The 72,089-nt window shown below is 32.9% G+C and overlaps 2 protein-coding genes and 1 pseudogene across 4 annotated transcripts; 1 reads left to right on the top strand and 2 right to left on the bottom strand.

Annotated features, from left to right (window-relative positions):
* Window positions 1-12,690: 12,690 nt before the first annotated feature.
* Window positions 12,691-15,592, bottom strand: LOC107851884 (acetyl-CoA-benzylalcohol acetyltransferase). The gene is made up of 3 exons (XM_016696975.2): window positions 15,263-15,592; window positions 14,125-14,748; window positions 12,691-13,308 (listed from the first exon to the last, which is right to left on the bottom strand). The coding sequence occupies exons 1-3, from the start codon at window positions 15,555-15,557 to the stop codon at window positions 12,863-12,865; spliced, it is 1,365 nt and encodes a 454-aa protein (XP_016552461.1). The 5' UTR covers window positions 15,558-15,592; the 3' UTR covers window positions 12,691-12,862.
* A 9,508-nt stretch (window positions 15,593-25,100) lies between these two features.
* Window positions 25,101-27,176, top strand: LOC107848953 (annotated as a pseudogene).
* Window positions 27,177-37,450: 10,274 nt separating this feature from the next.
* Window positions 37,451-46,055, bottom strand: LOC107851818 (phosphoenolpyruvate carboxykinase (ATP) 1). 3 transcript variants are annotated; one of them, XM_016696914.2, is made up of 13 exons: window positions 45,900-46,055; window positions 44,972-45,196; window positions 44,314-44,498; window positions 43,617-43,770; window positions 40,521-40,605; window positions 40,288-40,388; window positions 39,898-40,196; window positions 39,590-39,763; window positions 39,374-39,439; window positions 39,083-39,261; window positions 38,223-38,392; window positions 37,963-38,131; window positions 37,451-37,813 (listed from the first exon to the last, which is right to left on the bottom strand). In XM_016696914.2, exons 2-13 carry the CDS (start codon window positions 45,181-45,183, stop codon window positions 37,670-37,672), a joined length of 1,938 nt encoding a protein of 645 aa, XP_016552400.1. In that variant the 5' UTR covers window positions 45,184-45,196; window positions 45,900-46,055; the 3' UTR covers window positions 37,451-37,669. The 3 variants fall into 3 exon arrangements, with proteins under 3 accessions (XP_016552400.1, XP_016552401.1, XP_016552402.1); XM_016696915.2 differs by having other exon boundaries at window positions 45,780-46,050; XM_016696916.2 differs by having other exon boundaries at window positions 45,757-46,042.
* Window positions 46,056-72,089: the final 26,034 nt, after the last annotated feature.

Below are 72,089 nucleotides of genomic sequence, written 5' to 3'. Positions count from 1 at the left end.
TTCAGGGTACAATTTCCTCTTTCAGGGCACAATCCCCTCTTTCAGTACACAATAAATACTATATCAGCAAAATAAAGTTTTAGACAATGAGTTATCTGAACTCGTGCCTTCTTCGGGGAACTATCTAACTCTCTTCAAGCCTATTTTTAACCTCTTAAAACCATGCTTCATTCTTATACATTCTTTTTTTTCATATTAAGAGCATTTCATAATAGGTATCGTCATACCTAAACTTGCAAGCCGTATCATATTATATCATATCCACCACGCTTCTCATTCAAAAACAAGTTAATGTCCACCAAAAAGTTTATCATATCACATGAGAGTTCTTATTTCAAAAGCATATGAACTTATACAAAAACACTATATTTTTAAGACTTTAACACATGGTGGCCAATTCTTTCATTAAGAACATGCAATTTCTTCATAAAGACACAAGAGCCTTTAGCATGAGAAATACCCCTTTGAAAACATTCAAATCAACAATACATAGTAGTTAAAAAGGCATTCAAAACTCAAGGATTCTCATCTCTCATAACCTTTCCATTAACTTTACATAGGCTAAGCAACCCCAAACTCTTAGGTATCCCAAATTTGGCTTATTATCTTTCCACAACTCAAAAGGTGTTAGTTTGATCTTTTTATGAGGCACACGATTCAACACATAACAAGCAATTAAAAGAGCTTTACCCTAAAAACTTAAAGGCGCACAAGACTTAATTAACATGGTATTAGTTAACTCAACCAACGTTCTATTCTTCTTATTCGCTACACCGTTAGATGCAGAAAAATAAGGAGTAGGTTCATGAATAATACCCAATGATCTAACAAAAGAATTCAACTCATATCACGGCCTCTATCTGTAACACCCTAAAATCTCATCCCGGAGCATCACAAGGTGCTTAAGGCTACAAGTATCCCCAAGCTAACCCTTTGAGCCTGTTACTACATATTATAACTTATTTTGAAATGAAATAAACAAAACTGTAGTGCTTTTATATCAAATGATAGGAAATACAAAGAAAATACTCTATCTAAATGACCATAATATTGGAAATCTCAACATATTAACAATCTGATAGCTAGTCTGACAAAGCCTCTACTACTCTATGAACTAGAGAGCCATTGGGACAGGTCCCCAACTAACTCAAACTGAACTAAAAGTAATAATATATCTACTAACATACTGAAATGTCTGAAGATGGGTCCTTGAACCATGAGGACTTACCACTATGGAGATGTAGACAAAGGTACTTAAAAATCACTGATGAGGCTGGGACTGAACACCTGAACTACATTATGAGATAATGTAGCACAAAGACATATATTGTAACGCCTCAAATCTGGTACTCAGAATGTTACACGGTGCTCATGACCCCGAAGGACCACAAGCTAATCCATGACTGATATTTGTACCTGTATATTGCATAAAATACTTAATAATGCAGAAACATGAACTGAAAGGTCATAAGGTTCACATAACTGAAGTAAAATATAACATCTAAATGAGGTCTGAAATACCCAAAACAAAACTAAAAATACTGAAGTCTAAAATATGATAGTCTAGAAAGCCTTTAACTGACTGAACTGTCTGAGTAAGGAGTTGATGGGACATGTCCCCAACTAACTCCAACTAATAATCTAATTAATGAGATAATAGAGAAATAATCATGTCCTCAAATGATGAGGACTCATTTCTAACTCTGACTGCTAAAACTGGAATCTACTGTTGGTCTGGAGCTCGTGTCTCTAAACCTGTGGTATAAGACACCATAGCGCAAATACGTCAGAACTTTGAATATACTGGTATGCATGTGGGGTAGGCTGAATGCATGGGGTTCATATGCATGAACAATATTGTCTAACTGACTAATATAAACATAAGAATACATGCATGCATACATAGTAACTATATCTGGTATCATGATAACATGAGTACTGAATCTGAATAATAATAACATGACATACTGATAGCTGATATAACTGATAACATGAGTGACTGTATCTGACAGTCCAGAATCTGGTGGAACTATTTGAGTTCTGTACTGTGTCTGAGTTGATTGTATCTGGCAGCCCTGAATTCTGAAGAACTATCTGAGTTATTTTACTGAGACTGTGTGACGTAGACATCTAACCGACATGCCCCAAATGATGCATTATAGCTGAATTGGGGTCCAATTTATGCCCTGCTTGAAAGGGTGTTAATACCGCGCCATTGGTAAAGACAGCATATGAGTGACCCTAATATAACAGAAAACTCTAGTAAGAACGGTGGGAACCTTCATATAGCAGGCTAAGCCACCTCATCTACCCTCATATAGTAGGATATAATGTCTCAACCTATGTTGTCTATATAGTTCTGGAACGCAAGGATTGCTTCTAAGAATCACACCTTTATATAACAGGTGAGTTCCTATCCTTGGATTCATTCGGTGATAATTTCTACTCCCATATGAATAGACACTGAACATAATTTACTGAACTAAACATAGACTGAGTTACTGAATTTTATTGACTGATGGAATATTACTGATATCTGACAACTGACTGAGTTCATAAGATCATGGAGATTTCCTGAGTCATAAGACTATTTTAAGTCTAACGATTAATAGCTTAACCGAGAATATCGTGGAAACATGACATGGCTCTAAGCACACAACTTATGTTTTGGGTACAAGTACCCCCAGGACTCGATGGAAGGAAACTGACCAAGCATAACTTACTTGAACATATAACTAACATCATAATCCATAATACATTTATCAAAAAATTCCATCAAAACATGTGATAGGCATAACTTGTACATACATGGGGATTTCATGATATCATACTAGTTGGGCATTGTTCCTTCATCTAGGTATTTAATCAAACACATGGTAGGCATAACACATGCAGACAACATTATACAATAATTAATCATCATAATTCATCTCTAATTTCATCATCCTAGGGTTTATTCATAGGTTTACATGAATATACATCTATACAAATCAATTCCACATAAATTGGATCACCCAAAATGGATTTGAATTCAATTTATCATTCTCAACATAAACAAAACTAACCCAACATGAAATTCATAAAGAAATCCATAAACTTAAACTTAGAAAAGAGATTCTTGGGCTTCATGGACGAAAGAAGTTCATGAATGAACACTACGCATACCTTAGTTCGCGATTTTGTGAAGATTGATGGAGAAACTTTCTTGGAATTGGATCTTCTATGAAAACCCTAGCTTGTTCTTGAGAGGTTTTTGAGAGAAGAGAGTGTATTTTGGGTGAAGAATGGTTGAATCATATGTTAAAGGACTTAAATAGAGGTGGGAAGTTGACCCTTTTAACCTTGGACGCGTCATTTAATTTTAGTAAAATTTTCCCAAATTGAACCCCTAGCGCGATATGGTGCTATCACATCGTGTCACTAGAATTTGACAGTTGGGAAACTGAGAGATAGCGCGATTCAGAGCCATCGCGTTGCTCCTTCTTTTGTGACCTGTAACTTTGGTGTGACGCGGAGAAAATCATGCTAAGACACTAGAAAAGGATAATTCTTAATTTGGGCCCTGGCGCAACGCGCCATAATCGTGGACCCATACTGGAATTTTCCAAATTCTATTTCCTCTTGCGGTGCAACACGCCACTGACTAATATGACATTATTTTATAATGGGAACTTAAAATAGTCGTAACTTCTGACTCGGTTATCGGATTTGGGCGAATCTTATATCGATGGGAAGCTTATTAAATTTCCTACATGACAAACAGTGAAAATCTTGAAAATTCCTCATGGAATAACCTTTATTCAATTTAGAAGATAATACTAGATATTCTTGAGATGAAATTTGTTAGGAAAAGTATGAGGTATTACAATATCTCCCCCTTGAGAACATTCATCCTCGAATGAGACTAACTGAGAGAGGGGAACAAAACTGACGTACATACTAAACATGAATAACTGGAACATGATCTCATGACTGACATAACTAACAAGCTAACCATATAATATTGAACATGCATATCTGATGCATGTGTAACTGATTCATGAATGCATGGCTGAGTGTTCTGAAGAACTAAGTTTCTCATAATGAGAATGCATGTATGATGTATAATTCCATAAATGAACTGATACATGAGTGCATGACTGAATATGCAATGGTACTTGATACCAAGTTTATAATGGGAACATGAGCATGAAACTGCATACCAAGTTTGTGATGAACACTGAACATAAAACTAAGTAAGCTTAAGGAGAACTATTACCTTGAGCTTGATCTAAGTTGGAAAAAAAGAGGTGACGATACTTGGTACACATTTCTTCCTCTGCTTCCCAAGTAGCTCCCTTGACGGACCGATTTCGCTAAAGAACCTTAACTAGAGGGACTTCTTTATTACTCAATCTACGAGTCTGATAGTCTAAGATTTCAACTGGAATCTCTTTATAAGAAAGAGTGTTCTAAACATCAATGCTTAGAATAGGGACTACAAATGATGGGTTACCTATGCACTTCTTGATCAAAGAGACTTGAAAGACTGGATGAACTGAGGCAAGATCTGAAGGCATTCGAGCTCGTAAGCTACCTTGCCAAATTGACTGAGAATTTTGAAGGGACCGATGTATCAGGGACTGAACTTTCCCTTCTTGCCGAATCTCTTCACTCCTTTCATGGGAGAGATCTTTAGATAGACATTGTCACCAATATCAAACTCGAGATCTTTTCTACGAACATCTACATAAGACTTCTATCGGCTTTGAGCAGCCCAGAGTTTTTCTCTGATCAACTGGACTTTTTCTAAGGCGTCAAATACTAAGTCAGGCCCTATGACTGAGGCCTCACTAACTTCAAACTAACCAATTGGAGATCTATATCTCCTACCATAAAAAGCTTTAAATGGATCTATCCGAATACTTGAATGATAGCTGTTGTTATATGCAAACTCAATCAAAGGTAAGTGGTCATCCCAACTTCCCTTGAAATCGATTGTACACGCCCTTAGCATATCTTCTAACGTCTGAATGTTCCTTTCTACTTGACCATCTATCTAAGGATGAAAGACTGTAATAAGATGAACTAGGGTACCAAGACCTTTTTGGAATGCTTTCCAGAAATGAGAGGTAAACTGGGTACCTCTGTCTGAGATAATAGATAGAGAAATACCATGCAATCTAACCAACTCCTTAATGTAGAGTTTGGCATAATCCTCGGCTGAATAAGAGGTATGAACTAGAAGAAAATAAGCTAATTTGGTCATTGTGACTACAATGACCCAGACTAAATCATGCTAATGATAATTTCGAGGCAAACCTATTACGAAGTCTACGTTCACACCTTCCCACTTCCAAGTAGGAATACTGAACTCTTGCATGGATCCACTAGGCTTTTGATGCTCTATCTTAACTTGCTGACATGTAGAGCACTTAGCCACAAACTCTGCAATGTCTCACTTCATCCCACTCCACCAATAGATTTCCTGTAAGTCGCGGTACATCTTTGTGGCCCCTAGATGAATAGAGTAGCATGCACCATGCACTTTTGTAAGAATTTTCTGCCTTAATTCATCTATACCTAGAACACAGAGATGACCCTGACAACGAAAAACACCATCTCCCCCTTGGGAGAAAACCTCTACTTGACAAGGTTGGGTTTCCTTACATATGAATCAAGATTCAATAGGCTTCAATCCCATCCCCTTCAATGTGTTCCAGGCATGTCCTCTTACTAAGGCCGTAATCAATGGATTTGCAAGATTATCACAATATTGGCATAATCAATATTAATGGCACCATTTCTCAAAAGTGATCTCACATTACTATGTTTTATCCTTATAGGTCTGGACTTACCGTTATAATAACGATTTTGAACTCTACCAATTGTAGCGGTGCTATCACAATTAATTAAAATTGGAGGAATTGATTTTTCAAAGTAAGGTATTTGAAATAGCAAATCTCTAAACCAATTCGCTTCCTCACTACCTGAAGCTAAAGTAATTAGTTCATCCTCCATGGTAGAGTTAGCAATAATTGTTTGTTTTTTAGATTTCCAATAAATAGCACCACCACCCAAAGTAAAAACATAACCAATAGTGGATAAGGAATCACCTGATAAAGTGTTCCAATCACAAAAGCCTTCAAGTATAACAGGATATTTTTTATAGAACAAACCACAATTTTTGTTTCAATTAAATATCTCATTACTCTCTTTATAGCATGCCAATGTTCACTAACTGGCTTGCTAGTAAAGCTACTAAGTACTCCTACTGCATATGCAATATCAGGCCTAGTGCAATCAGTCACATATCTCAGACATTCAATTATGCTAGCATATTTCTTTTGATTTATAGCATCATTTTCACTTTCAACAGGAAACAAGTGAACACTAGAATCAAATGGAGTTACAACATGCTTGCAATTAAGGAAATTATATTTTTTCAATATTTTCTCAACATAATGTCATTGGTCAAGGAAAATTTCATCACATGTTGTGCTAATTTTTATTTCTAGAATATAATTTTCCTCACCAAGATCTTTCATATCAAAATGGCTTCTAAGAATATTTTTAATTTCACCAATAATATTCATGTTAGAGCCAAAGATCAATAAATCATCAACATATAGGCAAATAATAACATGCGAATTATTCTAAGACTTATGATGTATGCACTTATCAGACTCATTTTTTTTTAAAATCCAATATCAATCATGCAGGAATTAAACTTTTCATGTCATTGGTGCCTGTTTTAAGCTATATAGGAATTTATTAAGTTTACATACTTTTCTTTCTTGGTCAGCCTCAACAAAACACTTGGGTTGTTCCATGTAAATCTCTTCATTTAGGTCTTCGTTTAAAAAAATAGTTTTTACATCTATTTGATGAATTTGTAAATAAAAAATTACATCAATAACAACTAAAAGTCTAATGGATGTAATTCTAGCTACCGGTGAAAGAGTATCAAAAAATTCTAGGCCTTCTAGTTGTTTAAAATCTTTAGCTACTAGCCTAGCTTTGTATTTATCAATAGATCCATCCGGTTTTAACTTTTTACTTAAGACCCATTTACATCCAATTGTTTTACAACCCGATGGTAAATCAACTAACTTCCAAGTTTTATTAGAAATTAGTAATTTTATTTCATCATTTACAGCCTCTCTCCAGAAAATAGCATCATTCAAAGATAAATCTTCTTTTAAAGTGAGAGGGTCATCTCAAACATTAAACACATAATAATCAGGACCAAACTCTTTTTCTACTCTAGCTCATTTACTTCTTTTTTAACTCAAAATCATTATTTTCTTTATTTTTTAAAGTTGAAGTAAAAGAACTAGGTAGTGACAAAATATTTTTTTTAGTCCCATGACCCCCACTATTTTAAGAATAAAAAGGAAATTTATTTTCATGAAAAATAACATCATCTGATTCTATTATCACACTATCTTCAAGATTAAAAAATCTATAGGCCGTACTATTTGAAGCATAACCAAGAAAAGCACAAGTATTAACCTTTTTACCCAACTTAGAGATTTTAGGATCCATTAACCTTACCCCAAACTCTTAGATATCTCAAATTTGGTGTATGACCTTTCCACAACTCAAAAGGTGTTATTTTGGTCTTTTTATGAGGCACACGATTCAACACATAACAAGCAGTCAAAAGAGCTTCATCCCAAAAACTTAAAGGTGCACAAAACTAAATTAACATATCATTAGTTAACTCAACCAAAGTTCTATTCTTCCTTTCTGCTACACCGTTAGATGCAGGAGAATAAGGAGGAGTAGTTCAATGAATTATACCCAATGATCTAACAAAAGAGTTGAACTCATGTGACTCATATTCACGGCCTCTATCACCTCTTATTCTTTTTATTTTTCTATTAAACTAATTTTCAACTTCATGAAGAAAAGTTTTAAAATTCTCAAATGCATCACTTTTATTTTTCATTAAGTAAACACATGAAAACATAGAAAAATCATCAAGGAAAGTGATAAAATATATATTTCTTCCACGAGTTAAAATTTCACCAAGTTCACAAATATCAGTATGAACTAATTCTAATAATTCAGTTTTTCTTTCAACTTGAAAATGAAGCCTTTTTGTGATTTTGTCTTTACTACAAGCCTCACATTTTTTAAAGTTCATTTTGATCACTGGAATTACCTAAACTACTCATGATTCTCACATAACGATCATTTATATGACAAACATGCATGCTAAAAATTAGTAGAAGAAAGCATGTAAATAGAAGTAGATGATTTATTCATTTCAACATTCAACTTGAACATATCATCACATGCATACCCCTTTACCACAAAAATATTATTTTTCACAATTACATATTGATCAGATTCAATAATTTGATTGAATCTTGTTTTATTAAGAAAAAAACTAGACATCAAATTTTTTCTCATAAAAGGAGTATAATGTACATCTTTTAAGATTAATACCCTTCCAGAAGTAAACTTCAACTCGACATATCCGATTCTAAGTACTTGGGTTGTGTGTGAATCTCCAAGCATAATGGTTTTGGGCTCCTCAAAATTTGTATATTTTTTAAACCAGTCTTTGTCATAACAGACATGATGGTTTTCACCAGAGTCAGCCCATCATCCATCAACATTCTCCACCATGTTTATGTTTGTTATCACCGCCACATGTGGTTCTTCAGTAACGTTTGCCTGAGGTTTAGGCTCAGGTTTCTGAAATATGAAAAATCGAGCAATATGCTCATTCTTTCCACAGACAAAGCACGATACTTTTTCATATACATGTTGATTTTTTGCTTAGTTGTTTTCACCATTATTTTCCTTGGGATGTCTACCATCATTTTTCTTGAATCTTTTCTTCTTAGGCTTCAAAGTAGTATTTTTGTTAGTTTCAAGAATATCATTATTTGAAGAAGTTAAATTTACCTTCAGTGTGATGTTGTTCTCTTCTGTTTGCAAAAGTGCATCTTGGGCCCTTGCCTCTTCTTCCATGAGGATTCTCATTAACAAGTCTCAAGAGAAGTTTCATTTTGCTTGTGGTGCATAGTTTTTTGAAACTCCTTCCACGAAGATGGAAGTTTATCAATAATGTCACAAACATTAAGTTCATCTCCAATTTTGACTTCCTGGACCTCAGCTCTCCAACAATCATTATAAAATCCTGAGCTTGGTCTACCACTAATTTATTGTTCACCATTTGGAAACAAAAAAAATCTGCTAACCGCATATATTTTTGCTCCCGCCGTCTTAGTGTCACATTTACTCTGCAATGCTTTCCAAATTTTCTTTGCACTAGAGTAAGTTCTATCATAATAATCATAAAAATTATCAGATAGACAATTAAGTAAAAGAAATCGACACTTGTAGGAGTCACCATCATACTTTTCAACTTTCGCTTGAAGAGAGATAAGTTCATTGTCGGTCATGAAAGAGTTATCTACTTTAGTTGGGTTCTTCTCAGTTAACACATAAGAAACGTTGAGAAGCCTTAAGTAGAAAAACACTTTACCCTTCCACCTCTTGAAATGAGAACAGTTGAATCAGAATGGTTTATCAAGATCTCCCATCTTGACATCCGCAAATTTTTCAATTGTTGCCATTTGAATCTCCTTAAAATTATTGGTGAAATTACAATAAACTTACAACTGAAAATTACAAGTGAAGAAAATAAAAAAGACTATCTTCTTCTTCGTCTAAGGCGCTGATATCTCGCTCTCTTTAAGGAGATTCAAGTCCACTGTAGCAAATGTTGCACCAGTACAGCAGTAATATTCTTGACTTGTCCCCTCCAGGATACAACAACCTTCTCACAATAACTCAACAACTTTGGACAAAAGTTGAGTTCAATGCTCTACAAAAAGAACACCTCCCTTCAACTAATAAACTTTCTTTTTTACTATCTTTTATGAACTCTCTATTATCATGTAGTATTTCAAAACCATGCAAGACCACCTCTATTTATAGGTGAAGAACTCTTCCATGCAATTAATAGGAAGGTAAATATGGCAAATGAATGGCATCGAAGTTACACGAGTTACAAAAGTTACAAAAATAAAGAGGTAGAATAATGGTGGATGTTGTAAGAGTTACATGAAACTTATATTCATATTCTACCACCACTAACTATTGAGATTAATGGTTCATAACACAAGTAGAATGGGATTTTTTAGTAACTGAAAATACAGTCATGCAACATGTGTACATTGGCAAATAATGGCATTAAGAGTGAAAGGATAATGCTGCAACTGTAAACAAAGAAATGGACCAAACCGTCACCATAATGACAACAAAACTCCCATTTTCTTCCCATTTTTATTTTCCATAAAGATCACTAAATATAGGAAGAATTATTAGATAAAATAATATTAAAATGGTTATCCATCACATTCCCTTCAAACGGTTTCCAAAACCCTTTACATAGATATATATATATCTTTAAAACTTATCAAAAACATAAAATTTATGCCCATGAGATTTAGGATTGTTCCACATACTTTTTTGATGAAAACGAATTTGAAATAGCTTGAGACCTAGTCTTGGAAGTATGAGCCTTGGAAGAAACTCTAATCTTTCTTTCTCTTGAGACTGGAGTGGATTATGAGTGTTTAAAACTGATTAGTAATGGCGAATTACGCTTATTAGATAATTTAAGCCGTGGCAGAGGATTTTGAGGTGAGAAAAGGACAAAAATACCCCTAAAAAGACCAACAAAATCGTAGAAATTTCCTCAGCTGACGACTAGGTTGACAAGCCGTCAACTTGGTGACGTCCCGTCACCCTATCCGTCAATTCTAGATGAACTTTGCTTTTTTCTAGTTAAGATTGACGGCTCGTCACCTAGTTGATGGCTCTTCAACTTAGTCGCCACTTAGTTGACAACTCGTCAACTTAGTCGTCACTTTATGACAGTCAGACACTCTAAAGCAAAATGAGCCTAACTTTTTGCTTCGACACCAACTTAAGGTGAAATCAGTTGTGTTGGAAAGAAGAATCGAAGGTATTTCATTTGGTATATAGTAGGCCACGTAACTCATTATATACTAGGAGTAATAGTCGTTGGAAATTGACTTATGTTGAAACGTTCACTAAAACTTAATCAATAGAAAATTTCTCAACTCGTCTTTGAGTTAGGAGATTTTTATGATTTCACTCGACCTCCAAAAATGTTACCACACTATAGATTTGATCATCACACTTATATTGACATATATTCATTGGGTTCGGGTCTATACACATAAGAACGACGGTTTGAATTCTAGCCCGAAAATGTGGGGTGTTACATATGATTTGACTTGGTTGATGTTGAAAAAAAAATTGATTATAATTGATTTGATTTGGTTTAATTAAAGAAAGTCAAATCAAATTGAAATTATATTTATACAAATTTTATAAGATTTTGTACTTTGAAATATTTATCATAATGAAATTTGCAAGTATTTGTTACACTTTTTTATGATTCATGTTTCTTAACATATTATCTCAAAATTAAACTTACAATTTTTATGGTACAGTAAGTTTTTATGATAATGCATAAACATCTAAGTACTCAAATAAATTCTAAATCAAATCACGTTCACCTTTATTAGTTCTTATTGTTAGCACACATTTTTAGCATAATGACATGACTCACTTCACTAGCTTTTTCTTTGAAAGTGTCATATAATTATTGTATCTTACTAGGGCAAACAAAAAAATTGAAAGCATTATTTACATGTTTTATGTTGCAGATAGTTTACTCAAAAGAATCCAAAAAACCGTACCTAATAAAAAAATAAAATGTTGTGATTGGAAAAATTGAAGGTTTGATCTGTTTTTTATAATTTTTAAAAAATTGACATAGTTAATTTGATTTTTTTTTTTTTTTTTGGAAACCCCCCTGAAAATTCACAACCTTTGTCATAGCATTTGTCCTTTGTGTGAGCACTTTGTGGTAATTTGTTTATTATACAATAACTCGTAAAGTACTGCACATGAGAATAAACTTTACTAGGCAAGTCTTGCACAACGAACTCATGACTGAGCGGTAGATGAAGACTGAATTCAATCCAAGATCTCCCACACAGAATTCAATTCAAGATCTCCCATTGAGAGACCCATCTCCCAACCACTCCATCATACTCTTGCGGGTATTAATTTTATTGGATAAATTAAAAAATGGACTAAACTTAGGATGATTAATGTCTTTCAGTTGGTAACCATATGGAGTACCACATAAAGTTATGTTGTTATGAACTTGCTTTAGAAAAATTGCTAATGCTGGTAATTAATTTCTTTCAAGCATTTGAATCCAAATTAGATCAAATTTTTTTGGTCATCACTATCTTGATCTCATTATCTCAACAGCTGAAAAGTGCATAGATCACGAACAGTTATGATTCTTGAATACTTATTTTTCAATTTATGTCTTCTCTAATTGCCAGTTATGCCTCAACAATTAAAGCTTTTTAAGTAACTTTTCGTGTATTCTAACTTATTATACCAGATTATTTATCTTGTATCTCATGTTACTAGTTTGATACTTTGTGCATAATTACTTATAGATATCTTTTGACCATCTGTTATATAATTTTAAATCGTTGGTATATATAGTTTAACAACCGAGAAGTCTATAAAGCAATACGTCCATTAAATAACTAGATACAATGAAATAAAAATACACTTGATAATTTATTAAAAAGAAAAATTAATCCACAGGAAGATTGAAACACATGAAAATAGACCAAAAGAACGTAGAAATTTCATAAGAGAAAAAAGTTCAAAGAAGATACTTGAGTAGTATCTCCAATTCACAAGGTTCTACCACATCACATTAGACTCGAGTGACAAGGCCCGCACACACTAAATCCAAGTTCACTTGAAACATTGAACTAATCATCAAATTTCATTACTACTCTGGCACATAACTAAACTCTACAATATCAACATCCTTTACCAAATTAATCATGTCATCTTCATTCAAGCAAACTCTAGCTTCAATTCCATTTTTCGAGTCCATCAAGAAGAACATTTGAAATGGCACATTTACTCTACTCACCCAAATTGGTTTAGCCCATCCAAAATCACACTCGTTTAGAGGAAATTTACACAAGCTTGAAGTTGGATAAAGGCCAATTTCATCATCATTATACCCTTCTCTTATTTGATTCAATGACTCAATTAATATTGAGAAAATCTCTTCACTTGAAGCATTGGCAATATTTGATAGAATTTTGTTCTTTGCCTCCCTAATTAAGGTTACAATTTCATGTAATTCTGGATCTTGGTTGCTATGAGATGGCATATATTTGATTGGGATGTCAAGGTAGAAGTTCCCAAAAAAGTTCTGATCTTCGCCTGCATGAAAGAAATCAAAGAAAAAAATACACATGCGTGAAAATTAACTTAATTTATAACGATTATTAGATCAAAATTCATAATTTTAAAAGTATAATGAATTTTCTGTTATAACCTTAAATGTCGAATCCACCAAATTTTAAATCTTTGATCCCACGGTGATTTATTATTGTTAGTAATGAAGTAAAATTAAATACATAGTTAAGTGATGGTCTTTATGCAAAAATATATTAGTATCATGAACTTTTTGGTTTGTTAAGTTACTAGCTGCAGGTACCTATTTTACGATGAACCACCAAGGATTATGGTTGGATGGATAAGATTCTTCAATTCTTAATCACAGGTCTCAATGCAAGTTTTGAATCCTAGATATGAAACAAAATTCCGGTAGAGAACGCTTCTACTTTTAATGGACCTTACATGACATTTTAGATAAGACGATCACACAATATATGCATTTTAAGATACGGTGATCGCATAATTCAATAGTAAACAATAGGATGGAAAGAGATAACATGTTATCACTCCCTCCGTCTCAAAATACTTGTCGTCCTTATTAAAACTATTTGTTTCAAAATACTTGTCATTTTAGATGGTCATGCAAAATTAATTATCTTTTCCTAATTTACCCTTACTATTGATTGTTCTCGAAGATTACAAACCTCAACTATGACATATAACAGAGTAAATATTTATGTCTTCAGAGATAAATAAGACTAAAATAATCAAACGTCTCTCATAATCATGTTTTTAGGGAACATGTAGATAAAAAATAAGAAAAGTATTTGGAGACGGGAGAGTACATGTTTTACATACCTACTAGTGTTGTTGATCCTCTTCCTCTTAAATTTATGGCAAATTGTAGCATGGATGGCCTATTATGACCCTGCCTCAACCTCACCACACGCATTAGGCTTCTCCAAATAAGTGCAGTCACAACTTCAACTCTTGATGAATAACTCAAAGACTTGTTCACATTTTCCTTCAACTTAGAAATTGCTCCTTCATCAAACATGAAAATCCTAGTAGCAATTTTCATCTCATATCCTCTTGGCCTACCTTTCTTAATCATCTCAAAAATATTATCCTTAGGTGGAAATACTTTCTCTAAATCAGAACGAAATTGTAAATTTCTCGCGTTCCCCTTCTCCATTCGGCTAACCTTAGCCCATTCATCTGTGACCGCGCAACCAGAAAATCCATCACCTAATGTGTGGACCATTTGCACGGCCAGCGCTAGGCCACCATGTTCGAACATGGTGACCTGAATTGCCATCATTGGTCTACTAGGCAATTCAGCTAGCCTGATTCTTATAGGTGGCACAAAGAGTTTAACAAGGTCAGTATCTTTGTAAGCTTTGTCTAGGAATTCATTCAATTGACAATTCACCTTTGCTTCTAAGTAAACAACCCCTTGGTCATGACATTCAATTGAAGTACCTGCACACATTCAAAATTTATTGAATTAGTCTATATAAAACTTGGGCTTAAATCCAAATTCAAGATATCAAAGTAGAAAGAGCGTTCACTAACCATTTTTTGACATTGTCTTTGAAAAATAATCATTATACTGGAGTTTCAAAATCCATAGGTGAAACTTCAGCACAGTGTCATTTTTCATTTATAAAGGTTGAAAAGTGGCTATTTTATAAAATAAAAAAAAATCAGAAATTTAATATTCAAGTCCGATATATACAAATTAGTTTTATTTCCAATTTTATTGTTCTAGTCTTGGACTTCAATTAACGAGCACATTTGATTTTGCGATGGTCATACTTTAGGCACTTGTCAAGATCAAGCTATCAGGCCCTTCAGTCAATAATTTCAGAGAAACGTTAGAGGCTGTGACACACACATTGTATATGAAAATTAAATACTATACTGCTACAATTTTTTATATTTTTCTTGTTTTTCCATATTTTTCAGACATGAAATTTATTGTTGCATCACTTACCATCTTCAGACAACCTTCCAGCAAGTGGATAGAACTTGGTTAGAACCTCAGATAGTGAATTTTGTAGTCGTTTATGAACTGATTCAGCACTTTGCAATTGAGAATTTTCAGGTGGAATTGGAGGGTAGAAGTAAAGAAGGGGTACAGCAAAATTAGGGGCAATTTGATCAAAAAAGGATAATTTGTAGGAATTGAGGTGATTTGGAGTTGGTAATGATGGTTTTATAAGTTTTTCATTCAAGATTTCAATTTCAATACAAGTACCATTCATATTTTGCTTTGTAATTTGACTCATAGTGTATATTTTTGGCTTATACTGGGAATTTCTAATTTAGAAGTTACTTATATTATGTTAGTTTACTTGGACAGTCACATTTTCAACCCCCAGGGAAGTATAAAACATGTTTGTGAGTTAATTGCCATGCATATATAGTCAACACTTCCAACCCCCAGGGAAGTTTAAAGTGAATTTAAAAAAAAAAAAAAAAAAAAATTGTGGTGCATTCTGAATATTTATCTCTCCAATTTTCAAAAAAGAATGCCAGAGTTTGAAATGAATCTGAGTTTTGGAGTAACAAATAAAGTTAGTGTATGTAATCCAGAGGTCACAACTTCATAAGTGGAAACAGTATTATGCAAAAATGCAAGGTAAAACTGCATATAATAAAATCGTTGTGCATTGGTCTTTTCCCGAATCTTGCGCATAATGAAAATTTTAGTGCACCAGACTACCAGTTTAATGCCAGAGTTTGAAATACAAGTGTGAAATCTAGGGTTAATAGTGTTTTGGTCTCTCAATTATTGGTAAATTCTGTTTTTTATTCGTGTAATATCTGAATAAGTTTATTTAACCTCAATTATTTGAGAGTACTATGTGCACTTTTGATTCGTATGCTGGCGAATAACCACAAATTTCTTGTATTTCAAATTGTTCACCATGTAATTACTCATGTATTATGTTAAATTTGTATTATTATTCCAACTTTTGAGTAATGTACTTCTAAACTAGACATATTTCCTACATAAAAGGATTAAAAGCACATATTTTAATAAATATAAGATTAAATATATTGAATCATATATCGCAAGGATCTAAATTTAGAATTTTCTCACAACTATGGGAATAAAAGTACTACTATTGTATATCCCAGTTATATATTTTTTCAATCTTTAATCAGTAATTACTTCTTTTATCCGACACATATGTTAAAATACTAGTTTAGGTATATGCGTCTTGCGCATGTATCTCATTTTAATGAATTCAAACATTACATTAAATAGAATATTTGTTTAAATAATAAAGATGAATATAATAATTAAATTTAATATCTTTTGAGTATGTAAAGAAGGAGAATTTATTTATTAAACCTAATCTTTATCAAAAATATTTTTAAAAGTCGATCGACATTCATCTACCATCTGTAAATTGCAACAAAACAATACAATGATAGAGATATCAAAATAATACAATTAAATCTAATATTTACACAAAAAAAAATTCTCAAAATCGTCCGACACTCATCTAAATAATATGATAATAAAGATATCAAAATAATACAACTAAACCTAACCTTTACATACAAAAATTCCTCAAAGCCGACCAATATTTACTATCAGTTGTAAACTGCAACAAAATAATATGATAAAAGTAATATCAAAATAATACAATTAAATTTAAATTTTACACACAAGAATTTCTCAAAGTCAATCAAGATTCATCTACAAACTGTAAACTGCCACAAAATAACAAACTAATAGAGATATTACGATAATACAATTAAACCTAACCTTTACCTAAAAAAAAAATTCAAAGTCGACTCATATTCATCTAGCATCTGTAAATTAAAATAAAATAATAAGATAATAGAATATCAAAACAATACAATTAAACCTAACCGTTACACAAGAAATTCTTTCAAGTCAACCGACATTCATCTACGACCTGTAAACTATAAAAAAAAATATATATATAATAGTGATCATAAAGCTTCGATTTTAATCCAACTAATTCTTTGTATGAGCAAAAGTTTGACCCTAAAGAATTATTTTGAATGAAAACAAAGAAGATATATATATACACACATGTTGAATTCTATTATGCTGACAAAAACGGTGAAGAAGTTAAGGATTAGAAAATCAAGCATCCACCAATCTAGACATGTAATAAAATCAAGTTAGATGAGCATCAATTATATTCTCCCAATAGGTAAACGGGTTTGTTCTCTAGTTTAACATACGTCTCAATATTTACAGAAGTATTTCCTTAATAGAGTTCTATTTTAGGAGTGTTTTTCTAATTGAACAGTAGAAAGGAAAATATTAATTAATTCTCCTACCATATATTGTAGGAAGTCTAGTAGAAAAGAAAATATCAATTAATTTTCCTACCATATATTTTTGGAAGGCTAGTTAATAAAGTAAAAAATAATTAAATAATTAATTAAAAAATAGTGAAAAGACAATTTTATCAAAAGAATGGTCTTTTAATGAAGGATAAAAAGTTCAAATCACTTTTCTAAGGATCTTCAGACGAAATAGTCTTTTTGCCTTTTTTATATTATTTTAGTAATTTTAAATATTGACTATATTACTAAAAAAAATAAATTTCCTCACAAAAATAGAATTCTTTTCCCACCATCTAAAAAACTAACCATAACAAGAAATTTAAAAAAAAAATCCAAACCAAAAAAATAATTAAAAAAACATTCTTTGTGAGCCCCCCCCCCCCCCCCCCAAAAAAAAAAATTTAAGAATAAATAATTAGTAATTAAAAGAAACAACCCCCAAACGTGAACCAAAAAAAACTATTGTAATTAAAAAAAAATTATCCTTTCCCAACTTGGTTTTAAGTGTAGCCTTTTTCATGCAAAATATGGTAAAAAAAAAAATTCAAAAACCAACAATCAACAATTCCTACCCCATGTAAAATAGGCTTTAACATACCTTTTTACCAACTTCTATAAAAAAAACATGCTAATTTCATTTTTTACCATCTTCACCATACTTTTCTTTCCGTTTTTTTTCAATTTTATCTCTTCTCTAAATTCTGTTCTCTAGGTTCTCTTCGTCAACCCACTTTTGTTTATTTATCATAAAAACTCTCAATTTTTTTGCATTGTTGATTGTTGCTTGCTTATTAATAATTTAAACATAATATTAATTGTTATGCCGATAATTTTGCTTATATTCTTAATTGATCTAATTTGCGTTATTAGTCAGATTTATATTCTTAATTGATTTAGTTTGCATTCTTTGTTGGATCTATTAATAAGTAATATTCTTACTCGATTAAATATACGAAAATGACTCACATAATCAAGTATAATTATCTACTCAACTCATCAATTTTTTTTCCTTCTAAAACGTGCGTTGTTGATTTTATAATTCATTTTTTATCTTTCCCTTGTGTCCATTGCAATAATAGCCTAAAAGTAATTTTTCCTCTCCCTCCCTCTCTCTCTCTCTCTCTCTCTCTCTCTCTCTCTCTCTATATATATATATATATATATATATATATATATATATAATCTATATCTATAATCTATAAATAATCTATAGCTATAATCTATAATTTATATTTATAATCTATTAAAAGTGTGAAGACCCTTAAAAAAGTGATTGAATTTTTTGTTCTTCATTAAAAGACTCTGTAATAGACAAAAATGTCTTTTTCCTATATTTCTCAAATAAAATTTCAGTTATAAATAAACACTAATAATATTATATTCTAAAAATTCCAATAAGAAAAAACTTTCCTTATAGTTCCAAACAAAAACCTACCGTGTTTTAAGGTTTTTAATTTCATAATTTTTAATTTTTTCCTTAATTGAATTAAATACAGATTCCTAATATAAAAGAAACAAAGTCCAGTAAATTTGTGCCCTTATATAAATCTTTCTCCTAGAAGTCTAATGAAAATTTATTACCACAAACTTAGTTCTAAGAAAATTAGGATTTATTTTTGTGCAATTCTAATCAATCAAATTATATCTTATATAATTATTTAATTATTTATTAGAGATAAAAACTTTTAATATTTAATATATTTTTAAATTAATTAAAATACTATTTTATATAAATATTTACTTAAATTCTATTAACCTCGTATAGCTCTCACCAACATGCTCTTTTCTTTGATCTCCTTTATTTGCCTTTTTATTTGATTTTTGGTTCAACTTATTTACTCTTTTTATTTGAATTAATTCAACGTGACTTTTTTCTTTGTCTTTTTTTAATTAATTGTAATCATTGTCCATGTTTATAGACTATGCCTTGTATATGTTATGATGTATGATGATATAATTTTGGTGCAGATATTCTTGCATGTGATAATATCAAATATTGAAACAGGCAATGCAACTAAAGATGGAAAACGTAGAATGGTAGATGAGGAGAAGAAGGTTGCCTCAAGGATTCAAAGCAAAGGGTCTGAAATTATGAGCGGAGTGAGACTAACGAATGTGAGATGATTAACAACCTTTTCAAGGGCCTTAAAAGAGAAATCAACTATCACATTTGTTTGGACTTGATCAGATAGGTAAATTTTTGTTGCTCTCTATTTTAATTTAAGTGTATTTGTTTAATTAATCATAATATTTAAGAAATAAAAAGAGATCATTAAATCTCATGGTCTTCATAATAGTCTTTTAATTGTAATTTTCTCCGTCAGTTACACACACACACACATATATATATATATGATATTAAAAGTTTGAAGACCTTTAGAAAAGTGATTTGAACTTTTTAACCTTCATTAAAAAACTTCATAAAAGAAAAAAATATTTTTTCACCTATTACCTTCAATTATTAATTAATTATTAAAAATCTAAAGAGCCCTAAAAACACCAGAAAGACAAAATATATGGTAAATTTAAAATATTACTCAACTTGAGTTCTTTTCAAAGTCATATTATCGTACATTATAAATATTTGTTTTTGTAATTTATGGACTTTCTAATTAAGGAAGGTTTAAACAACACTTTAATTTTTATATTAATTATCACGATTTTTTTCAAGTTTAAGAGTGTTTCTTTTTTAGTAGGATTCTCTCAAATTTTTTTACCATAATTAATGTTTTTTTTAGAGAAACTATTTTTTCTTTAAAATATTTCTTCCATATTTAATTAATCCTTTTTTGGAGAAAAAATTTTGAATTTCTATAAATTGAGGATTCTTTATTGCTAAAAATAATACAATAGCATTCACAAGTAAATAGTTTATTTTGGAGAGATTATTCTCTCTTGGTTTTATATTTGTAATATTAGTTTTTCAATATGTAGGTCACTTGAGTAAAGTGTGAAACCCCTTGGAAAAGTGATTTTAACTTTCTATCCTTCATTAAAAAGGCTCTCATTTACATAAAACTGTCTTTTCACTATTTTCTTCACTTTATTAAACTATCTTTTCATTATTTTCTTCATTTCATTATTTAATTATTTTTATTATATTAACTAGAATCCTAAAATATATGTGACTCGTAAAATATATGGAAGAGGAATCAATTGATATTTTCCTTTTTACTGATCAATTAGAAAAGTACTCCTAAAATATGATCGAAAAATACTCCTAAAATAGGACTTTATTAAGGAAATACTTCTATAAATATTGAGATGCACGTTAAACTAGAGAAGAAACTGATTTACTTATTAGAAAAATATGATTGATGTTCATCTAACTTGATTCGGTTGTATGTCTAGATTGGTGGATGATTAATTTTCTAACTCTCAACTTCTTCACTATTTTTGTCAACATAATAGAATTCAATGTGTGTACTTTATTGAGTTCAAATGTTACACTAAATAGGATTTTGTTTAAATAATAAAGATGAATACAATAATTAAATTCAACGTCTTTTGGAGAATTTATTTAATTAAACATAACCTTTACCAAAAAAATTTCTCAAAGTCGATCGACATTCATCTACCCCTGTAAACGTACTGTAACAAAACAATACGATAATAGAGACATCAAAACAATATATTTAAATCTAACATTTACACACAAAAAATTTTAAAGTCCTCCGACCCTCATCTACCACTTGTAAACTACAACAAAATAATACGATAATAGAGATATCAAAATAATACAACTAAACTTTACCTTTATACAAAAAAATAACTCAAAACAAAGATATAAAAATAATACAATTAAACCTAACTTTTACCTAAAAAAATTCCTCAAAGGCGACCGACATTCATCTACCACCTGTAAATTCATCTATAACCTTTAAACTACAACAAAATAACACAATAGTAATCACAAAGCTTCAGTTTTGATGAAATAATTCTTGTCTGAGCAAAAATTTTGACATAAAAAATGTTTGAATGAAAACAAAGAAGATATATATATACCACACGTTGAATTCTATTATGTTGATCATCCACCAATGTAGACATGCAATCGAATCAAGTTAGATGAGTATCAATCATATTTTCCCAATAAGTAAACCAGTTTCTTCTCTAGTTTAACGTGTATCTCAATATTTATAGAAGTATTTCTTTAATAGAGTTTTATTTTATAAGTATTTTTATTCTATTTTAGAAGTATTTTTTCTAATTAATTATAATAAAAAAATCTTCTTGTTAATATTGATAATTGAACATAGTGGTACAATTACTATTTACAAAATCACTGAAGAAAAACAAAAGCCTAAGATTACTTAGTGAAATATAAAAAACGGTAATGTGACAAATGTACTATGCCAAGCAAGTTTAGACATAATTTAAGGTAGAATTGCTAATTGTTTATGATGATGACGATAAAAATTATAGAATATATAAGTAATGATAAAGAAAATTTTTCTTTCCATTTATTTAAATATGTACGTAGGAAAAAATTTCTTTTATTGGGACGGCTTATTTTCATGTATATAGGATTCCTCTTACCATATATTTAAAAGACCTATTTTTGCAGATCGGAAAAAGTTGTCCTATATATTTTAGGATTCAATATTATAAATATAATAATATAATAAATGAAAAAATAAGTGAAATGACAATTTTGTCTATTATGGAGATTTTTAATGAATGACAAAAAGTTCAAATCATTATTATAAGGGTCTTCACACTTTTAATATATTATTATAGATATAGATTATAGATAGATATAGATTATAGATTATAGATTATAGATTAAAGATTATAGATTATAGATATAGATTATAAATTATAGATTATAGATATAGACATAGATATAGATTATAGATTATAAATTATAGATATACATCTTCTTTGTTTTCATTCAAGTTATTTTTAGTGTCAAAATTTTCTCTCAGACAAGTAGATGAATGTCGGTCGGCTTTGAAAATATTTTTTAGGTAAAGATTGGGTTTAATTGTATTGCTTTTATATCTCTATTTTGAAATTTTTTTTGAGTAAAGGTAAAGTTTAGTTGTATTATTTTGATATTTCTATTGTAGTATTATTTTGTTAGAGTAGTTTACAAGTGGTAGATGAATATCGGCTTTGATAATTTTTTTTTTTATAAAAGTTAGGTTTAATTAAATAAATTCTCCAAATGATATTGAATTTAATTATTATATTTATCTTTATCATTTAAACAAATATCCTATTTAGTGGAATATTTAAACTCAATAAAATAAAATACATGCGTGACACACGTACACCTAAACTAGTATATATATATATGTGTGCGCGCGCAGCTCTACTCGTACTATGATGAATTGACAAGCTATAAATCCACCAGTAAATTGACCAGCCACCAGTCAACTCCCAAGAGAAAACCATATTTGCCCTCTGACAAACACCAAACTCATAAAATATTGGGACTCAAATATCAATAACAATATTTTATTATAATGATCAAATTTTTTTTGTAATAGACTTTTTATAATTTTTATAATAATATTTTGCTATAGCATCAAAATTTTTCTAGACAAGATTGTTATAGAGAAATTTTACCGTATCGAAATGCAACAGGCGGACAAATAATAGGATTCTTCATACCTTGAGGAAATTTTAGCATTAGTGAATAAAGTTAGGAATTGTCACTTCCACCTAACTACGCTAAAAATAAACACGACCACAAGATTTTTTTTCTTTTTAAAAAACAAGCTGGGAATGAATGAAAACAACCATCTAAAACTACTACATTAATTAGTAATTACACATGTTTTCTAGCTACTTTTGTCTCTTTGCCAAAACAAAATATTATTTCCCCCAACTTTCACTCAGCTAACTTGTTCTTAGAAAGGAAAAAAACAGTTAAGCGCCCAAAGCATTGGAGTCTAGGCAAGGGGTCGCACCCAGAGGTGTGATGTAGACAACTTAACCTAATGCAAGTATTAGTGTGTTGGAAATCTTACTGAATCTACTTGATCACACAACCTGTAGGAAATTCACATAGCTGAGGTGTGTCAACGACACTGTCCTTAAGAATATTTCATCCGGTGCAGGTGTATTCTCCAAGATTCAACAAGCTCTTTCAATATAAACTAGGAGCCATAATGTAAAGAAAGATTATTTTTTAGTAGAACCCAGCATCTTATAATTGGGAAAGAAGAAGTCACCAAAGAAAAGGACCTTCAATATAGATAGATCAAGAGAGTTTTTTTGGTCAAAAACTCATCTGCTCCAACGTTATAGGCATGGAGATATGTTGATAAAGAAAACCATTCATGAGAATGGCCAATACTAACTATCAAAATAATGACAATTAAAGAGGACTAAAGGTTAATCTTGAAGCAAGTGGTTTGTTGCAAATCAATCAATATATATATATAAAGGAGACTCTTAGACAATTATATGTGGCATGGGTTAGAAACCTTCATTCTCATTTTTCTTTTTTTTCCCCTTTTTGAATTTTTTCTCATTTTTTTATTATTTAATTAATTTAAATAATTGTAATAAAATCCTATCATAATTATATTTAACACATCTAATTATATCTCATTGGTTACAAAAAATCCTCCAACTTTTTACATTCCCTACTTAAATAATATGTCTTCTCACCTCCCTTCTATTTTATGTTAATAGTCTAACCATTCTATAAATAACAATCTAATATGGATTTGATTGATACTCATTTTTATTTTCTCCAAATCTTAATATATAAAATTGTCGTGTTGAGATTAATGGTGAAAGCATTTGCACTTCTTCATACATATGCTCATATAGTCGTTTTCAGCATCAAGAAAATAGATATAGTTTCAAGAAAAAATTACAAGTTTCATTCATCATATTGTAGCTTGAAGGCTTTTTTGCAATGTCCAAAACATTGTGAACATCTTTTGATTCTTGAAATCATATTCCAAATCAACATATTAAAAATTAAAGATTCCACTCTTGAGAACTTGTTTCCCTTCTTTTTTTCCAATATTCGATTTAATTAATTTAGTGTAATAGTCCAATTATTAGAACTCTTAAAGTTCTTTATTTTGCTTTTTTTGTATGTGTTTCTTGTAAGTTATGATCCTAAAAATATGAGGAATATGCATTATTAAGGATCATATTTATTGTTTTTCTCTTTTTTTTCTCTTATAAATGTGGCTTGGAACATCTGTTTAATCAAGCACAATATATATATATATATATATATATATATATATATATATAAAGGAGAAAGAGTAACCTGCTGATGTGGCATTTCTTATTGACAAGAATTACTATTTATCGTTTTTTCCTATTTTTTTTTTTTGCCTTTTTTCTCATATTTTTGAAGTTTAAATATATTCATAATGGGATTTTAAACAGAAAATCAAAAGTAATTCTTATTAACTCCTATTTAGGGTACCCTTCACTTTTCCATCTTTTGCTCTTCATTAACAATTGTAACATTCTGCTTTAATTCTCTACACAATGTATTTTCTTCTCTCAGATATCTAATTTGTTCTGTATTTTCAATTGGAGCTTTAATTTCTCTTCTGTCAAATATCTGTATTCTCTGTTTTCAATAGAAGTTTTGACTTCTCCTCTGTTAAACTATATGCCCTTTTCATCATATTACTTATAACAAATCTTAGGAAACATTCAACCGTATATGTTGGGTTAGGAATTATTCGGTGATGGATTCATGTAGTGGTAGTACTGTGGCTTTGAATAATGATAAACAACAAGAGAAGGAGAAAAAATTGGAGAACGACAGCGGTGTAGCGGCGTCGGCGTCAGGTGGTGGTGTTGAGAAATCTGTAGTGAGTGGGGTGTTCCACCGACAAAGGCTACTAAACCTGATGGTACTGAAATCAAATAGCTTTTCACGTATTTTTTTATTTACAGTTTAAATTTCGAACAATTCAACTTTAACTATGAAATGATCAAACATGAAATCTTAATTTTTTTTTAACAAAATCTATGTTTATTAATTTCGAAATTATATAAGAAATGCAAGTCACAATTCAAAATACTTAAATATGAAAATTTACTTGTTTGAATCTTAAAATTTGAAAGTGAAGCTTAAATTGGTATGAAGGGAATATTATTTATTATTTTTTTGGAGTATATTTTTGTTGGGATTAATGGTGGATATTTTGTGATGTATCCATGGGAAACTTACCAAGCTGATACGTCAATAGATTTGACGAAACATGTGCCAGTCACTTTCTTGGATAAATTTGCTTGTTGGTTGTTAAGATCCTCCGATACCCCACTGATATATTCTTTCAGGTATGTTATAGAATAGAAAGTCTTTAATGCCAATTCCCAGAATATTGGAAGGCTTTATTATCGTCCTAGTAACAATAAAAAAGTCGTTCATGTTTTATTCGTCCAATAAAATTGGTCAGAGCTCTTACAAAAAATTTTATGTCGTTTTTCATAATTTTGGAATGTTGGTGGAAAGCTTTATTATCGTCATAATAACAATAAATTGGTTAATTTCTTACAAGAAGATTCCATGTCATTTCCCCTAATTTCTTGTATTACAATGATTTGGTTGAAATTTGTTCATTGCTTACTCTGTTTAAAATAGAATTTTCATGTTTAGAAGATATTTAAAAATCTATATGAGTTCAAATCGTGGAATTAACCACTAATACTTGCATTAGGTTAGGTACATCACACCTCTTGGTGAGGCCCTTCTCGGACTCTAATAATGTGGAATGTTTGGTGCTCGGAGTTGCCCTTTATTATACCCAATTATCTATAGTTAAAAAAATTTAAAAAAATATTTGAAAATGTGTTATTTAAGAAAAATTATTTGATCCTCATTTGCTAATGGTGATAGTTGTCATTTTTGTTATTGTTCAGTATTATACTAATAGTAATTGATGATGTTGTTAGGATAAGCACATAGGAAGAAGCAAACAAATGAAAGGAGTGAAAATCTTGTAAAAATATCTTTTATTTCTTTCTTTATGAAGAGTCCAATAGAAAATTTCAGATGAAAAAAGAATATGAGATCATAGAGGTGATATGATTGTAGAGCTATGATGTTAGAAACAGTGGCAGCAGTGCCTGGAATGGTGGGAGGTATGTTGTTGCACTGCAAGTTATTGAGGCGATTCAAATAAAGTGGTGGATGGATTAATTCTCTATTAGAAGAAGCTGAAAATGAGAGGATGCATCTCATGACTTTCATGGAAGTTGATAAGACAAAGTGGTATGAGAGAGCTCTGGTCTTTGCAGTGCAAGGTGTCTTCTTCAATGCCTACTTTGTCACTTGCATTCTTTCTCCCAAATTGGCTTATCGTATCGTGGGGTACCTTGAAGAATAAGATATCCATTCTTACACTGAGTTACTCAAGGAATTGGGCAATGGTAACATTGAAAACGCCCCTGCTCCTGCTATTTCCATTGATTACTGGCACCTGCCTAAAGACTCCACTCTCCGCGATGCTGTCGTGGTTGTTTGGGCTGATTAGGCTCATCACCGTGTTGTCAACCACTTTGCATCTATAAGAATTCATACGGCTGATGATATCGACTTTCTTGAAATGATTGACATTTGTCTGAAGTGTTGATTAACTAATTTATGTCATTTTGATTGCAGGAAAGTCATTTTCAGGACAACAGCTGATGGACTCACATGCACCACTTAGGTATCACTAAACCATTAATAATACAAAGAGAGATCGGAGATATCAAACTAAAAGTCACTGCTTCTTTTTGAACTGGTAATATAGTTGTGTAGTAGGTACTACTAATCTTGAATGTTGATGTACGTATTTTTGTGTGAATTTGGTTGGTTCTTTTCTGCCTTATGAATCTCTGAGATTGAGGTAAAGTACGATGAGCTCTATATGATTGGAGGATTTCAACATTCGTGATGTAAATATATTATGGTTTGTCTACTTTGCCACACTTTTGGGGGCACAAAGTTTCTTAGTTAAGTATGGATTAGCGAGATTACAGTTAGGACGCAATGACAAACAAAGATAATTAGCGTTATGGGAGTTCACAATAATTCATTTATTGTGTGTATGGCGTAAAAGTGCAAAAGAATAAGATGGACCTCTTTTAATTGGCGGTTGAGGCTATCAAGTGAAGTTTTGTTGCTGAAATTCCAGAAACTTCTTTGCCGTTTTTATAGAACTTAAACTGTGGATGGAAGAAGAAGCTCCATCCATGGAGAATCTTATAATGGAAGCTCAAATGGGATCTTCTTTATGAGTATACAAGAATGTGATCAACTTTAGTAAGCAATACGGGCTCAATTTTAAAGGTTAATGTGAATGGAATTCTCTCTTTTGAAGAACTATGTGATAGAAGTTTGCTGCCTCATTTGATTTTGATATGAAGTTGCAAATCTTTCCTGATCTTTATATTTTCCTATCATGTTTGGGATCTTATCAGATAAAAACATTATTTTTTTTCAATTTTATGCTCATTTATTAATTTAGTACCCCAAGTTATTATTGAAATTAGATGTAATTATTTGTATATGTTTTTTATTATTATTCTTTGAAGTATTTCTATTATGATGATTAGCAGATCAGTAGAAAATGTAGTGAACCTTATCTGGTTAGAGAATTTATAGTTATTGAATTATCAACATGAGAATGGTATAAATGAAGGGAAACAGATAGCGAGGAATGAGGATTCATAAAGCTGCCTCCAAATGATTTGGGAATGAAGCATATCTGTGGTTGTTGTATTTGTGTCATGATTTGTGATATATTGAATCGAGGTTGTGTTTCGGTTACACTACCAGAGTCCTTTTGTAATGCCCTTGCTTTGGGAGAGTTTAAAACCAGTAATGTTAGCCAGTCCGATGATCTGAAGTAGTTGTGTTATAATTGTGTTATGAATTATAGGTCATTAAAAAAATGTAGTGAGCTTCTGCTGCTAGAGAATCCAAAGTTCTTGAGTTATTGAATGAGAACGGTACAGATGAAAGGAACAGATGGTGAGGATTAATAAAGTTGACTTTGAAGAACTTTGGTGTGATGTGTATTTGTGGTTGTAGTTATTGTTCTATTTGTATCATGATCTGTGTTTAATTGAATTGAGGTTTCATTTTCGTTAGACTACCGGAGTCATTTCATAATGTCTTTGCTGTAATTTAGATCACATTCAAGCATTAGTTTTCTAAGTTAATTTTCAAAAGCCGACATAATATGATTTCGTTAATGAGAATCACTTAGGATTGTTAAAATCACTGCTTAACTATGTTTTACATTATTTTGGACATGCATCATGTTAAGCTTTTTATAACTTTTTTGATACACATGCTCTGATGAAGCATTGTTTTCTGTGTTTACAGTTTTTGTTTCTTTCCCCAACTGCAAGATCAAGGTATGCATGTAGAAGTTGTGTGAGTGTAGTGTAATAAGGAATCAATTTCTTCCTTTTGTCGTATAAGGATCAGTTGTTAACATGTGACCATGACACACCTAGAAAAAATTCAGTAAGGATGGTGATTACATAAGAAATTACTTATATCTCATGTCTCTTTGGAACAGTCTTTTTAGGTTGTAAATGTTGAGAATTGTTTCAAATGGATAGAAATATTATAAAAGACATGACGGGGCAGCAAAACTAGGAACAAGGTCGCTATAGCTCTGTAGAAACTAGAAATGAGGTCGTTGGTTCTACAAATTAGAGATTCTTCCAAGATCCATCCAGTTTTATTAATACGGACATAAGATGACTTGATTTCATTGCACCAGTCAGAGCTAGGCCTGTAAATTATTCTATTCAGATTGGTGAAGAGTTTGCTCTGGAATGTAGAATAATATTATTAGTTGCGCGAAGCGCGACCAAGTAGCCTAGTTACCTATATAACGACATGTTTACTGGTATTTACAAAAAATTCCAACTATTTTCTAAATTTCATAAAATTTCAACTTTTAGTCTTTGATGATACATATAAATTATATTAGATACATCCTACAAATACATGTAGTATTAAAATAATTAGCATATTTTTCACGGCCCAGGACGACCCCCTAGTCGTAACACGGTGATTGGAACCACAAGTGATCCCAAGTTAACCCATGAACTGACATATTGTTGACCAATTAATTTAATAAGTAAAACAAAACTTAATTTGCTGAGCGGAAGCATAATCATGAAAAGTCTAATTAAAAGTAATACTGATACAGTTTACATCATGATAAAACTGAAGAAAAATTTAAATTACATGACTGACATCTATGGAGCCACTACTATACTGACTATAGATAACTGAGACATGCCTCCAACTACCACTAATCAATATATATGAATAATAACAATAAAGTACATGAACAACATCTAACTGGAGTCCCCGAAATAGGAGAACTCATTACCTGCTTTCTAGAAACTGCAACTTTCTGATCATGATGTGTGGGCTACAACTGGTACCAACATTATTAAATAATGTAGCCACACAAACGTATTTATGGATCAGTATTTCTAGAATGTACCGAGTAAGTGGGGGTGAATGCAATAAGTAAAACTGATTTCATACGTAATCTTAAAACATGCATGCTAAGTGTAAGTGGACTCATCAAGAGACTGAAATAAACTGAAAGCTGAAGTATCTCAAAGTATAAGTAACAAACATAATTTGATAAGCTGGTGAATCCCTATACTTAGGTTCTTAAAACATTACTGTTGTTATATAATTAGAACTGAAACTGGAAAATAGTTAAACACGAATACTGTATGAGTATTGGGTTTGAAACTACGTGATGGGAATTGACATAACTCGAGGATCTGAATATACAAATATGTTAAGCATGAAGCATAAATAATGTAATATCTGAGAATTCAAGACCATGCATAAACATATTTCTGAAATAATCTATAAATTGAAAGACTGAAATCAGAAAACTGAATAACTGAAAATCTATATGCTTTGGTAAAATAAACCTGAACTGAAACTACACTGAATACTATACTGAGACTGTGGGATGTATCATTTAACCAACATTCCCCAATCTAAGCTAATCGAGATCCAACCTGTAACCCCAGTTAGAAGAGTATCAGTACCGTGCCATGGGTACGGACATTGACTGACGATATGGACCCACAAGGCTGATGTCCCAAAGGACTAAGGAGTCACTCTATAATTGCAGGTGCTCTCATAAGATATGTATCAATCCTAAACTGACAGAAAGATATCTCAAACCTACGTTGGCTACGTAGTTCTGTAACTCAGGGATTGCTACTAAGAGTCAAAACCTAAACTGGCAGGAATGCCCCCATCTTTGAGTTCTCTCGGTGCTAAATCTTACTTCAACTGAAAGACATAGAAATATTAATTGGTGCATGCACTGATAACTGACAACTAATAAACTCAAGTCATGGTATTTTGAAAACAACAGTGCATACAGATTCTGGGGTAACTATTAACATATAAACTGATAATGCTCATCATGAATAGGAATATCATAGTCTACTGAATAAGATTCATGGATTAACTGTCTGAATACTTGAAAAGATGAATTTATGTAAATCACATAGGTATCGGCTTTTCATAACCTACCCGCACTGAATGATCATAAAGTATAATATTAAAACTTGAAACTTTAGTATTGAGTCATGTTTTAAAGACTCAAAAGCATAGACATTTCATCAAACACATGGGGATCATGAACTTGAATATGGAAATATGATATACGTATGAAAACGACATGAGTGCATGAGTAAATTCATAAGTTGGGGACTTAACATAAAATCAATGGGATAGCACATGAAAACTTGTAACTCAAAGCGTGAATAGATTAATCCACTTGGAAACACTAGTAAATATGGCAAAGTTCATAATTCGATATTACAACATGCAATTCAATTGGATACGTCATGGGAATCAAAACCCGAAACATGAGATAACCTAACTCTTGATGGAATCATACATGGACAAGAATTGAGTCAAATTACTAAGGAGAAACATAATTTAAACTCATCTTGAACATGTACAACTTCATAATAATGGAAAAACTCATACTTTAAATCAAGAAAGGTTTTCGGGCTCCATGGGTGAAAGGGGACTCATGGATAAACTCCCACATACCTTAATTAGATGACTTCTTGAAGAAATATTAAAATTGAACTTGAATTTCTTGGGGAAGGAAGCTTGAATTTCTTGATCTTGAAAAAGAGGCTTGAATTTTGGATGAGAAATTCTAATCTTGATGTTCTTGATATTCTTGAATTTAAATCTTGAAACTTGGGAGATGATCTTGAGAAGAAACCCCAATCTTGTTCTTGAGAGTGGAATGAGGAGTTTGTGTTGTTTAATCGATGGAAATAGAGGCAAAGTAATGCCCCTTAGGGGTTAAATATCGCGGATTGGGAGATATAAGAGGGTAAAAGACTAAAAAGCTCTTAAACTAAACTTTACAGACAATTCTCGATAGTCCTTACGGGTCTACCATACGAATCGTATAGTCTGGGTACGAGTTAGACTTGGCAACAGGTATGCTGGACTATGTGTGACACAGCTTGATAGTGTTTCAGTATTTTGGTCATAACTTTTCACCCTGATGTCGGATTAAGGGGAAATTGGTATCGTTGGAAAGCTAATTCAATTATCTATCTATTGGTGGTCTTGAGATCAAAATTTCTTTTTACAACAAAAGTTATGATCATTTGAACATGACTATAGTTATGTCATTCCAAGAATTTAATCACTAAGGAAGGTTTTGACTGGTTCATGAGCTAGGAGCTATTTGAGGACATAATATATATCTAAGTAACTTATAAATCTATAAAAACATGAGGCTTGATTCTTGGATTGACTACTGGTCTGGGTACGGGTCACATCTTATGACTCGTACCTTAGCATACGACTAGTATCCATGACTCGTATCTTGGACGGAACCTTAAGGAATCTACATTGATGTCCTTACGACTCATACCCCTCTTGATGATTCTCAAGGGTCAAGTTATACCTGGAACAGAATGTTAACTCAAACACACTGTCTTGGATACAACTATCACATATGACTTGTAAGAGTTTTTACGACTTGAAGAACGACTTGTAAGCGATCCAGAAAGCAAGAGAAATATGGGGTATTACAGTATTTTAAGGGATGTAACGGCTAAACTAGCATTAATATAGCAATTAACCTAACTAATTATGTTAACAGCTCAATAAAATCCCTGGAAAAAAGAAAATTTGTTTGTTATTCCAACTATTTAAATAAATTCTCTTCCATAATCATTTTCCACATAGAATAATTCGTATGATTTTTTTTTATTTTTTATTGATTTTTTTTGAAGTATTGAAGATAAATATTTCAATTTTGTTATGTAATTTCAGCATTTGAATTAATGATATAAAGTATGAGGGCTATAAGAGTGATGGAATCGTTCTTAGTGAACATGCAACGTATGATGAATTGATTTCTTCCATTGTTGTTGAACATGTAACGCATGATAAGAGTGATGGAATCGCTGTTAGTGAACATGTTACATCATTTCGGCATTTGGAATAACGATATAAAGTATGAGGGCTTGAAGTAATTGTTCCTTGTTTCTTGAAACACTTTGCCTGGCAATCCATCCTAGAACATGTGATTTGATGACAACTACTGCTTTTGTTCTCTTTTCATAAAAAAATTTACATCTCCACCATTTCTGCAACTTTACTACCGCTTGCAGTAGTATTTTAAGTTCAAAAGCCTGGTTACCCAATTTTGGGACATTATGGTAGTTATTTGTCTCTGGTTTATTCAATTATGCGCTTAATGTCAAATTGATTGTTATTTTATGTAATTCTGTTTTTGTTATTTTTAGTAAGCTGAGATACATATTTGGTCTAACTAGATACATTTTTCCTTCATCTTGTATCTCTGGTTCGGATTGTGTATATATGTGTATGTATGTGTGCATCTCTTGATGTTTTAGTTTTAGTGATATAAGTATACAAAAGATACATATTTGTAGCGTTAAAGATACATATTGTGCACGATAGTACATATATGTGTCTCTCATTAACTTTTTCTGTACGATAAAATACATCTTAATTTTTAACATATTGCCGTTGAAGATACATATAACTAATGTGAGATACATCCTACAGATACACTTAATAATTAAATTAATTTACATAATTTAAGGGTTATAACGGCTAAAGTTCCTTTAATTTAGCAATTAATCTAACTAATAATGGTAAAAACTGAATAAAATCCCATGAAAATAGGTAATTTGTTTGTTATTCCATATTTTAAAACAAAATTCCTTTCATATTTTGTTTTCAGTTATAAACGATTCCTACAACCTTTTTATTATTTTTTCTTGACTTTGTTTGAAGTAATTGAAATGAATATTTCAGTTTTGTTACGTCATTCTGGCGTTTGGATTAACAATGTAATGTACGAGGGCTAAATAATTGAATTAAAAAAAAATTAAAGTATTGACTAAAGTTTCTTTAATTTAGCAATGAACCTAACTAATAATGGTAAGAAACGAATAAAATCACACGAAAATAGGTAATTTGTTTGTTATTCCACATTTTTAAATAAAATTTCTTTCATATTTCGTTCCCAGTTATAAACGATTTTTACGACCTTTTTATTGTTTTTTATTGATTTTGTTTGAAGTAATTGCAATGAATATTTCAATGTTGTTACGTCATTCCGGTGTTTGGATTAACGATGTAACGTACGAGGGCTAAATAATTGAATTCAAAAAAAAAATTGAAGTATTGGCTAAAAAAAATTAAAGTATTGACTAAAGTTCCTTTAATTTAGCAATTAACCTAACTAATAATGGTAAAATCTGAAGAAAATCCCACGAAAATGGATAATTTGTTTGGTATTCCATATTTTTAAATAAAATTTCTTTCATATTTCATTTTCACTTATAAACGATTCCTACGACTTTTTTTATTATTTCTTTTTAATTTTGTTTGAAGTAATTGCAATGAATATTTCGGTGTTTTTACATTATTCCGACGTTTGGATTAATAATGTAACGTACGAGGGCTAAATAATTGAATTAAAAAAATGTGAGATACATATAACATACCCTTCATACACTATATGTATCTTTAAGCTTACCAACATGTATTTTTAGTATGCTGATTTCACTAAAACTTAAAAACAAGAGATACATATAAAACTTAAACAGATGACAATAGATACAAGATATTGAAAAAATATGATGTATGCGTAAATATGTATCTAAGCCTAAAATTATCCAGATCTGAAATAACAAATAACAAGAGATACATAAATCCACAATAACACAAAATCGGATATATAAAAAGCTTAAAATGTATCCGTTGTTTTACAGAATATGTATCTTTAATGTAAATATTTGAATCAAAATAAAAAAAAGTGTGAGATACATACAAAACAACATCGTACACAATATATATCTTTAAGTTTACTAACATGTATCTTTGATATGCCTATTTCACTAAAACTTAAAAAACAAGACATACATATAACAACAAAAACATAAAAGAGATACAAGAAATTTCTCTGAAGGTCTCCATAGATCTTGGATTTTTGTTTTGAGATAATGATGCACAATTTTTTACTCAATAACTTGATGATTAGAGAGTATTTCCAAGGTGAGTGTAGTTGAATTTTTTCTAGAACATGTGACTGGATGACAATTGTTGCTTTTGTTCTCCGTTCATGAAGCAATTTACATCTCCACCATCTTTGTAACTTTACTACTGCTTGCACTAGTATTTTAAGATCAAAAGCTAGTTACCCAACTTTACCCAATTTTGATACATAAAAGCTTTATCTATCGTTTTCATCGTTATTTGACGATTTGGGAGGGATGGATTGAGAATTTGTTCCACAAATATCACCGAAAAAAATATTTTGTAAAAACAGAGCCAAATTGTTAATTTTTGAAAAAAAAAATGGTAGGTAAGATTAGAAGAAACCGAATATGATTTTAGGAAAAAAATTTACCTTACTTCAAAAGTTTGAATTAGAGGATAAAATAGGATTGAAACGGCCGCTGAAATAATGACGTTGAATAAGGAGGAAAACTGTTCTTAATTTGGTAATAAGGGAGTAGGATGAGGGGTTTTAACATGTATCTCAACTTTAATAAAAGTAGTAAATGTTGGGATATTTGTAATATTTTTAAAGTGAAGGTACTTTTAGTAATTTTGTAACTTAAGTTGTTCTTTTAGGTAATTTTTCTTAATATATGTTTTTTAAATTTATTTCTATATTATTGTAATAAAAATCATAACTATCCATCAACATTTTCTTTCCATCCCTAATATTTATTTATTAAATGCATTTTAATAATTTATTTATGTGTTCTTTAATAGGTTGATTTTTATCCGTCTCCTACGAGTTTTTCACTTATTATAGACAAATATTTTTGCTAAGTGTGCTTTGTTAATTTCCATTATTTTATTCTATTTTTCTTTCATATATAATTTATTACTCTTTGTTATTTTGTTCAAACTCTATATTTGAAACGTAGTACAGAAGTAATGAAAAAAACTATTGCGACTTTCTTTTAGAAAAAAATTAAATAAATTTCATCATCAGTGCTATTAAACTTTTCTCATTTATGTGCTATGTAAAAAGAAGAAAATTTAACAATCACTTCTTAAACTCTCTTAATCATGTCAAATATGCAAGAAAAAATTAAAAAATATTTTTGAAAACTCAAAAATCAATATATGCATATATATATGTATATATATATATATATATATATATATATATATATATATGATGATGATGATGATGATTTCTCCTAGTATTTGAATATTTTTCTTCTTTTTATATTTAATGTCTTTAATGAAATACTTATTATAACTCACACCTCTTTAATTATACTCTTAATAATATCAATAAATACAAATTTTTAATTTTCATAACTATCAAAATTTAATTTATAAGTTTATGACACCTTATGGTATTCCTCCAATTTGTATATGTAAATTCATAGTTTATTTCATGAAAATTCTCATCCAAGATTATAATTCAAAATACACATATAAATTAACATTATAATTATTATTTTCTTGTAAATTGTGAATTTTTTGAAATACAAACTAATGAAAATACACTTTTCTGATTATTATAGTATTTAGATAGTAAAAAAAATTATATTATAAATTTAAGAAAGCTCAATGATCGTGCGCAGCGCGAAATAAATCTTTATTTTCTTTTATTATATAATTAATAGAGTTAAATGTTGTAACTCTCTCTCTCTCTATGTGTGTGTATATGTATATATGTATGTGTATGTTCCGTTGGTTTCTTAAAAAATGATATTAAAAATGAAGAGTTGAAGTTGTTCTTCCTATTATATCGTGAGATAATTTTTAAATATACAATCTAAGATAATAATTTGCATATTTTAATATTTTGTTGATTTTTGGGAATGGGATTACTAAAAATGAAGAGTTAAAGTTATTCTTCCTATCATATAATGAGGTAATTTCTAAAGATATTATGTTAGATAAAATCTATTACGCATAAACTTTTTATTTGACGAACATTTAAATTTGTCGTTAGAACAAAACTTTTCTCGTCTATCAAGTGCTTTATGTTCTTTCTTTATACACTTTATATTACTTATTTTTCTTAAAAGCTTCTCATATATCTCTTTTCAAAATTGCAATAACCTCATTTACGAAATGAGGTTAATTATTTTATATGTAAATATTCTAAAAAGGTTAATCAACTATAATTTGAATGAAAATTTAGATAATAATACGTCGTATATGAAATTGAAATTTTTATAATTTCATAAGTACGTTATAATAAAAAGATAATTACTTATAAAATCAATTACTAATATATTTTTTTATGACCGCGGGAAGCGCAGCTCGATTCCCTAGTTATGCATAGAGTAATGTTGACCAAAGAAATTGTAAGAAACAATTGGTTTTCAATATTAATGATGGGTGAATAAATATTGTCATAATTCAAATAACGGCTAGTAACGGCTTGAAATAAATAAAGGTTGAATGAATGTAGACATCTCTACTAATATTCAGACGATGAATCTGAACATATTCCATAGTCAAGATGACACAGCTTTCACGGGTCGAACCCGTGACATTATGCAGCTAATTAGGTCTTCAATCTCAGAAATTTGGACCTGCAGCCAGTATCTCCTCAGTCAGATTGTTATCAGCTCCAATCTTGTAGTTTGTGAACACTTCAAAGTTCTTCCTGAACAATCCTCCCAGCTTCAATAGAGTTTCCTTGTAGGCACCCTTGTCTGGCCACTGGAACAAAAAAAATTCCAACTTTTACCAAAAAAATAAATAAATTCAAGAGAATGGCACGTACGTGCTCTAACATGTTAAAATGTACGTACTAACAGTTTCTTTTTTACACTGTCAGCGTATATAAATAGAGTTACATGCTAACTTACAGCGTTGACTGGATCCAGAATCTCTGAAGGAACTCCCCCGAGTTCAGTTGGGATTTCCAGCCCGAACACCTCAGTTTTCGTGTAATTTGCATTCAGAAGTTCTCCTGAGTGGATGGCATCGATGATTTTCCTAGTGTATGCTAACTTAATACGGCTGCCTGTTCCATAGCTGTTTGTAATCAAGAAAGTAAATTAGCTAACCAAGTCTAATTAACATAGCTAGAATACATGTCATGTTTAGTGCTTATAATAAGTTGTACCTTCCACCTGACCATCCAGTGTTGACAAGCCATGCAGTAGCTCCATGTTTCTGCATTTTCTCAGCTAGCATGGCTGCATATCTTGTTGGATGAAGCATTATAAATGCTGCACCAAAGCATGCTGAAAATGTTGCAGTTGGCTCTTTAATTCCTTCCTCTGTTCCAGCCACCTATTTGATTTGTTGAAGCATTAATCTTAACTTCTTACTTCCTCCGGTCCCAAATAACAGTTAAAAGGGCAGCCTGGTGCACTAAAGCTCCTGCTATGCCCGGGGTTTGGGAAGGGCCATACCACAAGGGTTTGTTGTACGCAGCCTTACCCTGTATTTCTGCAAGAGGTTTTTCCATGTCTTGAATCCATGACCTCTTGATCACATGGCAGGAACTTTACCAGTTATGCAGAAGCTCCCTTTCCGGTCCCAAAATTAGTTGTTTTGTGAAAGTGAATTAATATTTGACGTTTTAGAAGAACAAGAAGCATTTATTGTTTTTTGTTCAAATTCACCCATGCTACTCATATTCCTATTATTGGAGTGTTAATTAGGTGTAACGTTTAAGAGAGAAAAGGAGCCTTGGAGCAACGGCAAAGCTGTCTCCGTTTGACCTATAGGTCACAAGTTTGAGCCATGGAATCAACCACCAACGCCTTGCAATACGGGAGGGTGCCTACAGCATATCCCTTGGGGTTCAGACATTCCCCGGATCCTGCATGAAAGTGGTAGACTAGACAAGACAATACTTTTATGATTTAAGGCTATCAACTGTCTTTCTTAAGGAGTGCAAAAAATTAAAATGGACAGGAGGTGGTACTATATTGTGTAAGTAATTTTTTGAAGCAATAGATTTCAGAAGATGTGTACCAAAGCTGTGTAGCCACTAATAAAGTGGTACATTGTCTGTGCCAAGTTCAACTTGCTGACTGGAGGAAGCACACCAAAGGCATCACAAGCAAGAAGGATGACATTCTTAGGATGAGGACCAACACATGGTATTTTAGCATTTGGGATGTATTCAATTGGATATGCTGCCCTGGTGTTCTCTGTAACCAAACCAATAAATGACATTAGTTGAGACCCCAACAGCTGTTGAGAGATCAACATTTTCTGCAATTTTTTGCACGATACAATGTACGTTAACTATAGATTTAGTACCTGTTACAGATTTATCCGTGTAGTCCACCTCTCGAGTGTGTTCATCGAAAACCACATTTTCCAACACTGCACAAAGCATTGAAACATATTAGTACTGCCTGACACTTGCCTCAGTCCCAAACAAGTTGTGGTCGGCTATATGAGTCCCAAATACAGCAAATCTTCCAGTAAATTAGTAATGTGTACAATATGATCGAGTAGGAGTCAGAAAAATACCAGTGCCAAACTTGATGGCATTCCAAATATCAGGCTCTTTCTCCCTCGACAAATCAATGCATTTAGCATAGCAACCACCTTCAATATTCGAAACACCATGCCCACTCCAACAATGTTCATCGTCTCCAATTAGGTACCTATTATGGTCTGTAGACAATGTAGTCTTCCCGGTTCCTAAAATAAACACGTCCACAAAGAAAAAACTTTAGTAACAAAGTACACCATATTGACATGTTGTAATCGATAAAATACATTGATAGTGTAAAACTCTTCATACTGAGGGTTTACATAAGTTAAATTTACCTCACCTGATAATCCGAAGAAGAGGGCTACATCTCCGTCTTTTCCCATATTGCAGCCAGAGTGAAGAGAGAGAATTTGACGCTTAGGCATTAGATAGTGCATTAAACTGAAGAGACCTTTTTTCATTTCCCCTGCATACTGTGTGCCAAGAATGACCATTTCTCTCCTAGCAAGATTAAGGTCTATGCTAGTTGAAGAAGTCATATAGTGAGTGTAACGATTACACGGGAATTTCCCAGCATTGTATATCGTGAAATCCGGAGCACCAAAATTCTCCAGCTCTTCAGGAGTAGGTCGGATACACCTATCACGTCCGGACGATTATTTGTTATATTCGCTGTCAGTATATATAAGTTACATCGAGTTTTATTCATGATGATCAGGTGCGTGCTTACATGTTGTGCATAAACAGGGAGTGATAGGCCCTGGCAGATACAATTCTAACTTTGAGTTTATTGTTAGGATCCCAATTGAGAAACTGATCATTAACGAAAACCTGAAATATTTATGTAAGAATTCTTTAACTTATCGACAGTCTAATAAGTTGTAAAACTTAATTAGCTAGGTAAAACAGTGTATTACACAAATAAAAAATGTACAATCTAGTATACAATCATGTAAAGTATACCTTCTCCAATGAGCAAAGATAATCAACAGCTCTTTCTCTGTTGACTAAGAATGTCTGTTCGTCCATCTCAATATTGGGTGATCCCCTTTTGAAAAGCATGACACAAGATGAAGTTAGAAATAAGAGAATCCTAGTAGAGAATAAGCCAAGAATCTTTAATAGAAGTTTCAAACCAAACAAGAGGGGAGCGTTAGAGGCGGAGCAATGATTTGAAGCTTACGGATTCTGAAATCTAGAAAAGACAGCTTACTTGGTTATGATAAATTATTTACACCGTTTAGGTATGTGTCGTTGGGTTTTTAAGCAGTGTGAATGAAAAATGAATAAGTGTTTTTTCCGGAAAGACATCAAGAGAAAGGATGCAATTTGAATAGATACATTTTCAGATTGAATGATTATGACCTTTCCAATGGGTCGTGACTTTTCCGAAGAGTTGCACCCTTTTTGAAGAATTGCACCTTTCTGAACCATTGCTTCTCTTCATGAAGCAACACCTTGATGGATATAAATACCTAAATTTTTTCTCAGGTAAAAACAATTTTTTGAAAAACAATCTTCTTCTTCTTCTAAAAATTCTCGTGTGATCGTCAAATTGTTGGCTGTGTTCAAAGTTTCTGAAAATTTGAGGTATTGTTATTTTTAGAAAGAAAATCATTTTATCGTGGGAGGAAAGATTCCATAACCTCGGATACTTGAGGGAAATAAATTCCTTGAGAACACAACGTGCATTCGGTAGATTTGATTCTACAATTTTCTGGTTCATCTTCTTTCTTAAAGTTGATAAACACTTCATTTTGATAGTTCATTTGGACTTGTGTTTGAAGTTGTTGTAACTTCATCGTAGTTCTTGAAAGTTGCTCTTGAACTCAGTATTGAAGTTTGGGTTGGAACATACAGATTTTTGTACCCGGAATAACACATGTTCATCTAACCTCAGTACTTTCGACACAAAACATAAATTTATATGTAAAAGATCCACTAAAACAACAACAACAACAACAACAACAAACCCAGTGTATTCCCACTTAGTGGGGTCTGGGGGGGGTAAGATGTACGCAGTCCATACCTCTACCTCTGATGAAGTAGAAAGGCTGTTTCCGAAAGACCCCCGGCTCAAGTCACGAGATATCACACAAACACATAGTACAGCACAGAAGCAGATGACGTAACATAGATACGGCACCCATAAGGAATATAAAACAGAGTAAAGCAGGAATGCAGGAATATAAAGCAGAGGAAAGCACACATATTCGTAATAAACATGGAACACGGGACACGGACAATGAATACGGAATCATAACAGGAATACACCCCCACCAATTAATTCCCTACACTAGCGACCCGAACTGGCCCTAATCCTCTGCCGTAATTCGCATCTTTCAGACCTTCCTATCTAGGGTCATGTCCTCGGTGAGCTGTAACTGTTCCATGTCCCGCCTAATCACCTCACCCCAGTACTTCTTCGGTCTACCCCTACCCCGTCTAAAACCATCCAACGCTAGCCTCTCACACCTACGGACCGGGGCATCCATGCCCCTCCTCTTCACGTGTCCGAACCATCTCAATCGTGCTTCCCGCATCTTACACTCCACTGAAGTCACACCAACCTTCTCCCGGATAGTCTCATTCCGAACTCTATCCCCTCGGGTCAGTCCACACATCCAGCGCAACATCCGCATTTCTGCCACCTTCATTCTTTGGATGTGGGAGTTCTTAACTGGCCAACACTCCGCTCCATACAGCAAGGTCGGACGGACTACCACCCTATAGAATTTGCCTTTAAGCTTGGGCGGCACCTTCTTATCACACAGCACCCCCGATGCGAGTTTCCACTTCATCCATCCCGCCCCAATACGGTGCGAGACATCCTCGTCAATCTCACCGTTACTCTGGATCACGGACCCGAGATACTTGAACTTATCCCTCTTCCCTACCTCCTGTGCTTCTAGTCTCACTACTACCTCATTTTCCCGCCTCACATCATTAAACTTACATTCCACATACTCTGTCTTGGTTCTGCTCACCCTGAACCCTTTAGACTCCAGAGCTTGCCTCCACAACTCTAATTTGTCATTCACACCCCCTCGAGTGTCATCTATCAGGACTACATCGTCTGCAAAAAGCATACACCACGGCACCTCCCCTTGGATACGCCGCGTCAACACATCCATTACTAACGCAAACAAAAAGGGACTAAGAGTAGATCCCTGATGCAATCCTGTCAGGACAGTGAAATGCTCTGAGTCTCCTCCCGCCGTCCTCACCTGGGTTTTCGCTCCCTCATACATATCCTTAATTACTCTGATATATGCCTGCGGTACTCCACTCACCTCCAAGCATCTCCAAAGCACTTCCCTGGGGACTTTGTCGTACGCCTTTTCCAGGTCGATGAACACCATGTGCAGATCCTTCTTCCTCTCCCTATACTGCTCCACCAACCTCCGTACCAGGTGGATTGCCTCCGTCGTCGAGCGGCCGGGCATAAATCCGAACTGGTTTTCCGAAATAGACACTATCCGTCTCAGCCTCACCTCGACCACTCTCTCCCAGATCTTCATAGAGTGACTCAGTAACTTAATCCCCCTATAGTTATTGCAACACTGAATGTCCCCCTTATTCTTATAGAGGGGGATCATGGTACTCCACCTCCACGCCTCGGGCATCTTTGCCGTCCTGAAAATTTCATTGAACAATGCAGTCAACCACCTTACACCAGCCTCTCCAACGAACTTCCAAAACTCCACCGGTATCTTATCCGGCCCCGTCGCCCTACCCCTTCGCATCCTGCGGACTGCCTGTCTAACCTCGTCTACCTTAAAACGTCTACAATAGCTAAAATCCCGACAATCCCCTAGGCCTAGTTTCATGATTTTAAAAGTACAACCGATCTATTACTAAAAGTCTTAAAGGTTGAACTCATAGAGATTAAATCAGAATCCGGCTATGTACACATTAAGTGGATTGTTAGGGGTTTGAGCCAAAGCTACTAAATTCTGCAAAACTCATAAGCAGCACGGTAGCTTCACCTTACCTAATCCGTAAGTCAGGACAGTAAATTTCAAATTTCTGATGCAATAAAATCAAAGATGAACTTACTTTCCCCACCAAAGTTCCTCTGATGTAGTGTCATCCTTAACAACACGCTTGTCTCTTGGTGAGCGCCCCGTTTTGGCACCAGAAAGTGTGGCCAATGCACCACTTGAAGTGATGAACGAGCCTTTTTCATACTGGATTGCTTGCTCATATAGCTCTACAAAAGGCAGACACAAATGTGATTTGTGTATTCAAACTTTAACCAAATGCATAACAATGAGTAGCCTTTTTGCTAATGTAGATACTAAAATATGAAGAGTCAAAGTTAAAAAATAGTTATAATTCAAAATGGTAGAGAAGTACAAGTCAAAAGTAACATATGAGAAGCAATAGCTACTAAAATCCAAGTAAAAGAAGATCTGACTATCTAAATAGGAGTAATATCATGCCAAATGAAACAAAAAACAATTATACTATTAGATTATTACCTATTACAATAGGTTATTTATTTTTATTTTCCCATGTGTCAAACATATAATTTAGTACTCAATTCACTAAGCATGCATGATGTCAGAATAGACAAAAATCCCGAATTCAATTAAAAATCCTGAATTCAATTCTCACCACCAAATTGCACTCGTACATGAGAGGGTCCGTGTTAAGTATATCTTAAAATGCATCTTTTAAACTTTTAGATAAGATGATGATACAATTCTAATGTTTTGCAAGTAAGTTAAAGAATAGGGAATTAATTAATTACCAGCAGGGGAGAGATTGTACAGGATGTGAGTAAACTTGAGGGCACTATCAGTAATATTGCTGAATGCTGGAGTTTGTTGATGTTTCTGAGAGGCATGGACCACTTTGGGTGTCTCAGGCTGCTTAGCAGGGTCTCCTTTAACTACCTTTGGCCCTGTCTCCCTTGTCAATGATGCCAATGATGCACTGTTTTATCAACAAAACAACATTAGCATTATTGTTAGGTGCACGAACAAAAGTCTCACATTGATAGCTGAAAAGATATGTAGAATTTCTTAATAGTATGAGGTCTTTTGGGGAAAACTGTGCAAATTTGACCCGAGCGAACAATATCTCACAACCACCACCAACAGACCATATCACACAATATAAGAGTATCTTTGGATTGGGCCCAATAATTATTGTAAAAAGATTTGTCACTTGAGTTTTTCTTATTGCATTAACAATATAAATTTACTACTACTAATAACAATAACAACAACAATAACATTTCACCGAAAAAAAACAACAACAATGACATATACAGTCAAGTGGGGTCTAAGAAAGCTGCAATATATGCCCACTTCATCATACCTTTATGAGGTCCAGAAATTGTTTCCAATAGAGCTAGACTCAAAAAAACAATTTCTACTATACTAATAAGTTGGGATTAATATAACCTGATGGATTGGAGCTGTTGTTTATTTTTGTCAGCTGCTTCAGCCCCAAAGGCAGTTTGCTGAATGATAGGGGTATTGGGTCCTGATTTCTTCAACTGTAGGGAATGCAACTCATCCACTGTCTGTGCTTTCACTGGTGCTACACTGTCATCATGACATATCTCTTCTTCCAATTTTTGTGTCTCTATCTTTGGTAGCCCATTAAATGCCATTCTTACTAATTACCTACACATTCAACGAGACATCCAAAATAAATATATAATTTCTAAATATAAGGTGTATTAATACCGTTCAGAGGCAGAGCTACACGTAACGTGATACTATATTTAACAACAATAACATATCCAGTGTAGTCCCATATGTTTGAATTTCAAACATGACACTTATAAGATTTTCTGATCTCGCCATAAGACCAACTATGATGAACGATTGTTGTTGAGAGTTGGCAATAAGCCTTGCATTATACAACCGAGCGTCAAAATCTATCACATTTCATTTTTTGTGTTTTTAATTGACTTGACACGGAGTTTAAGAAAATATAATTTTTTTTTTTTTGAATCTTAGTCTTTATAACCAAAATATGTTTTGAATCGTGGAATGTTAAATGCATCATGTAAGATGTTGGATTTAAAGAGTTAGTAATAAATACCGAAAGTAACATTCTTCTTAAACATACTACAAAAAAGAAAAACATAAAAATTTGAAAGGAATGGTTGAAGACTTTCCATTAAAACTTTTAACTACATTAAGAAAAAAAAAAGATATTGATTAATTTAAGCTCGTACAAAGCATGTTATTGCATGCATGCCTTATGCCTATGGAAGAAGAGTTAAAAAGAGAATTTTATGTTCCAATAGAAGCAGAAGTGATGTGAATTATTCCAAAATCGAATTTGATTTGATGTACAAAGATGTGAAAGAAGATTAACCAGGATCAATGAGGAGTGTTCCTCAAGAAGAGTTTTTATATAAATAGAACTGTGTGATATTTGGATAATAGCTGAGGTTATTTGGATAATAGCTGAGGTTAAATTTATAGTCCTGACTAATTCTTGGTCTTATTAGCTACCCATATTTAGTGGCTTAAAAAAAGGAATACTCGTCAAGATCTATATATAAGATTTCCTAAAGCAATAGTAAACTAGTAAAAATGGATGGAGACGATTAATTAATACCATATTTAGTGGCTAAAAAAGGGAACGACTTGTCAAGATCTAGATATAAGATTTCTTAAACCCCAAAAAAATTGCAAATGAGTGGAGAAGATTAATCATAGGTAAAGTAATTAATAATTTAAGTCAAATTTAATTTGAGATTTCATTATTGATTCATTCTTCTCAAATTATTTTTCATGATTTCTTTTATATGCCCCATTAAGAAATAAGTCTGCTCACTTTTCATTGTCCAGTCCTTAAAAATAGATTGATCACTTTTACATGTCACTAATAACATATAAAAGAAGAAAATTACTTTTTCTTATTTTACTTTCAACATAATTACTTATTCTCCAACTTATTTCTCAAGATCTAAGACCATACATCTTTAATATGATAGAATAACTTATTTCCCAAGATCTAAGACCATGCATCTTTAATATGAATACTATGATAAGATACTTATGTTAATCATTATTTTTTAAGGGCATACAAAGTCCAAAGTGGACAAGTAAAAATAGCAAATAACGAAGTACTCGACAAACAACTGAACATAGATACTTAGGCTGCATTTGTTTTTTTTTAAGATTCAGACGTCTGAATTCTAGATCTGAAAACTGAATGATTAAGAATGTTTGTTTTTCAACATCTGAATGTACCAAAAAAATTTATTTGTACATATAATAAAATAAAAAATACAATTCAAATAAAAAACTAATTATATATCAGAAAATTATGTAATTTAATACAACAAAATTATTATTTGATTGAAAAAAAATATTTATGTTTGTTAGTGATAGTGAAAATGGTTTATAATGGTGGTTGTGGTGACAATGATTGACGTTAGTGATTAGTAATGTTTGTGGTGATAGTTGTGATGGTTGGTATTATAGTGACTGTTATGATGGTGGCAGTTGATAATGGTGGTGGTGGTTGTGATGTGACATTGCTTGATGTTAGTAGTTGGAGGTGTTGATTGTGATGGTTGAAAAATGAATGAATAAATGATGGTCGACGATGTGTTGGTGATAGTTGGAGATATTGTTAGTTGTGTTGGTGGAGATGGTTGTTAGTTGAGATAAATTATAGTGATGATAGTGATTGAAGTGATGGTATATTCTAGTGACAATGGTGGTGGCTGCCAAAAAATGTGTGGAGGTGGTGATGTATTAGTGGTAGTTAGCGGTGGTACTAGTTGTGCTAGATGAGGTTGATAGTAGGGATTGATCGATAGTAGTTGATGGTGGTGGTGTTGTTGACGACAGTGGTGGCGTTAAATATAATTAGAATAATAGAGGTAGTAGGTGTGGTAGCGGTTGACAATAGTGGTTGGTAGAGATATTTGTTGTCGATTGTAGTTGAGATGGTGGAGGTGGTTGGTGGTGGTTGACAATGATGGCAGTGCCAGAGGTGGTGACTGATGATTATGAATAGAGTGGCGGTGAATATTATCCAACACCAGAATACCTCTTCTGACCTATTAAGACTTGATTCTAGATTTGAATGATTAAGACCTATTCAGACCTATTAAGAGCTAAAATCTTAATAAAAAATAAATGCACTTAATGGTCTGAAGTCTGAACCATTCAGATTCAGACCTCCATTAAGTGCAAACAAATGAGCCCTTACTCTCTCTATACCATTTTAGATATCCACTTTAATTTTTACACCTCCTTAAAAAACCATAAATAAGAAGAGTAATTTTACTTATTTATCTCTTAAGAAACTTTCATGGAACTTTACAAATAACTTATTTTCACTATCAAGAAATATTAATAGTAGGGATAAAGTGGAAAACTGTAACTAATTCTATTTAATTTTAGTAATTGAATAAATAATTTGGGAGGAGATTCAGAGCATTTCCCTTTCTTGACAGGTTTGCATCAGGAATCTACTCTTAGCCCATTTTTGTTTGCTTTGGTGATGGATGTGTTGACGGGGCGCATCCAAGGAGAGGTGCCTTGGTGTATGCTTTACAGATGATGTAGTTTTGATTGATGAGACACAAGGCGGTGTGAATGATAAATTAAAGGTGTGAAGACAGACTCTTGAGTCTAAAGGGTTCAGGTTAAGTAGGAGCAAGACAGAATATTTGGAATGCAAGTTTAATGACGTGAGATAGGAGAATGAGGTGGTAGCAAGGTTGGATTTACAGGTGGTGTGTAAAAGGGATAGTTTCAAGTTTCTCGGGTCCATGATTCAGGGGAACAGTGAGATTGATTAGGATGTCTTACACCGTATTGGGGCGGGATGAATGAAGTGAAAGCTCGTATTGGGGGTGTTCTGTGACAAGAAGGTGCCGCCCAAGCTTAAAGGCAAATTCTACAGAGTGGCAGTCCGTCCGGCCATGTTGTATGGAGCGGAGTGTTGGCTAGTCAAGAACTCCCACATTCAAAAAATAAATATAGCGGAAATGCGGATGTTGCGTTGGATGTGTGGGCTAACTAGGGGTGATAGAGTTTTGAATGCGGAAAGTTCGACTGAGATGGTTCAGACATGTGATGAGGAGGGGCACGAATGCCCCGGTTCGTAGGTGTGAGAGGCTAGCTTTAGATAGTTTTAGGCGGGGTAGGGGTAAGCTGAAGAAGTACTGGAAAGAGGTGATTAGGCGGGACATGGAGCAGTTACAGCTTACTGAGGACATGACCCTAGATACAAAGATCTGGAGGACGCGAATTAGGATAGAAGACCAGTGTCAGTTGGGTTGCTAGTGTAGGGTATTACTTGGTGGGTATATTATTCTTACTAAGACACCTTGTTTCATGCTTTATTGCGATTTTATTTACTTTTCTTTGGTTACTATTACTTGTGGGTGTCGTATTTATGTAATGTCATCTTGTTCCATGCTTTATTATGGATTTGATTATTATTCTTTGTATTGAGCTGGGGTCTATCGGAAACAATCTTTCTACTTCTTCGGAGGTAGTGGTATGGACTGCGTACATCTTACCCTCCCCAGACCCCACTATGTGGAAATACACTGGATTTGTTGTTGGTTGTTTGTTTGTTTGAATAAATAATTTGGGAATAACTAAAATGCGACAGAGGAAGTAATTCATCTGCTTGAATTAGTAAAAGATAAAGGAGCATCTCAGTGTTAGAGTAGGTTAGAGTCCGAGGGAATGGACATGGCCAGTGGTTTGCTTATGTAAATTTGGTCGATCCTCTCCTCATGAGTCCAATGCAAATCGCCGATCCATTCCCCAACCAACTTGGAACTATAACCCACTCTAACTTCCCTCCACTCCCACCCCTCCGGCGCGTGGATCGAAAGTCCAAACGCGAATGAACTTGATTTTGATACCATGTTAAGATATAATACCAGGCCTAACTCAATCTGAAAAGTTAACTCAAAGGGGGAGAAATGTCCAAGTCTTATAAAGAGACCACTCATCTTATTAACCATTAATATGAAGCTTTTTCTCATTCTTTTAACACTCAGGTAATGGAAACAGAAAGTAAAGTTTGATTAAGTAATTTAAAACGTCACTTGACTAATTTATCATGGCCATATGGTTCGCAAACTATATTCACCTATAAGGCATTTCTATTTGTCCTTCAATAAAAAAGAGATTTTCCAACAATCTAAAACCCCATTTTTAAATTTTACCTGCATTTAATAAGTACAACAACCGAATGAATATGACAAATGTCTTGTATCCTGTCGTTCCTTTGTTTCCATTTTTTGTCCTTTTCTTTTTCTAAATTTGTACAAAATATTTATATCAAATTATATTAATTTACGATGATTAAATTGTAAATTTAAAATGACCACTACTAAAAAATCATTATTTTTCAAGAAAAAAAATGATTGTATTTTCACGTAGAATAATTAGGAAGTTTTCAATGAGAATTTGTTTTCACCACGTATTTTTCTCATGAGCTGATTCGATTGTAAAATACTATTTATAACACAAATTTTCAGTTGATTCAGGTGGAAAAGCCTATGTTTCTAGTAGTGCACCGATCTACATTAATTCTTAATGACAATATAAGATTATAGGGAAAAAAGTCAAAAAAAACATCTCTACTTTCGTTTCTTACCTAGGTTTCTCCCAAGTTATATTATAAGATCAAATATACCCTATTATTACCAAAATTAGCAAACATACCTCTCATAAAATGGAGTCTCCCAAATTGACTAAAACAACCCAATTTTAATAAAACAATCGATTTCCAACATTTGACCCCATTTCAATCTTCATCCATTAGCCTTAAGTGCCGTCACAATTTATTGTTTACGGGTACAAAATCTGTATGTTTTCAATACAAACTTCAAACCTAAGTGCAAGAACAAGTTTCAAGAACAATAATAAAGTTCAACACCTTCAAACACAAGTTCAAATGTATACTCAAAATGAACCATCAAATGAAGTGTGTTTATCAACTTTTAAAGAAATAAAGATGATCAAGCAGAATTTAGAATCAAGTTCAGCGACTTCACGGTGTGTCCTTAAGGAATTTATTCCCCTCAAGTACCCGAGGTTATAAAATCTTTCTTCCCAGGATAAAATGATTCACTTTCTGAAAGTAGCGGTACCTCAAACTTTCAGAAACTTCGAACACACTCAACGTTTTGATGATTACACGAGAGGTTTAGAGGAAGAAGAAGATTATATTTCTACTCAAAATTGTCTTTACCTGAGGAAAAATTCAGGTAGTTATAGCCATCAAGGTGTTGCTTCATAAAGTGAAGCAATGGTTCAGAAGGGTGCACCCTTTCATAAAGGTTCAACTCTTCGAAAAAGTCACAACTCATTGAAAAGGTCATAACCATTCAATCTGAAAAGGTGCCTATTCAAATTGCATCCTTTCTCTTTGTGTCTTTTTGAAAAAAAATATCTATTTATTTTCCATTCACACCTCTTAAAAACCCAACAATCCCCTACATGAATAGGGAATCACTATGTTAACAAAATATTTACGGACAAGTGTGTGATTAATAAGCAAAGACTAATTACATCTGGATAAGTAGGTTTTCCTTTGAACTTTCCGTAGTGAACATGCATCGGATGCACTCGGTCAATAAGTAGATTTGATATCTTTGAATCGTTGAAATTTAATGTACACCGGGACAACATAAGTCACAACCAACCTTTTATTGCTTATGGTTCTCACAGTTTTGTTCGTTTTAGCCATAAACACATCCTGGTTTCATGAGAGCGTAGGGAATAGGCCTTTACTTATATTATCCTTGAAACGGCTTTCACTTCACCCTCACATAGGTGATTCCAAAACATTTAATTCTACATATCAAACTATTTAGTCAAACCTGCCAAACTTAGAAAACATTAAAAAGATTCAAACTATAAGCCTTATCTGATACCACACGGTATCTACAATCACAAAACAGTCCACACATAAACAATAACAACCCAGATTCACCCGCAACAACAAGACAGAAATGGTACAAGAAACAAACACAAACTTAAAGCGATAAAGAAGATAGTTAACTTGACACAAGGAGAACACGTAATGTAGCAACTAAAGAGTATATTAAACTCTAAAACCTCTACAATACGCGTTAACAAGAACCAAGTTCTTACAGTGTCCGCAAAGGGAATCAACTCACCTCAAGATCCACTATTTCCAAGCAAAGAATAATATTGACTTTTCCAAGACCTAAACTACAATGGCTAATCCAATCCCTAACTAAGAACTACACTAAGTTGGTCTGCTCTCAAGAGAGAAGATTTTCAATGTCTCATATTTTCATCATTAAAAAACTTATGAGAGAAGACCTAAAAAGTCCTACTTATAGTATATTTCTAAAGAAGACAAAAAGACCACTTTGCCCTTAATAAGAGGGGCTGCCATGGTATGCAAATACACCATGTGCAATGTCCAAAAATACCCTTAATGAAGGGGCAACCAAGGTATGTTGAACTTGAATGAATGTCGCCTTTTTAATGCTCTTAAAATTGATGATGGTTTATACTTCAAGGCTTGTGGTTCCCGGGTTAAAAACAATGTAAGCATCCAAGCAACCTTCCAAACATGGGATTTCTTTTAAGTCATGCTCAAAATGGGCGTTCCTTGCATATCCTTGTGCTCTCGGGGCGACCAAGTCTTGAACCTTTAGGTGTTGGCCTCCAAAGATGTCATCAAAAGCTAAGGTGACCATTTGACTTGTATCATCCCCTCCTCCTTGAAAAGGATTCGACCTCGAATCCATACCTTGCAAAATAAGAGAAAGGACAAATAAGCATAATTTTCTCATGGCATGAGGGTTAGAGTTAGCACAATAATAAACATCATCATGCCAAGGCAGAACATACTTGAAATATAAACATGCATCCATTGTGTTAGTCATGAAAAGCTTAGCAAAAACATCACAAAGGGCATGGTTATGACAAGTATCAAGAGATAAAGAAACTACAAAGGACTCAATAGTATCCTGAAGTCCCAAAGGTAAGGCTACCCGTAACTTAAGGACCATAAAACACAATTGTTTCATTACCCCTTCAAGTGACCTTATCAAATGTGGTTCCACTATTGGTATTAAATTCCACCAAACACACATGACATAGTTATTATAACAAGTGAACCAACCAACAAGTTTCCTACCTCTACATAATACAAATCCAAAACTAGCATGGATGTCATCATAGGCAAAGAGGTATTATAGGAAAGAACCAAATGTAAAGGTATACACGGGTGAAGATAAAGAATTTAAGCACATACACATTCTTTCCTTCAAGCAAATAGGCAACTTGGCATCCTCAAGTTGCTATTCATGCAATGTAAGTACAAGTGTGTCAAGCAAGGATGCAAATTTAGAAACATTACCCCAAGAAGTCTATGACACCTTTGCCCTCAGGTTTTCAAGAAGGAATACACATTCCTTACCCTTAAGAATACTCTCATCTTTTAAAAAGTGATTTCCATCTTTAGGAGGAATGCTGTCACACCATAGTGGATTAGCATATCGTCTATAGACTTCAAGGCAATCTATACCATCATTTTCTCCACTAGGTTCCTTAGGAGTGTGTATATCATCTTCAAACAAGACATTATACCTAAAGAGAGAATGATCTATCTCACGGGCTAATTTAGAACTATCAAATTCCTTACTATCTAAAAGATCAATATCAAGTTTTAAGGAGGTTTCAAACATAAGATTTTCTCAAGAATGGCTCTCGCGTTCACTCCCATTTTGTTGACCAATATTTTCAAGTATTTCACTCACTTGAGTTCTATTAATCACATCACACACATACTCAAGTGGTGGACAAGTTTCACAAATAAGTTGGTTAATACAATTTTCACACGACGATGTACTTTCATTCAACGCAATAGCTTCAACACTAGGTGGACACAAGTCAATCTTACAAGAAGAGTCAACTCGGTCATCTATAGGATCAAATAGTGTATCCACTAGCACAACATGTACATCATCGACAAGTGATAAAGAATTAATATACTCACATGTAGGTAGACTATAACTCATACTCAATGGCTTATTAGCTACATGACCATCATTCACATGCACTAGAGTGTAAGAGTTAGCTATTTTACCTTGACATTCATGAGTATGTTTGTCTTTACCTCGGTGTGAAAGTCCATCACAACCGTGGGCAGCAACTTCCTTTTGGAAGCTCTCATCAAGTTGTTTAGATAATTGAATTTTGAGGGAAGAGTTTGGGTAACAATTGGCGTATAATTTCAATGTGTCGTTGCATATCTTCAAGATCGTCATTGATGCGATAACACTGGCCTTGAAATTATGGGAAGCCATGGTACCTAACAAAAAAAAATAAAGACAACAACAAACAAAAAAAACAAACAAGATTAGTAGTAAAATCTCCTTACCAACACTCGTATACACTCACCTTTGTGATTCTCATGAAGCGGAGAATATTGAAAGTTGCTTATACTCCGGTAGTCAATAAGATGTCAATCCTACTTGATGGCCGGAATGGATTTTTGTTTTGATTGACTCAAGACAAAAACAAAATTTACTTATGAACTTGAAACAAAGAAGTTACTACGAGTTACAAACGACAAAAGCACACAAATAACGAACACACAAAAGAAATGTATTCAAAAACTAATTTACAACTTAGTAGGTATTTACTAGTTGCCAATTAGTAAAAGAATAAAAAAAATGAAACTAAGAATCAAAAAAAAGAAACTAAGAATCCAATATTTTGAGCCCTAAGTTTCGGTATTGTACAAAAATTGGTGATGTGGCAGTCTAGGATTGGTTGCGGTTTTTGAAAGGTTCTTATTTTTCCAATTTTAAATTTTTGGTTCAATTTTCAATTCTTGAAGAAGTGTATTTCGGCCTTGGAGAAGAAAAATATCAAGATTGGATCCCTTTTTCACATTCAAAAAGGTTTTAATTGTCTTACACATTTTGGGCAAGACACCTTTTTGAAGGGTTGGTGGTCCTTTCCTCTTTTGGGCACCTAGAAAAATGTTCTTTCCCTTTTTTTATACCAAGTCTTTTGTAGATCTTTTTGTCCCCCTTCCCTTTTGGTAGGTCTTTGGGATTTGTTTTCAAGACTAACAAAGTCCTTACTTCTTTCTACTTGTCTTTTGGATCAAACGACACTATTGAAGAGCTTTTTTGCAACTAGACATGAAGATAGTCTAGAACAACAAGAACTTTCAATAGAAGTTTGAAAATCTCACCTCACGTTGAACCTCCAATAATCAACAACACCTTTTTCAAACTTAAAAACCACAACAAAATACCAACAACACAAGCTCAAACCACACCTTCAAGTTTTGTTCCACACAACAACACTAACAATGTTCAAGTTCTTGAAACCGTAACAACAATACCAACAACAATGTTCAAGCTCAACTTGGATCAAGACTCAAGGGTGTTAGTGAAGACAAAACTAAAACTTAGAAACAACAATACAAGCAAAACACACCTAGATCTAGACACAAATCTCGGTCAAAATAACAACAACAAGAAGAACACAATTTTGTCCAAGAACACAAAAAATGGACAATTTGCCTCTTTTTATTTTTTTAGTTTTCTAACACTTTTTTTTATTTTCAAGTTTATGAGCCCAAGATTGATCTTGTGGGACCAAGATCAAGCCATGCTCTAATACCAAATAATAAGGGACACGATACTAAACACAGACCAACCAAGAACAACAAAAGAAAACCAAGAACAAGATACAAAATAAGCACGGACAATAACACAAAGAATCCGAGAATAAAAAGATAAGACACAAATACACAAATGCAATAAGATAAAGGGATAGATAAGATGACATAAGAAGTTACGAAGAAAGAAGAACCAAATCGTGTATTAAATGATAAGACCCTTCAACTCGCAACAACAAACACCAATCTACAAGCACACGGTATCTACAAGCTCAAAATAGTCCACACACAAACAATAACAACCCACATTCACCCGCAACAGCAAGACAGAAATGGTATAAGAAACAAACACAAACTTAAAGCAATAAAAAAGATAGTTAACTTGACACAAGGAGAACATGTAATGTAGCAACTAAAGAGTATATTAAACTCTAAAACCTCCATAAAACACGTTAACAAACACCAAGTTCTTACGGTGACCACCAAGAGAATCAACTAACCTCAAGATCCACCGTTTCCAAGCAAAGAATATTATTAGAATTTTCAAGCCCTAAACTAAAATGGATAATCCAAGCCCTGACTATGAATTACACTAAGGTGGTCTACTCTCCAGAGAGAGGATTTTTAATATCTCATATTTCATCATTAAACAACTAAAGAGAGAAGACCTGAAAAATCCTACTTATAGTATATTATAAAAGAAGACAAAAAGAATATTTTTCCCTTAATGAGAGGGGCTGCCATGCTGTGTAAATAAACCATGTGCAATGTCCAAAATACCCTTAATAAATGGGCGGCTAGGGTGTGTTGGACTTGAATAAATGGGGCCTCTTTAATCCTCTCAAAATCGAGGATGGTTTATACTTCAAGGATTGTGGTTCTCGGGTTAACAACAATGTAAGCATCCAAGCAACCTTACACATGCGGGATTGCTTTAAGTCATGCTCAAAACGAGCCTTACTTGTATATCCTTATGCTCTTGGGGTGACCAAGTCTTGAGCCTTTAGGTGTTGGCCTCCAATGATGTCATCAAAAGCTAAGACGACTACTTGACTTGTATCAATATCCTTGTTCTTTGAACATTGTCTTCATCATGAGAATGGATTGAGTATATTGACAATGTTGAACAGTCAATCACAAATTTGTTTGATCTCCTTGAACCTAGCTCTTGGGATCTCTAGTCTACGAGGTAGAGTTACCACCATGTTGATTTGTCGTAGGCCTTAAACCTATTTTCTTTGATGATCTCTCAACTCCCTTTCTGGACAGGGCTTTTACAAGTAGATCCGATATATTATCCCTTGACTTCACATAGTCAATGGTGATAATTTTACTAGAGAGTAGTTCTCTAACAGTATTATGTCTTCGTCTTATATGACGAGATTTACCGTTATACATCATGCTCTCTGCCCTACCTATCGTCTCTTGGCTATCACAGTGTATACATACTGGTGCCAATGGTTTGGGCCAATAAGAAATATCTTAATAGAAATTTTGGAGCCATTCAGCTTCTTTACCGGCTTTATCTAATGCGATAAATTTACACTACGAAAAAAACTATGTTTAGCGATGAAATTTACTGACAAACCAATTTTTGTCACTATATAGCGACGGATCAGCAGCAGAACATTCAATTTGGTCGCATACATAGCAGCTCAATTTTTTGGTATGCTATTAGCAATGAATCAGTGATGAAATTGTAATTCTGTCACTAAATAATAGCAAAAAAAATTGGCGCCTAAATTTAGTGTCAGATTGGCAACGAAATATTGGTCGCTATGTTAATTATTTGGTAGCAATGGATCAACAAACTTTCTTTGGTATGCATCATTTTAAAAAAAATTATTTTATTTAGCGACCAGCGTTTTCTTCGTTAAATATTAATTTTAGTTTTTTAATTAATATTAAAGAATAGAACACCCCCCCCCCCCCGCGTGTTTCTCATTCTACTTTCTCTCTCATAACCATTCACGATTTCAATGAGTTTTTGCCCGATTCTCAAGTCTACGAGGTAGAGTTACCACGATGTTGATTTGTTGTAGGCCTTAAACATATTTCCTTTGATGATCTCTCAACTCCCTTTCTAGATAGGCCTTTTGCAAGTGGATCCGACATATTATCCCTTGACTTCACATAGTCAATAGTGATAATTTCACTAGAGAGTAGTTCTCTAACAGTATTATCTCCGTCTTATATGACGAGATTTACCATTATACATCATGTTCTCTGCCCTACCTATCGTCTCTTGGCTATCATAGTGTATACATACTGGTGCCAATGGTTTAGGCCAATAAAAAATATCTTCCAAGAAATTTTGGAGCCATTCAGCTTCTTTACCTGCTTTATCTAATGTGATAAATTTACACTACAAACAAACTGTGTTTAGCGATGAAATTTACTGATAGACCAATTTTCGTCATTATATAGCGATGGATCAGCAACAGAACATTCAATTTGGTTGCATACATTGTATTAATTTTCTGGCATGCTATTAGCAATGAATCAGTGACGGAATTGTAATTCTATCACTAAATAATAGCGAGAAAAATTGGCGCCTAAATTTAGTGGCAGATTAACAATGAAATATTGGTCGCTATGTTACTTATTTTGTAGCAACAAACTTTTGTTGGTATGCTTTATTTAAAAAAATCATTTTATTTAGCGACCATCGTTTTCATTGTAAAATATTAATTTTAGTTTTTAAATTAATATTAAAGAATAGAAAAGCCTCCCCCCGTCCACGTTTCTCTTTCTACTCTCTCTCTCACAATCATTCACGATTTCAATGAGTTTTTGCCCGATTTGAACAAGTTTTTGCATGAATTGAAGATATTTATGCATGTATTGAAGGTCAAGCTTACACTGGGTTGCTGATTTAAAGTATTCGAAGGTATTTGTTTCCACTGTTACACTTTATCCAAATTCAAATTTGTATTTTCTATAATTTTTTTAATCAATTTTAAATTATTGTTCGAATTGAAGGTTGAGTTACTCTATTCTTCGAGAATCCGTTTGGTTTTGGATGTTTCGTCCATGATTTTACATTACAATGGGGGGTGAATATTGTGATTTTTCTTAGATTACACGGTTTTGGATGCATACAATCGGTTGGGGTTAGGGTTCATGGAAATATTTGGGGCTAGGATATTTTTTTCGTTTACTTGATTTTCATTTTCTTCTCTTATCAAGAGTAAGAAACTGTTCAGATGTACTCTGGTTTTGTATTTTTTATACAATTTTGTGTAGTATTTTGAGTTTTATCGAGTATTTTATGGTTTGTTGTGCTAGCATTATGGTTTATTGTGCTATATAAAGTTAGCTAGGTTTGGATGTAGTTGGATTTGGAGCTGTGGGTTTATAATTTGATCACTGTGGCTAATTGTTCAATTACTGATCTATTTTTGTACTATTTTGGTAGTTTCAATTGTTTATACAATTTTTTAGAGTATTATTTGAGTTTCGTTGAGTATTTTATCGCAATGATTTGGTTTATTGTACTATTTAAAGTCAACTAGATTTGAATCTAGCTGTATTTGTAGCTAAAAGTATTAAATTTTTATAAGTTAATTGTTCGATTTTACTAGTGTTTATATAAGTTGTAGTAGTACTGTTTGAGTTCTTCATTGCTATTAGTTGGTTTTGTTGTGTGGTTTTTGAGCTGTTTAAACTTAGCTAGTCCAATTCTACTCTATTTTTTGAATTTTGATATTTATAAAGTTTGTTGTGTGGTTCAACTAGATGAGATGTGGTTTGTTTTCTAGTAGGTGTAAGTGACATATATTCAAAATATTTATTTGATACACTTTTCTTTCAGGTACCCTTTTACAGGAATTGGTGTAGTGCAATTGTAGATTGGTGGCAAAATAAGTGGAGTATTGTATACAATCATGTGTGTTTTTAAATAATCTATTATGTTTGTAACTTATTTTTGTTATTAATCATGTAACGATAAATTTGTTGTAAAAATAGAAGTATGTATCACTTTTATCTTATTTTTATGGTAAACTAGTTTTGTTTTCTACTTTGAGAACATCAGTTTGAATAATTTAGTGAAACTTTTAAACTGTCAATTGATCTAATTAATTATGCTTTTTTTGCTAACTAGTTCTTCATATAGAGAGTTTGATCATAGATTATTGTATTTTGTTAATATGAATTTCAAACAAGGTTAATTATTAGACTAATTATTGCATTTTTAATTAAGCTGATTAATTAGCACTGATTATCTTAATTTTTTATTTCAACCTTAATAGGAACATGAATAATGTAGAGCCTGGTTGGATGTATGAGAGGTTAGATGGCCGAGGGGCTTTATACTCTAGATTTGTAATCAGGGTGGATGAATTTATTCAATTTGCATGTTCTCAAAAAAATTACATGAGTGTGACAAAGTTAGATGTCCATGTGCAAATTGTCAGAACTATAAATTTGTGGATGTCGAAACTGTTAAATGTCACCTTTATCAATCTGGATTTGTTGAGAACTATTTTATTTGGAAGCATTATGGGAAAAGATATCGTATAAGTGGGACTTCTTATGGTAATGACTTGCATGGTGGTGGTCAACCTGTATTCGGAGAGAATTCACGCCGACAAATGATTTTGGATGTAGCTGGTCCCAACTTTTCTCAGGGTTCAAGTTGGCAATCTTATAGTAATATTGAACTTGAGTTATCTCTTTCTTCCCAACATTCAATGGAGGAAGATCCTAATCTTGTGTCTCAATTTTTTTTTTGATTTGCTAGATGTTGCTGGTGCAGAATTATATCTGGGTTAATCCCTCTCTCAACTTGCAGTTGTCTCTCGTGTGTTGAATATTAAAATAGAGAACAATATGTCGTAGAGAGACTATAACCAGATGACACAATTGCTTAAAGAGGCTTTACCTGAAGATAACATAGTGCTTGATAGCTATTATCAGACGAAAAAGCTAGTGCGTAGCTTGGGTTTGCCAGTTGAAAAGATTTATTGTTGTGAGACAGGATGTATGTTGTATTGGGGTGATGATGAACACCTTACATCTTGTAAATTTTGTGGCAAGACAAGGTATAAGCATTGTGTTGGATCTCATAAGAGGAAATTAATCCCTTACAAGTAAATGTATTATTTTCCTTTGATTCTGAGATTGCAAAGGTTTTATGCATCCCATGCTACAGCTGCTGACATGAGATGGCATCATGAGCATAAAAAAGAAGAAGGTGTGATGCGCCATCTATTAGATTCTGAGGCTTGGAATCACTTCAATGAAACTCATCCTTTTTTTGCTGTTGAACCAAGAAATGTTAGGCTGGGGCTATGTACGGATGGTTTTCAACCATTCAGCCAGTCTGGAAGGAAATATTCTTCATGGTCAGTGATTATCACTCCATAAAATGTACCTCCAGGAATGTGCATGAAAGAAGCTTATATGTTTTTAACTATTATTGTTCCAGGTCCCATCAATCCCAAATATAAAATTGATGTTTATTTGGAACCCCTAATAAAGGAATTGATCTTATTGTGGGATACAGGTGTGGAAGTATTTACATCTCAAAAAGGCAAAACTTTCAATTAAGGGCAACTTTGATGTGGACAATTAGTAACTTTCTAGCATATTCTATGTTATCGGGATGGAGTATTATAGGTAAATTAACATGTCCTTATTATATGAAGGAAACACAATCCTTTAGATTATAGTATAGAAGAAAACAATCCTGGTTTGATTGACACTGAATGTTCCTTGACCAGCATCACCCATTTAGGAGAGATCGAAAGAACTTTCTTAAAGGCTAGACTGTCAAAGACCCCCCAACATATCAAATAGGAGAGGAAATTTTGGACCAAATTTATAATTTAGGAATAAGAAATGTAACAGAGTTAGATGCAGAACAAGTTAATAAAATAATATGTAAGACATGTGGGTGAAAAAAGCGAAGCATCTTTTGGGATTTGCCATACTGGAGTTCTAACATGATTCGACATAATCTTGATGTGATGCATATTGAGAAAAGTTCTTTGATAATTTCTTTAACACTGTTCTTAATTTTGATGACAAAACCAAAGGCAATCCACAATCATGTCTAGATACGACAAAGTATTGTGATCAACCTCAATTGGGAAAGGATAGTAATGGACAATATCTAAAAGTTGTTTTTACATTAGACAAGAAAGTAAGAGCTATCTTCTTTGATTGGGTGAAAGGCTTAAAGTTTCCAGATGGGTATGTTTCAAATTTGGGTAGGTTGCCAGATACAAATGTGAAAAGGTTATTTGGTATGAAGAGTCACATTGTCATGTGTTTATGCAACGACTAATGCCTATTGCTTTTCGTGAACTACTTCCTAGTAATGTGTGGCAGGAACTTATAGAATTGAGCTTATTTTTTAAGGATCTTACTTCTACCACTCCACGAGTGGATGATATGGTCTGATTAGAGAGAGATATTCCATAAATTTTGTGCAAGTTAGAACGTATATTTCCTCCTGGGTTCTTTGACTCAATGGAACATATTCCTGTGCACCTTCCATATGAAGCAAGGATTGCTGGACCTGTACAATATCGGTGGATGTATCCTTTTGAAAGGTAAATGTGAAACTCTATGTCAAACTTGTGACGAATAATTAATACATAACTTTCAAATGTAATGTTTTATCTTTTTCTGTATATAGGTATTTGGGAACTCTTAAACGTATGATTGGGAATAAAGCTAGTGTTGAAGGTTCTATTTATGAAGCATACTTGATGATGGAGTCAATACAATTATTTTCTTATTATTTTGAACCTCATGTCATGACCCAAAATCATAATGTGGGCCGTAATGACGATGGTGGTGTTGTGGAAGATTTTATAGGAAATCTTTCAATATTGTCCCATCCAGGTCGACTTTGGGGAGAAGCAAAAAAAAAAAGATTTAACCTTAGATGAAATCAAGGTAGCCCAAACTTATATTAAACTAAATTATGAGGAGGTTGAGCCATTTTTGAGGTAATCAAATTCTCTTAATAATAATAAAATCTATTCTTATATCGTGACTTCTCTTATTTAAATTATTTTGTTGCAATGAAGTATGTACCTGCAACGTTTGGAAGAATAATTTCTGAATCTCTCTCAAAGTGAAATAGATGAGAGCCTTGAAGAAAATTTTGCTATATGGTTCAAGGAATATGTAAGATTTAAATAAATATTAACTTTCATATAATGATGAACTTAAATTGGCTTCTCAAATTTAACTAAATCTTTGATTTTTTTTTAAAAATAGGCTTGGTGCAATTCCATTTAAAATGAATACTTGTGTAGTCTTGCTCGTGGGCCATTGATAGGAGCTACATGCCATTTTGTTTATTTTGTTAATTGATATAAATTTCACACAGAAGGTCAGCATGAGATCAATAATGAATAGTGGAGTTTGTATCTCAGTTCTAAATTTTGGTGATTATTATGGGCAGATAAAAGAGATTATACAAATGAAATATCGTGAAGCACCTTTAAAGCAAACTGTGTTATTCAAATGCGAATAGTTTGACCAAACAATGGATGTCGGTGTTAAGAATCATAATTAGTACAAATTGGTTGATATTAACTATCGTCGTCGGTATAAAAAGTATGAGCCTTTTATTCTTACAATGCAAGCAACTCAAGTGTGTTATGTACCTTATCCAAGAAAGAAGAAGGACAAGGATGATTGGCTAGCTGTATTGAGGGTCAAACCTCGAAATGTTATTGAATTACTAGTTGAGGAAGTGGTGACAACTTTAGATTTGAATGTTCCTTTTCAAGTTGAAGAAGTTGAAGTCCATGATACTACAACATTTTTGGCCTACAGCCACTCTTGTAAAGCGTGGCCTAAAATAGCAGAAAATGTGGCCTTTGATCCAAGGCTACACTTTTGGACTTTAGGCCACACTTTTAGGGGGGTGGCCTAAAGAGGCATAAACTTTGATCAAAGGCCACGCTTTTCAAGTGTTTCTATATCAGCTACATTTAAAAAGCGTGGCCATTAATGTTTAAAGACCACCCTTTGTAGCTTGTAATTGGCAACACTTTTATTTGATAAAGCTATGCTTACAAGTGTTGCCTTTGTTTTGCTATTGGTCACGCTTCACAAGTGTAGCCTTTTGTAGCACCTCTATAATAACACTTTAAAAACGTTGCTTTTTTTAATTATTGGGCACGCTTCACAAGCGTAGCCTTTCGTAGCACCTCTATAATAACACTTAAAAAATGTAGCCTTTTCTTTATTACTAACCACACATAAAAAATTTAGCCTTTTATATATCCTCTATTACAACACTTCTAAAGTGTAAGCATGTTTTAGCCACACTCTTAAAGTGTAGCAATATTACCTAAAAATTGAAGTGCATGAATCTCACGCATGTATCACTAAGCACATTACATAAACATAACAAATATATAATCTCACGCATGCACTAATAACCTAATAAATAATTGAAGTGCATAGATTTGATTTCAAAAAAATGTATTTTACATACTAATAAGAAAACAACATAATAAAAATTGAATCAAGTTCCACAAAACTAAATGTATATAATAACGTATATCAAAATATTTCAAAAATTCTTCATCATTCACTTCAATCTTGATCAAGCTGAGTTGTGGCGCCCATCATTCAAATTTGATCCCCCTCATAGATCCTACATATTCAAAATGAACAAACGAAGTAAATATAAATATTATTTCAATCTTGATATGAGGAAGTATGTGAATCCAAAGTTTCTTTAATTCGTTTTGATCAAGTTAAAAGTTCAGGATTTAAACTTCCTGTGAATTTCTAAGATAAAGTACCTTTTCATGAATCGAAGCATTAGCCGAGCACGAAGAATTTGAAAGAATTTTTTCTCGTATATCTTGTGCATTACTTGCATCAGGTGAAGGAATGTTAGATCCATCACTCCCTAGTATATCTTGAAAATTCAATCCAGGATTGTTTTGCACCAATTGACTAAAAAATTATCGCATTTCTTGTCTCATTTCACTTATAATTTCTTCCTTCATAGAAGTGACTTCATTAGCATGCTTTTGTTTAAGCTCTTTCATTTCCTCATCTTTTTGCAGAGAAGTTCTTGTTATTGATCTACCATATCCTCTAACTCGACCAGGCTTCTCCTTTCCAAACACTGCCGTGAATGCATCATCTAATGTTTTCCCAGCATTTTGATGATTCTCTAGTTCAGATTGTAACAAAAGTAAAACAATAGCTGTTAGGAGAAGAAATAATGCAGTATATATAAGATATATTTCAAACGAAGTCTCATCCATCCCAAGTCAGAAATAATTTTCTTAACAATAATACTCCTAAGAATGAAATCAGTCTTATAAAGCCAAAGCAGATTATTTCAGCGCTCCTCAAGACTCAGGAATCCATTCTAAAACAAATTATTTCAGTTCCTCAAGACTCAGGATCTGGTAAAGTTGGCAAAAGTACAATAACTAGTTCCAATTTGCTTTGGCTCATAATTCTTGTAAAGTTGTCAAAAGCTCAACATAGACCAAAACAAGCAATATGTATTAGAAGTAACTCTCAGTAACTTGATAGATACAACTGTTGCTTAAAACACATCAATACTCTTAATCATATATAAGGATAGTAAGGTTCAATCTGTCACCGTCCAATAGAATATTAACAATCAGCAAGAGTATACACAACTTATAATACAAAATTCAAGTTCTATATTGCAGTAGTGAATAGTAATTTGATTAGATTCTGAATGAAAAACAACATAGAAAAATTTGAACCAAGAAAATGAAAGGAAAATCATACCTTGTGTTACTGGAAGGATGAAATAGAGAACGTGTTGCTGCATCTATTTAGGGATCGAGGAAAGAAAGCCGAGATGATCTTCCTAGAGTTCTATTTAATGGCTCATGTACAATTACTATTTTTCTCAGAAATAATGTGAGGCTATGTTAAGGTGTTTGTGTATGTAATATGCCTACCCTATTTGTACAACATGATTTTCTTGATAAAGGGGATTCATTGAAACCTCCAGCATCCACCTAGCTCAGCCAATGTAGCTAGGACAAAACGTGATGTACAAAGTGTAGGTTGATGCTCATCAAACTGGTCGTCTACCTATAGAGGTTGTTGCTGATCATCTTGCAAAGTCCAAATGATTTCTTGAAGATTCGGTCTTACGCATTCAGTCAAAATCTTATGATATTCTAATGTATCTCCATTTGATTTTTAGAATTCCACCAAATGAAAAGCTTTAACAACCTCAAATATCTCCACATCAACGCTCAAAGTTCCTGTTTTTCCTTCTCATGTTCCTTCGAATCTTTGTAATCCTGCATCCCTTTTGCTAGCTCTTAGCTTAAGATGTTTAGCAATATTTTTCAACCTGGATATAATCACTGATGTAGGTTTCCAGGATGTGAATTTAGCTTCTTTCTTTAAACAAGGTTCCTCAAATAATTTGGATAAATCAAACTTAGCATAAAGGGTAAGTTTTGAGTTTTTCGAATGAGGTTTGAGGCCTATTAGGATGTTCAAAACAAGGAGTAAACATGATATGGCTGTGGCACATTGCATATCACATTGATAGGTAGCAACATGACGCGTCGCATATCGCATCGATAGAGTGACACAACGCTTTGCTTATCTCGTCGATAGTCTAGTTCAGTTTAAGGCTATGTTATCATGTGATTGGGAATGCTTCATATTCCACAAAGATATACTCCATTTAGAATGTTGTCTATACAAAGGAACAAATTAGAAAAAGGACCTTTGTCCATAAGCAAGAGAAGGAGAAGCATAAGCTCTTCACAGAAAAAAAGTAACCTGAATATGTACAGTATCTTCAAAATGGAGTTTACCCAAATTTGTCTGTGATTCAAAGTATGTACAGTTACACAGAGAAATAAGAATAAAAGGATTAAAGATGAACTTAGCTGCAGTCAAAATCGATTACTTACTATTGCAATTTGGGTATCTGCCTGAACTTCTTTTCCCATCTTTGTACGAGTAGCAACAAACATTTCAGCCTTTAATGGTTCCTCATTATTTTCTTTTGTCCAGTGCTACAAATGATATCAAATTACAGTAGAAAACCAAATATAAATATGTTATAACAAAGTAAAAAAAAAAATTGAAAAATAGATTTTTTTAAAAGCACCGACTAAATATTACCAATGCCATGCGTACTCTTCCAAAATTAATATGTCTCATTCGATGTCTCCACTTTTATTTTTTCTATTTTAAGAATTTACCTCGCTCAAGGCCTAAAAAAGAGAACATAAATTAAATATGAAAAATATGTCAAGAGTTATATGCATTATTTTAATCTTACTTCAACTTCTGGAAGCTTTCAATATTCGATCAACTAACGTAAGTGAACAACTGGAACACCAGCAGGACATTTTTCTAGCATTTCTTCAACAGTAAGTCTTTTATCAAAACATCTCCATTTGACTTCTCTCTTGAATCCCCTCCAAGCATCACGAAGACCATGCATCACCCACTTCTGTCCTTTCTTTGGATTAAAAAATTTTGACTATACAAAATAAATATATTAAGTTTTGGTTAGTAATAAACATAATATATGTACAATCTCAAAAATTAATTTTTCTTACATTGACATAATCCCATATGCATTTTTTAGTTTCATCTGGAACAGAATGCCAACTAGTGTACAACAAGTTGATAAATTTGGGATTCCTTACAACTGTTCCTATGAAGTTGCTTAAATTAGAAACTGCCTTGTCAGTTGGTCCCACTGCTTGTCCTAAGTCAAATGTCACCACCTCTCTTTCATCTAAAGTTCTCGCATGAATTTCCTTGCATGTTATTGGTCCTCGAACATTTTTCTTCTGTGGCACTCCTAGATTGATGTAACAACCAAGAAATAAGAAACAAATACAATGAGTACTAAAATTATAGGATTCAAGACATACCATTTGTACCACAATCAACATTTATATCGTCATCACTATTTAACCACCCATCCTCACCAATTTCTTCTTGTTCTGCAGGATCATCTAATCGCATATTATGTTCATCTATATCATTAGTGGGCAGAACTTTAACACCATCTATTGTGTCAATATCATGTTCTTTTTCACCACTTATTTGTATCCTTTATTTTTCTAGAAACTGATCTAGACTACTTGATGGTAGGACTGACTTCCTTTTCACCTGTTTGCAGTTTTCTAGCCTTTAATAGCATGTTGTTTCTTTTGTTAAACTTGTGGTATTCCAATGACATCTGAAGTATTAACATCGACCTTTGAAAATCCTTGGAACATGAAGTTGTGCATAGGTGATTCAACTCCTTTCTTTTTAATGGGCTCTCCAAATTAAGGTTGAAATAACCGTTCTTTGATTTGTCCTTTTCCAATGATCATATGTGAAGCATTAATCTCTTCCTTTGCAAAAGATTGGCTCACTGACTTGTTAATAGGCAATATACTCTTTCCTTGTTGTGCAATGGACTCCTCAAGATTCTTTCTTTTATGTGTCATCGGTGCCTGAGAGTTCCTAATTTTATCATTGTGTTCTTTTGCAAGTTGTTCTCTCTTAATCTTATATTCCTTGACTAGTTCAGCACTTGAACAGTATTGAGTAACGGAATTCATATTCTTCAGAGGACTTTGAGCTTTGTTCGGATTCAAATTTTTTTCTTTAGACTTGCTACCTGCTTCATCCTTACTAACTGAAAATAGAGGCAAAGAATATTAGATTCACACAAATAATATAAACTTAGCCTTACCAACACAAGTACACAAAATAATAAGTGGAGGGACACTACCAGTTTTGAGGATGTGGCCTATTTGACAGATGTATATAAAGAGATGCAAGAAAGAGTCCGATCAATATAGACGGAAAGTACAGTATGAAAGTATCCCCAGTTATCATCCAAATGACATGTCTAAGCTAAATATGATCAAACTTAATGAAAATATTATTTATCTAAGCTCGTAATAGACGCACTGAATAGTCTCACGGAGGTTAATGAAGCAAATGCAGATATATACGTCTCAGTTGCACAACATTATGTATCTCTCTATTTATTAATTTGTGATAAATTACAACATTATGTATCTCTCTATTTATTAATCTATGATGAATGAGCCAACTGCTATTTCACAACCTGTGTACCCTAAGAATGTTCCAGCATTCACAGTATCAAATTCATTTCTATCTCTTTTTTGTCCAAGACGTATATGTGTGTATTGTAGGTAAGCCCACATGACTGCAATTTCTAGGTGCTTCAACTCAAAAAGAGCTTACAAATAACTTTAAATTGAGTGTATAAAAACACGCCCCGCATTCATTTAATTGGCATAAATACCACAGATTTAATATTGGTTGATGCCGATTGAGGAAACAGGCATCTTCTAGTATGTACTCTGAGTTAGCACTATGAATATAAGAAAATTTGTGAACCTATTTTTCCACTTCTCAATTACTTAATCATAGGGAGATTAGAACAGTGGGTTGAAATTAAAGAAACCAGCATCTGTTCTTGTTGTTAAACAAAAAAGAGAAGAGACATTAATTAGCACAAGTTAATTATGAAGAAGAGTATACCAACAACAAGAAGTAATATTGTTAGTTATCCTAAATTTTTTGAACTAGTATTGTTACAAACGCGGCTACCGACACCTTATAAGTTAGATGATTTTTCTTCAACTTCCATTAATAATTTATATGGTTTTCATAAACTACTTTTTATACTAACAACTACTTTTGATGGTCTCTACACATCAGTCCTGGGCATTATTAAAAGCAAGTGTCATACTCACCAACTTAAACGAACTAGCAATTAACAACTTTCAGAACAGTAGGGAAAACAAAAATCTTAAGCTGTATCACCTCTTACATTATTCTATATAGGCTAACATACAAAGGGTAGAAGCTGCAAAAGCTCAAATGCACTAGTAACATAGGACAGTTCTCTATTTTCTACGATAAAGAAAAACTGAAACACTCTATTTAAGCAATCCTTTATTATGTTCACTTGAACACGTTAAGAATGCACCGAACCCATTGAAAATATAAATGCATATATTGTCAGATATTAAACAGTAAATACACACATATAAACTGAGTCATAGGCTCACAGCAGATGTAAATCTGCTTATCAACACAGCACATCCGATCAATACTCAACACAACTATTGTATCTAAGTAGCCTCCATAGAAAAAAAATAAGCGAAGGATACCTGAACATATACCTATTTCGTACCACAGAGCTGCCTCAAATTTCATTGGTCTGCTATCATTCAAATGACCACTACCTGATAATAATAGAATAAAATAGGCATTTACGAAACATCACTGTTGGGTACAAACAGAAAAGGTCATTAACTAACATATATAATTGCATCATGCTAAGAATAAGCAAGCACTATAGGGTTATTAATAAAATAATGACCAAGCTCAGGAAAGAAGCCAACAAGATACTTAAAGATTGTCATAATATCATGTGTCTGCATATTACATATCCCAAAAAAGACCAAAAAAAAAATTAAGATTGTCAATCTCCTCAATGTTTCTACATATTAGATGTCTAAAAGGTTTTGTACCAGCAAACAATCAAACAAAAGAAAGCTAACATTATGGGACAAAAAAAATAACAAAGTCATGGTTCATCCTCAAAATCAACATCGTCTCCAGGCTCTTCTTCAGAATCATCTGCAAATTCCTCTTCATACTCTTCTTCATACACATCTTCAGACTCACTGTCATGCTCAACTTCATGTTGTTCAGCAAGAAACCCTTCGGCATCCACATCAATAATTGTTTTTGGAACATTATTCCTTATTAAGACAACTTCACCATTATCATTTGATATAGATAGGCCCATAAACTGTTCAGAAGACTCATTTTCATAACTTTCTGAGGTATTAGACTCAACATGGTCACTAACGTTAAACAGATCTCTCAGAACAGTTTTCATAACATAATGTCTATCTTGATCATATGGATCTTGCACGTAGAAGCATTGGTGTACTTGAGATGCTAGCACAAAAGGTTCTTCCAAAGAGCACTTTTTGTTGAAGTAGACGTAAGTAAGGCCATAAGTATCTTTTTCAACCTCATACCAGTCAGAATTGAATAAAACAACCTTAAAATGGCCATAATAGTCTAACTCCAGTATATCAACTATCCTACCATAATAAGTCAAATCTGCATGAACTGGATTTTTATCCTTTAAGCTTGCAAAGCTTGTGGTTGAGGCAACTAACGTAACACCACTATTTTGTGTTTTACGCCTTGCATCACGCTACCTATTATGGAATCTAAATCCATTAATGAGATACTCGGAATATCTTTTAGCAACTGGATTGGGTCCTCTAGAAAATTCTTTTATCAGATCAGGTACATCATCTTGCAAAGCACGAGTTTCAAACCATTCAGAGAAGTTTTGACTATGATTCTTAGCCTTGCTCCATTTCGATCTTCGTGGCTATCTATTAAGCTCAAGTTCATGCTCTCTACACAACAAGTATTGTTATTCATTATAATATTAAATACAACAAGATAAAAACTATTCATAAAAAGAAAATACTATAAGTGATTAAAGTACCTAATATACTCTTGAACTTCATCACAATTGGCCAATAAGTATGCATGCGCCTGATTCAGTGACTTGTTATCTAAAACAATAGCTGCATTTTTCTTTGCTCCTAAAGGACAACCTTTGCAAGGGAACAAACTGAAAGAAGGTGTATCACTTGAGCCATACCCATCATCATTTTGAGGTCTTTTATTAAATCTGGTATGTACTCCCGCATGTAAATATCTAAAGCATAAAGTTAAACACTCTTCAACCAGATATGCCTCTGCTATATATCCTTCTGGACAATTTTTATTGCGGACATATGATTTAAACGTACATATATCTCTTTTCGAGGAATACATCCATTGATTTTGAACTGGACCTCCTAATCTCACCTCATTAGCCAAATGAATAGGCAAATGAATCATTATATCAAAAAATGTAGGAGGAAAAATTTGCTCTAACTTATTTATTATTTCTATGATCTCAGCTTCTAAGCAATCTATTTCCTCCATTGTGATAACTTTTTGACATAAACGACGAAAGAAGGAACTCAAACAAATTAAAGCAATAGCAACATGATCAGGAAGGATGCTTTTAATTGGTATTGACAGCAAGTAATAAAACATAAAATAAGCATCATGAGTCTTATAGCCAGATAATTTTATTTCATCCATTTGGACACACCTAGATATGTTGGAGACACTTCCATTAGGTAGTTTTGCTTTCTTTAAAACTCCATAAAAAATTGATTTTTCGCCATTAGTCATTGAGAAACATGCTTTTGCAATCTTGATTCTCTTGCCATCCATGGTATCTTGTGGATGAAGGCTCTTCCTAATTCCCATCTCTTTAAAATCATAACGAGCCTTTGCATGATCTTTTGTTTTGCCAGAAATATCCAAAAGAGTTCCAATCACAGCATCAACTACGTTCTTTTCTACATGAATCACATCAAGGTTGTAGGGCAATGGATTGTGCTTCCAATAAAGTAATTCAAAAAAGATTAACCTTTTTTTCCACGCCCATCATTTGTTCTCTTTATCTTCTTCCCAAACACATTGTTCATGTTTCATAAGCTATTGAGCACATCCATCCCTTTAACAAACGTGGAGGAGGTCTAAATTCAGTTTTTTCATTGAAAGACTTTTTATTAGATCTCCACGAATGATCCATGGGTAGAGAAACATGATGATCCATATAGCACGTCTTTATACTATGTTTAAGATAGCAAGAATTAGTGCCATAATTACAACACGGGCAAGCCAACTTTCCTTTCGTACTCCAACCAGATAACATAGCATATGCAGAGAAGTCACTAATTATCCACAGAAGAATTGCTCTCATTTGAAAGGTTTGATTTCTTGAAGAATCATATGTTTCAACACCTATTTGCC

The sequence above is a fragment of the Capsicum annuum genome, chromosome 12 (genome assembly GCF_002878395.1).
Source record: "Capsicum annuum cultivar UCD-10X-F1 chromosome 12, UCD10Xv1.1, whole genome shotgun sequence".
In the NCBI taxonomy this organism is placed as follows: Eukaryota; Viridiplantae; Streptophyta; class Magnoliopsida; order Solanales; family Solanaceae; genus Capsicum; species Capsicum annuum.
The sequence above is the reverse complement of the archived record's forward strand: the minus strand, read 5'-3'. Positions and strand labels throughout refer to the sequence as shown.

Coding starts and splice junctions, on each gene's coding strand:
- LOC107851884 (XM_016696975.2), bottom strand. CDS start 15,557: ATGAGTCAAATTACAAAGCAAAATATGAATGGTACTTGTATTGAAATT. Junction 14,749..15,262: donor TGGAAGGTTGTCTGAAGATG/GTAAGTGATGCA, acceptor GAATGTGTGCAG/GTACTTCAATTGAATGTCAT. Junction 13,309..14,124: donor AGGATCAACAACACTAGTAG/GTATGTAAAACA, acceptor TCTTTCATGCAG/GCGAAGATCAGAACTTTTTT.
- LOC107851818 (XM_016696914.2), bottom strand. CDS start 45,183: ATGGCATTTAATGGGCTACCAAAGATAGAGACACAAAAATTGGAAGAA. Junction 39,764..39,897: donor CCTCTTCTTCGGATTATCAG/GTGAGGTAAATT, acceptor TGTTTATTTTAG/GAACCGGGAAGACTACATTG. Junction 38,393..39,082: donor TTAGTGGCTACACAGCTTTG/GTACACATCTTC, acceptor CAAATCAAATAG/GTGGCTGGAACAGAGGAAGG.